The sequence below is a fragment of the Nicotiana tabacum genome, chromosome 12, assembly GCF_000715075.1.
Source record: "Nicotiana tabacum cultivar K326 chromosome 12, ASM71507v2, whole genome shotgun sequence".
NCBI lineage: Eukaryota > Viridiplantae > Streptophyta > Magnoliopsida > Solanales > Solanaceae > Nicotiana > Nicotiana tabacum.
In genome coordinates, this window is record NC_134091.1 from 1,808,975 (window position 1) to 1,881,063 (window position 72,089).

The 72,089-nt window shown below is 35.8% G+C and overlaps 2 protein-coding genes across 4 annotated transcripts in view; one reads left to right on the plus strand and one right to left on the minus strand.

Annotated features, from left to right (window-relative positions):
• Positions 1 to 19,052: 19,052 nt before the first annotated feature.
• Positions 19,053 to 38,588, plus strand: LOC107824090 (uncharacterized). Its single transcript, XM_016650815.2, has 39 exons — positions 19,053 to 19,412; positions 20,455 to 20,507; positions 20,859 to 20,958; positions 21,291 to 21,398; positions 22,232 to 22,348; positions 22,521 to 22,671; positions 23,723 to 23,970; positions 24,146 to 24,334; positions 24,745 to 24,821; positions 24,914 to 25,031; positions 25,174 to 25,257; positions 26,647 to 26,742; positions 26,922 to 27,023; positions 27,538 to 27,606; positions 28,633 to 28,728; positions 28,828 to 28,935; positions 29,173 to 29,286; positions 29,419 to 29,502; positions 29,750 to 29,878; positions 30,015 to 30,213; positions 30,325 to 30,468; positions 30,549 to 30,592; positions 31,487 to 31,570; positions 31,678 to 31,746; positions 31,833 to 31,909; positions 32,390 to 32,459; positions 32,811 to 32,960; positions 33,438 to 33,503; positions 33,746 to 33,890; positions 34,019 to 34,083; positions 34,172 to 34,237; positions 35,313 to 35,406; positions 35,537 to 35,573; positions 35,713 to 35,770; positions 35,863 to 35,973; positions 36,446 to 36,513; positions 37,315 to 37,381; positions 37,458 to 37,526; positions 38,172 to 38,588. The coding sequence occupies exons 1-39, from the start codon at positions 19,338 to 19,340 to the stop codon at positions 38,256 to 38,258; spliced, it is 3,888 nt and encodes a 1,295-aa protein (XP_016506301.1). The 5' UTR covers positions 19,053 to 19,337; the 3' UTR covers positions 38,259 to 38,588.
• Positions 38,589 to 70,964: 32,376 nt separating this feature from the next.
• LOC107824071 (protein NLP4-like) overlaps positions 70,965 to 72,089 on the minus strand; it is a 5,056-nt gene continuing 3,931 nt past the window's right edge. For 2 of the 3 annotated variants that reach the window (XM_016650786.2, XM_075226019.1), the window contains exon 5: positions 70,965 to 72,066. In XM_016650786.2, coding sequence (XP_016506272.2) covers positions 71,177 to 72,066 — 890 coding nt within the window. In that variant the 3' untranslated portion in view covers positions 70,965 to 71,176. The remainder of the gene's footprint in view (positions 72,067 to 72,089) is intronic. The other variant, XM_075226020.1, reaches the window with a different exon arrangement.

The following is a 72,089-nucleotide window of genomic DNA, read 5'->3' on the forward strand; positions in this document are numbered from 1 at the left end:
CATGCATTGTGCCACTCTATTCTCAAGGACAACAAGAACATGACATGTATGGCAATTAACACGAAATAGATTATGAGAATATGAATACATGAAACTCCTTAATCACAAATTATATTGTTTCGTTTCAAATCATCAAGAATTATTAGAGAATGAACACTTCCAAATACATTGCATCGTCAATTACAACAACAACCCAGTGTAATCCGACAAGTGGGTCTGGGGAGGGTAATATGTACGCAGACCTTACCTCTACCCCGAGGGGCAGAGAGGCTGTTTCCAGGAGACCCTCGGCTCAAAGAGGCAACAAGAGATACTATAATAGTACTATCAATAGATTCATAATAGAACAACATAAAGTACCATAAAATCCATAACATAATATAAATACCATAAAAAATAAAGTTACAGCAATATAAGAGATATAGGAAATACGAGAAGGATATAAGGTATTAATACACAGAAGATAAAGCCCATCATCAGTAGTTGATCAATAGCATCGTCAATTATAGCAAATAATATTTGGTGTACCTTTCAAATCTTTAATTTCATTACTCATAAATTACATCATATTCATAATTCAAATCTGTTCATTGCCTCTCGAACAGCTAAATCATGACAGCAAAGTTGAAATGTGTTGTTGGAACAGTCTGTTTGGAACTTGAAAGAATTAATTGCACTGCTTTATTTTCAGGTCAAGCATTAATTTGATTAATAGTACTCCCTCCCGTCCAAAATAAGCGATTTTTTTGGATGTTTTCAGAGATTAAGAAATTCACCTTTTAGCATTAATTAACAATGGAATTGACCATATTAACCTTTACTATCTCACATAAATACTCCTAACACATATTCCAACACTAGTTACTCCAAGGAGAATATAGGAAAAAAATAATTAATTCATTCTTGAAATCTGGAAAAATCACTTATTTTAGACCACAAGAAAAAGGCCAAAAAATCACTTATTTTGGACCGGAGGGAGTATTTTTTTTGGTTGTTTTCACATATATTAAGAAATTTACCTTTTAACATTTATTAGCAATGAAATTGACCATATTAACCTTTACTATCTCTACATAAACACTCCTAACATATATTCCAACATTATTTATTCCAAAGGCTATAGAAAAAAAAAATTAATTCATTCTTGAAATTTGGAAAAATTACTTATTTTGGACCACAAAAAAAAGCCAAAAAATCACTTATTTTGTCCGGAGGAAATACCAATTTATATATGAATTCCAATTTCATTAATAGATTCATTCAATACTCTGCTTTTGAGCAGCTATGTTAAGCTTCCTATGGTCATTGGATGTTGATAGGCGGTTGCTACAAAAATTCCATTTTGGGTTTGTTTCAACTCCATATATCTTAAATTATTGTCGTGGTTTTTAAAAATAGTTGTCTCAAATTATTTGTCATTTTAGAAGTTTAAGATAAAATTAATTATTTTTTTCTTATTTTACCCTTAGTAATAATTGTTTTTAAAAATAAAAATGACACATAAATAGAATAAATATTCGTTGAAGATAGATTATATCTTAAGACATACTCCCTCCGTAATGAAATGTTGGGTTTTTAAGCTTATTTTAGTTTAAAAGAGGATGAATGGAAAATAGAGGGAAAAATTAGATTTTGATTTTTCCGCCTTGACAAAGGGACATTGTCCCATGTTGGAGGAGGAAAAGACTTTTCATGGGGTATATATACAATTGTTCTTCTTCTAGCTCTTAAAGAGTTAGGAAGAAGGCAAATCTCGCGCCGTTGTCGTTGTTGCTAGGTTTCTGCTTCGGCTTCGGATCTGGCCAAATTATTGATTAATTCATTTTTTGGACCAAATTTATTTGCTGATATTAAGATTAACGTAATATTATTTAATCCAAATTAGTCGTTTTTGTGACGTAAAATTGATTTTTCTCCACGTTTTAATTTTCCGTTTTATTTTGCGTAAATAACCATTTACATAATGGCCGTTTTACGTGAACAGTCATGACACACCTTTTGAAGAGTTGCACCTCTTCATTTAAACTCACACATGTTGCTATAAATAGCAGACAATTCCCTCAGGTTTTTCTTACGAAATTTCTGAATTCTCCTCTTCATTTCTACATATTTTCTTCCAAAACAAACTACGTAAGTGTGATTTGCTGCCGCTATTTGTGTTCGTTGAAACAGTGGAGTTTGAAGTACCGCTACACTAGTGTGTAATCCATTCTATTCTGGGAGGAAATAATCCACAACTTCGGGTACTGAGAGGGAATTAAGTTCCTTAATGAAACACTATGAATTCAGTGGACTCGGATTAAATTTTGTTTCTTCTACATTTCTTTTTATATGTTATTTTTCCTTCTCCAGAATTATTTTACAAATACAGTATGTGAGTATGAAGTAGTCAAAACCCCCTTCTAATTAATACTCCATTCGTTTATTTTTACTTGTCCACTATACTAAAAATGTATTTTTAATTTTACTTGTCCATTATACTCAATAATGAAAAATACAATCTTCTTTTTTTTTCTTTCTGTTTTACCCTTATCATTAACTAGTCATTCGCCAAATTATTTACCAAGAAAATAGTATCATTATAATGCGTAAAACTGTAAAATATATATTTCATTTACTTTTTTTTAAAGGGAGTGCAAAATCAAAAGTAGATAACTAAAAGTGAACGGGGAGAACATTCTTTGCATTTCAAATTGTTGATGTAATATTGTTTCGCTTTATTCGTGCAATTAAATATTCAATGATCAACTCATCCTATTCTGTATTTATCCAGTATCTCCTATACATTCTACAGGTACAAATACCCACATAAGTTATTAGAAAAAAAAGTATAAACAAAATAACATTTGGAGAGTAAGCGGCCGAAAAAAGTACAAAAATCGACCTGGATTTACAGTGTTGACTTTTGTAAGACACAAAATATAGAAAAACAACAAAAACAAATTGGTACGGAGTTTTAAAAATGGACTTTTCAGCAAAAAACGTGACAAAGTGAACGGAATTTGAAGGTTCTCCGTAGGGGTGGGCATCGGTCGGTTCGGGTCAGTTTTGAATATTATCGGTTTCGCCTATCGGTTATCGGTTTACAAATATCATAACCCGATAACCAAACTGATAAGATATTGATTATCGGTTATCGGTTAATCGGTTATATATCGTTATTGGTTCCGTTATCGGTTTACCCGATAAGATAAAACAACTAAAAAAAATTGCAATATATAAAACAAAGAAATTAAACTGCCAGAACGTGTAAACTGCCAACTTTTGTTGTTTCTTAACAAAAGCACGCTCCTACTTTTGTGCAGTATCTACTGATGTCTGGCGGAGAACTGGTGGTGAGTCTTGCGTCTTGACTATTGGGGGCTGCGACGGAAACAAGAATGAGAACTCAGAGACAAACGACTGAAGAGTGAAAAGTGAAGAGGGAATTAGGAAAATAAATAACCCTAGTATATACTTAAGGGTAAATTAGTAAATTACATCATTCTTATTGGGTTATTGGTTTTTACCCAATAACAAAAATGCAAACCGAGCCCGAACCGATAACCCAATAAAAAAAAATTTAACCCGTTACCAAACCGTTAACCCAATAACCCAATACCGATAACCCAATAAAGAATTAACGGTTCGGGTTATCGGTTTTACCCGATATATGCCCACCCCTAGTTCTACGTCTAACAAAGTTAGATTGGCTCCCTAACGGGTCGTTTGGTACAATGGTGGGATATTTCATAAAATTAGTTATCCAATTTTATATATGAAATAATTAATCCCGCTATTTTAATATAAGAGTTATTCCGAAATTAGCTAAGATCTAAAACAAATATGGAATAAAGTTAATCTCAAACTTTATCGCGAAATTAAATATACTTTTTAAGCACCATGGCAATGTGCAGCGGCAGGTGTAGCCTCTACTTGGCTTTTTGTTATGAGTCCATCTGAACTCATAATTTTAAACGGGGCATATAAATAAAATTTATTAATTAGTGTAAAGTTGAATACATTAAAATTTAAATCCTATTCTGCATAGGATCATGTGGTGTTTGGGGCCCATGACTGAGAGACGGAAGACGCAAGGATGGAGGGAGAGTAGAAACCGCATGTTCAGTCGAATCTAGAAACTTTAGTTCAAATTATATTTATCTTAAAAGATTTATTAAACATATATAATTTTTATTTTATACTCCTTTCGGTCCGCTATAATTAATTTTTTGATATTCTTTTGTGGTTCACAATATTTAATTTTTTTCCAAATATTAAGCAGAATTGTCCTTGGAGTAAAGAGCCTAGAAGTACTTATTATATTTTCAATGAACAAATAAAGATTAATATTGTCAATTTTATTGTTAATTAATGATAAAAGATAAATTTTATAATATATGTAAAAATAATCAAAAAATCAATTAAAATATACCGAAAAGAATAATTCAATAACTTAAAAAAATTTAAATTCTGAACCTAAAAGCATAACAAAGAATCTAATCAAAAGTAGATAAGAGTATGGCTGCATGATCCGAGGCGTGGGACTTAAAAGACATGATAATAACCTCATATGAGTGCCAATCATCACTTAAATTCCTTTCTTTAACCCTTTCCATGTCACTACACGCAGCTGCTCCCTTCTTTTTTTCTTCATCCAACTCACACTCAAATACTTGAATTTTTTTATTTTTATTTTAACGGAAAAAGAATTACTACTACATAACTCTACAAGATAGTCAAATGTGTTATAAATATATTATATTATGGATGTTCATTTAGTACTCCGTTGTAAACAAGCTTCCTGAAGAAGCTTATCCATATAGGACTCCACCGTAAATATGTTTATCTATTTTGTACTCTATTGGAAATAAGCTTCCTGAAGAAGCTTATCACTTCGGTACCCGGTTATGGATAAATATTATCCACGGTAGAAGATTATCCATACCAAGTATAATAAGTTTATCCTTTCAGTACCCAGTTATGGATAAACATTAGCTCCGGTAGAAGATTATCCATATCGGGTATAATAAGCTTATCCTTTCAGTATTTCGTTATGGATAAGCATTGCTCTCAGTAGAAGATTATCCATATCTCGTATAGTAGCAGCTTACACAACAACTTCATTTCTTCTATAAATAGAAGAGATTTCAATTCATTATGTACATCAATTTGAATTCGAATCATATAACAGTTTCTCTCTATACTTGTTTTTACTTTACAGTCTTTATTTTATAACACGTTATCAGCACGAGACTTTGACATCTCGAGCAAATACTTTGAAAGAATTAGAGGTAAGAACTTTCTTTTCATAAATAATGTCAAATCTTTCTAAACTTGAATTTGTAGCCCTAGATATATCGGGCAAAAGCTACATGTCTTGGGTGTTTGATGCTGAAATTCATCTTGATGTGATGGGTCTGACAGACACATCAAGGATAAAAATCAGGCACCAAACCAAGACCGTACCAAAGCAATGATATTCCTACGCCATCACCTTGATGAGGCCTGAAAATGGAATATCTCACTATTAAAGATCCAGTCATACTGTGGAATAATTTGAAAGATAGATATGACCACCTGAAGATGGTCGTTCTTCTACAGGCACGTTATGATTGGACTCATCTAAGGCTACAAGATTTTAAATCTATCAGTGAGTATAATTCTGCTATGTTCAGAATTATTTCCCAATTGAAATTATGTGGTGATAATATTACTAATCATGATATGTTGGAGAAAACTTTCACCACTTTTCATGCCTCGAATATGCTCATGCAGCAACAATATCGAGAGATGAGATTTAAAAAGTATTCTGAACTTATCTCACATCTTCTTATAGCAGAGCAACATAATGGGCTATTAATGAAAAATCATGAAAGCCGACTTATTGGTTCTTGTCCATCCCTTGAAGTGAATGAGACGAACTTTCACCAAGCTAAACGTGGAAGAGGTGAAAGCGCCAAATGCAGAAAATGCATGCTATAGATGTGGAGGAAAAGGGCACTGGTCACGTACCTGTCGTACGCCAAAGCACCCGGTTGAGCTTTATCAAGCCTCCCTGAAGAAGACAGAGAAAAATGCTGAAGCAAATTTTATTTCTAAAGATAATATAGACTTCTTGCATTTGGATGTAGCTGATTACTTTGCACTCCCAGAAGGAGAAACAAGTCATGTAATCGGTAGTGAATCTGTAGAAATGTAAATATTTTAATTTTTGTTGTTTGTAATAGATAGTATGATTATGTTATTATTGTTCATAAATAAAAGTTATGCTTTGATAATGATGTTTACTATAATATATTTTATTTATGTTATTTTGAAGAATATGGATTACCCTCAAATTATGTTTGGATCAAAGACAAATCATGAAGATATTTGTGTTATTGATAATGGAACAACTCATGCCATATTCAACGATCAGAAATACTTTTCTTATTTGCATAAGGAAAAAGCAAATGTTTCAACAATTTCTGGTAATATAAGTTTGATTGAAGGCTCCGGAAGAGCCATAATATTTCTGTCTAAGGGAACAAAACTTATTATAGACAATGCATTGTTCTCCTCCAAGTCCCGAAGAAACTTGTTGAGTTTTATAGATATTCGCCGAAATGGATATCATGTTGAGACAATAGATGAAATGAACATGGAATATCTTTGTATTACAAAGAATATTTCTGGCGAGAAATGCATTGTAGAAAAGTTATCAACTTTATCTTCTGGCTTATACTATTAAAAAATTAGTACAATTGAAGCACACTCTATCGTAAACCAGAAGTTTACGGATTCAAATACTTTTGATCCTTGGCATGGCCGTTTGGGTCATCCCGGATCAATAATGAAGAGACGAATTACTGAAAATTCGAGTGGGCATCCATTAAAGAACTTGAAGATTCTTACAAATGACGAATTTTCTTGTGATGCTTGTTATCAAAGAAAAATGATCACTAGACCATCACCAATGAAGATTGGTATTGAATCCCCTGCCTTTTTAGAGCGTATACATGAGGATATATGTGAACCTATTCACCCACCAAGTGAGTTGTTTAGATATTTTATGGTCCTAATAGATGCATCTTCAAGATGGTCTCATGTGTGCCTACTATCATCTCGCAACTTGGCGTTTGCAAAGCTATTAGCCCAAATAATTCGATTAAGGGCACAATTCCCAGATTATCCTCTAAAGGTTATTCGCCTTAATAATGCTGGAGAATTCTCATCTCAAGTTTTTGATGATTATTGTCTATCTGTTGGGATAAAAGTTGAACATCCTATAGCTTATGTTCATACTCAAAATGGCCTTGCAGAGTTATTTATTTAAGGCCCGCAATTGATAGCAAGGCCACTACTTTTGAAAACAAAATTGCCCACTACTGCTTGGGGCCATGCTATCTTGCATACAACATCACTTATCCGTCTCAGACCGACACATTATAATAAATATTCTCCGTCACAATTAGTTTTTGGTCATGAACCAAATATTGTCCATCTACGAATTTTCGGATGTGCTGTATATGTGCCAGTAGCACCACCACAACGTAGTAAGATGAGACCACAAAGAAGGATATGAATATATGTTGGGTTTGAATCACCCTCTATTATTCGCTATCTTGAACCATTGACAGGAGATTTATTTACTGCTCGATTTGCAGATTGTCGGTTTGATGAAACAAATTTTCCACAATTAGGGAGAGAGAAAAAGGAAATCAAAAGAGAAATTGTGTGGAAAATTTCATCATTATCTCACTTTGATCCCTGTACCCCTATATGTAATTAGGAGGTCCAGAAGATCATCCATTTACAGAATATAGCAAATCAAATGTCAGACGCATTTACTGATTTGAAAAGGATAACTAAGTCACATATCCCAGTAAAGAATGTGCCTATCCGAATTGATGTCCCAGTAGGACCATCTACTAGCATGAGAGATAGTGAACCTAAAGCACGCCTAAAGCATGGTAGGCATTTGGGTTCTAAGGATCTAAATCCCCGAAAAAGAAAATCGATAAATGATCAAAACGATACTATGAAGGGATCTCCTGAAGAGACCCAAAATCTGATTAATTTTGAGATTCCTGAAGAAATCAATGAACCCGATGCTCATGTGAGTGAGGAATTTCTAATAAGTTCGATCGGTGATGGGATTAATTTAAATCGATCTGAAATAGCGGTGGATAATATTTTTGCATATAATGTTGCACTTAATATTATGCAAGATAGTGAGGATCTAGAACCTCGATCTGTCGAAGAATGTCGACAAAGATCTGATTGGCCAAAATGGCAAGAGGCAATTCAATCGGAATTGAAGTCATTTGCTAAAAGAGAGGTCTTTGGACCAGTAGTCCAAACACCTGCTGGTATAAAACCAGTTGGTCATAAATGGGTTTTTGTGCGAAAAAGGAATGATAAAAATGAAGTTAAAAGATACAAAACTCGCCTTGTTGCACAGGGATTCTCACAACGACTTGGAGTCGATTTTGATGAAACATATTCACCTGTTATGGATGCCATAACATTTCGATATCTCATCAGTTTAGCACTACATGAAAAGCTTAAAATACATCTAATGGATGTAGTTACAACTTATCTGTACGGTTCACTTGATAATGAAATTTATATGAAAATCCATGAAGGATTTAAAATGCCTGAAGCAAAATCTCAGGAAATGTATTCAATCAGATTACAAAGATCTTTGTACGGTTTAAAGCAATCTGGGCGCATGTGGTATAATCGCCTTAGTGAATATTTGCTGAAAGAAGGTTACATAAATGATGTTATTTGTCCATGTATTTTTATAAAGAAAATGGCATCAGAATTTGTTATACTTGCTGTTTATGTTGATGACATAAATCTTGTTGGAACTCCAGAAGAGCTCCAAAAGGCAATTGAATATCTTAAGAAAGAATTTGAGATGAAAGATCTTGGAAAGACAAAACTTTGTCTTGGTCTGCAAATTAAACAGTTAGCAGACGGGATCTTTATCCATCAATCTGCCTAATGTATCTTGCTAATGCTAAAACGCTTTACATGGACTTCAAGTGACTTCAAGTGATCGAACAACCATTGATGTAAAACGCTTTACAGTTAGCAGAACAAATCCTTATTCACTTCAAGTGATCGAACAACCATTGATGTAAAACGCTTTACATGGACAAAGCGCACCCGTTGAGTACATCAATGGTTGTTCGATCACTTGAAGTGAATAAGGATTTGTTCTAACCTCCAGAAGAGGACGAGGAACTCCTTGGTCCCGAAGTACCCTATCTCAGTGCAATTGGTGCACTAATGTATCTTGCTAATGCTACAAGGCATGACATAGCATTTTTTGTTAATTTACTAGCAAGATATAGTTCTTCTCCTACACGGAGACATTGGAACGGGATTAAGCATATATTGCGATATTTAAAGGGAACTCTTGATATGGGTTTGTTTTATGCTAACAAAAATAGTGCATACCTTGTTGGTTATGCAGATGCAGGTTATTTATCTGATCCCCATAAACCTCGATCTCAAACCGGCTACGTATTTACATATGGAGGCACTATCATATCATGGCGCTCCACAAAGCAATCTATTGTTGCTACTTCTTCAAATCACACTGAGATAATAGCTATTCATGAAGCAAGTAGGGAATGTGTATGGTTGAGATCAATAATTCATTTTATTCGAGAAAAATGTGGTTTGGAATGTGAGAAAAGACCCACAATTTTATACGAAGATAATGCTGCATGCATAGCCCAATTGAAGGGAGGATTTATAAAAGGAGATAGAACGAAGCACATTTCACCAAAATTATTCTACACACACGATCTTCAGAAAAGTGGTGACATTGATGTGCAACAAATCTGTTCAAGTGATAATCCAGCAGATTTATTCACTAAATCTTTGCCAACTTCAACTTTTGAAAAGATGATATACAAGATTGGAACGCGGAGACTCAAATATTTGAAACAAGGTTTTCATCAGTGGGAGTAAAATACGCGATGCACTCTTTTTCCCTTACTAAGATTTTTTTCCGATGGAGTTTTCCTTATAAGGTTTTTAATGAGACACCTAACAATGCGTCTTACTAAATATGTGTACTCTTTTTCCTTCACTGAGATTTTTTCTCACGTGGTTTTTCCTAGTAAGGTTTTAATGAGGCACATTATTTTTTAATGAATATCCAAGGGGGAGTGTTATAAATATATTATATTATAGATGTTCATTTAGTATTCCGTTATAAATAAGCTTCCTGAAGAAGCTTATCCATATGAGACTCCACCATAAATATGTTTATCTATTTAGTACTCTATTGGAAATAAGCTTCCTGAAGAAGCTTATCACTTCGGTACCCGGTTATGGATAAATATTACCCCCGGTAGAAGATTATCCATATCGGGTATAATAAGCTTATCCTTTCAGTACCCAGTTATGGATAAACATTACCCCCGGTAGAAGATTATTCATATCGGGTATAATAAGCTTATCCCTTCAGTACTCCGTTATAGTTAAACATTGCTCTCAGTAGAAGATTATTCATATCTGGTATAGTAGCAGCTTACACAACAACTTCCTTTATTCTATAAATAGAAGAGATTTCATTTCATTATGTACATCAGTTTGAATTCGAATAATATAACACTTTCTCTTTATACTTGTCTTTACTTTACAGTCTTTATTTTACAACAAAATGCTATTTGAATTTATAATTTTTTGTTTATATAAGTGAAATTTTCCTATATATAATAAAGAGCTGAATGTTACTCTTACTGTCCTTGCTAAGAGCTCGTTTGGATTGACTTATTTTAAGTGACTTTTAAGCCAAAATGGCTTTTAATTCATAAGTTAGGAATTCTAGCTTTTGGCTTTTGACTTGTTTTTGATATTTTAGCCTAAAAACAGTGCTCAAAAGCACGTTTTTACTTTATCTAAATACTACAAAATAGCTTTAAAATTACTTTAGCTTAAAAATACTTAAAATAAGCTAATCCAAACGGGATGTATGACAAGTCGTTGAACGTCAATCATTCATAAATATTTTTCTGGAATTTTGATGCCCGAGTGACTAATATAGCTAGGGGCGGATTTAGGGAGGCGCAAGGGGGTTCACCCGAACCCCTTCGCCGAAAAAATACACTGTATATATAGGACAAAATCTATTTTTTACCTCTATATATTAAGTTTTGAACCCCTTTAACACAATCCTAAAGTGTAGTTTAGTGGTCAAGGGGGTTCAAAATTTACAATAAGGTCCTGAGTTCAATTCCCATTAGATACAATTTTTTTTTAACCCCCTTCATGGAGATCCTGCCTCCGCCACTGAATATAGCATCTTCCATGTGAATTTACGTGTACATAATTCAAACTTCCCAATTAAGGAAAATTAGAATTCCAAAAGATGACATAGATGTTTTTCATCTTCATGTTTTTCTTTTACACGCTACTTAAATAAAATTAAATAACAAAAATGTTTGACTATTTTATCCTTATTTATGTATTAAAATATAATCTCTTCATTTAATACTTACTCGTAATTAAGGTATTTGTAGTCTTCAAGAACAATTAGTATTAAGGGTAAAATAGGAAAATAAATTATTTTACTCTTTAACTTCTAAAATGACAAATAATTTGAAACAATTATTTTTAGAAAACACGATAGAAAATTTGAGATGGAAGGAGCAGTAGTTCATTTTAACTAGTAGTGTTACAATCTTTATTTTCTTTTCTTTTTTCCTTTCTGGTTTTGGACAAAATATATTATGATGGTTACAAACATAAACCGTGATTGTTTTTATATTTAAAGCAAATCCTATCAAGTCATGACGTGCTAATTATGTATGTTCAAAGCATGGAGAATAAGTTAAGGAACAAAAAACTCTTTTTAAATTCGAGTTACACAATACCTTTCTATTTTCGTCATTAATAATAAACAAATAAACTACTACAGATGTTTTTTCCCCATTTCTTTAGAGCCCAGAGTAGTCACTTTTCAATCTCCTTCACGATTAAAAACAACGGAGATGAATATATAGGCCAGAGTTGTAGTCAGAGGCGTATGCAGTGTAGAAGCCGTGGGTTCAACTGAATACATAATTTTCGTTATTTTTTTCCAAAATATATATATATATATATAACTAACAAATTATGAACACGTTAAATTAGATGAGATGTAATAAAATTATAAATTTGAACTCATAAAATTTAAATCTTGTATCTGTCTCTAATTACCGTATATGTATCTAGAACAAGATATAAGAAACTAAAGTTCTTAAAGGGATATTGTAGAAATAAATTGGATTAAGGTCATGTCCCACAGGGTTATAAAGTTAGGCTTATCATCATTAATCGCACTAACAATCTTCTCAACTATCAGTTTTAATTTATACCCCAAAAGTACCAATATATTATCTGTCTCCCACAATATCTAATCCTATTGCTGCATTTAGAATTCGCTCTATAATGTACACGGTTACAAAGAGGTGAATTCAATATTTAAACTGGACGAGTTTATTCTTTATTTTCTTACCATGAATCTATTAATACTCCAACGGACTCAATTCTAAAAAAATGAAACAACAATAGTAAGATAAATGTAAAATTAAAAATTTGGTTTCACTTGTAAATGTTCATCCAATAATTATTGCACAATCAGACTTTTTGAACTATTATATGAAAGGTTAATAGAAATATTAGTACTTTGAATAGTGTTTTGATGAAAGTTTTGAGTAATAAAAATTATTAACAATGTCTAAGTAATAGTTTGAAATAACCATGTCTAAAAAAAGGACTTTTAGCTTTAAGCAAGAGAACACTTTCTATTTTTGATGAAAAATATTTTTCTTGAAAATGATTTTATGGAAACTAATTAATATCAAAAAAGAAAAATTCTCATACAAATCATTTTCTTGAATAATGACTCCCGTTATACTAATATGGTTGGATGAAAAATCCCACAAAGTTAGTGTGGTGGTTGAACAGCCGAAAATGAGCTTAAAAAATGACTTACTTAAGTGTTGAACTACGTTGGGTGATCTTAGAATTGACAATGCACTCATTCACCTGTCCATTTCTATGGGTTGTTGGCTTCAAGTCGTTAATAAACTTGGTAGTTGAAACTATGTGGGAATTCCACTTAGTTTGCAGTATAATATACTGGACTTTCAGCGTAATATACTGAACTTCCAGCATAATATACTGGAGTTCCAACATAATATGATGGAAGTTCATACACAAGTGCTCCAATTTCCAGTATATTATGCTGAAACTTTCCGTGTATTGGCGTTTCAGCATAATATGCTGGAAGTTCATACACAGATGCACCAATTTCCGGTATATAATGCTAGAACTTTTCGTGTTGCAGCAAAATAATAGCTATTTTTCATTGACTTTGCAAATGCTGGCTATATTTCAATTACTACTCCGAAAACTGGTTAGCCCATGCTGTTTTCAATGTCTGCCTTAATACAAATATCAATATTTGATTTTACAGTTCGAATCCGTGACTTATATCACACCTCATTGTCGTTAACCGGTAAAAAAAAAATTGGCCTGCCTTAACTCTTGATCAGAAATAAATGATTAAATTTGGCAAAAATCATCCCTTGACTATAGCTCAAATCTAAGGGACATCCTTGGGTTACCTCAGTAAACAAAAAACACCCCTATATTATCTAAAAGGTGGCAAAAATCATCTCTCCATTAACTTTTGTCAAAAAACTAACACCATCAGCAAAAAAGCATGTCAAACACGTGCCTCTCCCCCTTAATTTTCTCATTCTAGCCCTTCCATCTTCTACCTTTAGTGAAGCAAAGGCTTCTGAGCACCCAATACTCATTAACCATCATGATAAATATGAACCAATACATACAGTTGAAGAACCTTCTATCTTCCTACCTCATAAGACATGTGATCTTCGTCCATATGAATATCTCCGTGCTGATCAGCATGATCACGCACTTCATGGTAGCCAGGAATAGTGGCGGAGGCAGGATTTCTACGAAGGGGGTTCGGAAAAAAAGTTGTAGCTAATGGAAATTGAACCTATAACCTTAAGAAGGTTTTGAACCCCCTCGACCACTAAGCTACACTTTTGGGTTGTGTAAAGGGGTTCAAAACTTAATATATAGAGTAAAAAAATAAATTTTGCTTTATATATATAGTGTAATTTTTCGGCCCTTCCGTCCCTCTAAATCCGCCCCTGGCAAGGAATATCCAACATTGCCACTCCCTGCATACAACCACCAACAAAGAATAACCCATTACATTCAACGCCATAAAATTTATTGCCCGGAATTAGACAATTATGTGACAAAAAAATTTGGAAATCTGGCCAAACAGAAACATATTTTACATCTTCACGAAGAATTCTCATGTTAGGTAGGTTGTGATGTCTAACATTTGTTTCATGCGTAAATTCTCCTCGTTGAGGCATGTACAATCTAAACTCAGTTGGTGGGAATGGTCTAATATATCTAAGCTTTGTTTCCACAAGGGCGAATGGATTGATAGAGTTGTTCAACGAGCTACTCGGGAGGTGTCTGTGTGAAGAAACAGTCATTTGTGGAGGGAGGATGATAATGTGGGGTGTCACTCCATGAACATTTGGGGGCAAATGACGAAGGTTTGGGGTGCTCGGAAGCCTCTGCATTGCTGAAGGTAGAAGATGGAAGGGCTAGAATGAGAAAATTTAGGGGGAGAGGCACGTGTTTGACATGCTTTTTTGTTGATGGTGTTAGTTTTTTGACAAAATTTAACGGATGAATGATTTTTGCCACCTTTTAAATAATATAGGGATGTTTTTGTTTATTGAGGTAACCCAAGGATGTACCTTAGGCTTGAGCTATAGTTAAGGGATGATTTTTGCCAAAAACTCAAATTTAACCAACACCATTTAAATATAACAAAGATAGATTAGAGCAAGCAGAAAATTTGATTATAGCAACATTAGGCGCTCTAGTGCCATACAGCAAAAATCAATTATCCAAAATTGATTAAAGAAAAGCACTCCTAGTATTCCTCATGATTGTCTCTTAACTGTTAATCACATATGAGTCAATCCATGATTTGGTGGCATATTTAGTACTAATACCGCTTTATGTTTAGGCACTATACTGTAATATATATGTATGTTGTAATACGTAATATACCAAATCCATTGCATTTTTGGTATTCTATAATTGGATTATCTTTTTGTAAATTATATACTACATATCCCGTAAGTTGAAGATACAGCATATAAAGAAATAAATATTTGTGATTTCTTGATATATATATATATATATATATATATATATATATATATATATATATATTTGAGATGGATATTATATTTTGTCTGTGATGTAAATGATGGAGAGTTGACCGAAATTGAGGAATTGTCCATACGTAAAATCAGAATTATTGATACGGGCCTTTTCCACAGAAAAGGGGAATCTTGTATTCCAATAGAAGCAGAAGTGATGTGGATTATTCAAGAATCGAAGTCTCATATAGGCCTTTATGGCCCTGACCTGTAAATGGACCTTTATGAGCTTCTGAAATATCGAAGATTTAATCGGAAATATCGACAAATTCTTGTGGAATCCAAAACAAAAAAATGAAATTAAAATAAAATCAACTGCTCCAATTTCATGCTCTTTTTCTCCTTGACTTGCGGGTTCTTTTGCTTCTTGAATCCCGTGAAACCATTTCATAGAAGTTCATTGATATCTTCTTTTTATAAAGCAAATCGACTTCGATTCTTGAATAATCCACATCACTTCTGCCTCTTCTGCTCCGAAACGGACTGTTCCAAATGTTCCTGGAAATTCTTGCTCCCATTAGATTTTCACCTCATACGACTCCTCGTTCAATTCTTTCGAATTCATTGGATCCTTTCCGCTTTCGAGAATCCCCCCTTCTTCCACTCCGCCCCGAAGAGAGGGAACCCTGGGAGAGTTTGAAGATACAACATAAGGAAGTAGATATTCAGCGATTTGCTAACATTTGTCTAGACCAGATAATAAATTTTATACATATTTATATCATATATAAAATGCTAAAAATGGAGAAGTCAAATATGAAATGTCCATTTAGCTTACGTCAAAACACATGTGACCAATCTCTTGAATATTCAGGAGCTTAAAAGAAACATAAATTGTATCCATCATATTGATACTCTTAATAAAAATATGTAACACGCCAAGTTTGGAGAAATAAATTGAATGTCATAAATGTACTTTTTTTTAAATTTTAAATTTTACTTTTTAATAATATTTGGAGGAGCCAAAGTATTAAAGTCACTGTCAACAAAGTTAGTTCCGAGGAAAATACAAGAAATATTACGAAAGTTAGTGAGAATCTTATACGCAAGTAAATGAGAATCTTATTACGGAATAAATTATTTTTAAATTCAATTTTTTTTACAAATGTTTGATGTCTCGTGTTCAGAGTGAAACCTAGGTATTTTCAAATTCTTTTGGTTCTCATTTTCTTTTTATAGTACTAAACTCCCTCTGTCTCAAATTATACGTCGTTATTTTTAAAAATAGTTACTTCAAATTATTTGTTATTTTAAAAATTCAAGATTAAATTAATTACTTTTTCCTATATTACCTTTAATATTAATTATTTTGAAGACTATAAAAACCTTAATTATGAGTAAGTATTAAATAAAGAAAAATTATATTTTAAGACATAAATAAGAATAAAACAATAAAAATCTATTCTATTATATATTCTTTTTCTCTTAAGGAATGTATAAAAGAAAAATATAACAAATAATTTGATGAGAAGGATGGATTAGTTCTTTTTGTTCTCTATTCTTTCATTCTTAACTTTATTGTCGTGTACCTAAATATCACGGGAATTACAAATTCTAACTTCTAGTTAAATTCCCCCTTCCTCTATTAAATGTGTAATAAATAAAGTACGCAGATACGTAATCTTTTTTTTTTGGTCTGAAAAGATAATATATATTAGCATTTAATAACCGCGTACAGATGGTTGGGGCCTAACTGGCACCCTATCGCAAATCATTGTTGTATTACAAAACCCTAAACTACTATTAGTATTTACAATTGCCATGGTTATCTTATTGGAATTATCATCATGACAACTAGTTACACAAGGATATCGGCAATTCATATTGCCACCGTAATTTTGCCAAGCAGTGCCTTGGCGTGATTGAGTTCCTTCCAAACAAGCCTTGTCCTGTGCAAAAGTTAGTTCAACAAAATTAAGAACATTTTCCAAAACTCTTGGCAAATATTCCTTTCCAAAATTGTGGCCTGCTTTTGCTAGTTGGTCTGCTACTATGTTTTGTTCTTTGTACACATGTTCGACTACAAGGTTACCTAGCTGGCCCAGATAGTACCTGCAATCAGCGATTAAGTTAGAGAAACACGTAATCTTAGCTAAAAAGTTCTCCAATTTGGTTCTGGTTAGCTTTTCTTTGTCAAATAAACATCTCATTAATTCTGTGCCTTATTGTTCCACCTATAGAAAATGAAAATGAAAATGAAAATAATTTTTTCTTAACCTACTAATCTCATCAGATTTACCAAAATTAAAGTCCAGTGTTAGCAATCCTTTTTATTCTGTCACCAATTTTTGCTTATATATTCAATATACTTTAACACAAAACCTGGTGGAGTTACACTTATTACCACACCAACAAGGGTTTTGGTGGAGTGATAAGTACTCCTTCATCTTTAACCAAAAGTCTCGAGTTCGAGCCCCTAAGTATGGAATCGCCTTTGTTCGATAGCGCTTTACCCCAATGTGAGACTTTCCGGCGCGAATCCGAATTTAATCGGACCCAATGTGGAAAAAAAAAACACTTATTACCACAAAAGATAGTTAGATGCAGTATATTTTATAGCGATTGACTTAACAAGCAAGGAAAAAATTACTTGTCACTTCATAATATTTTACATGAAAATGTTACTATCTGAGAAGTCAAATATTTTTTTCTTAAATTTTAATAAATATAAATTATCAATTATATTGACTTATAGCATGTTATAATATTATTCCAAACGAAGTTGATGTATTACAATTTTGTTTTACATACACAACCAATAAAACAATAAATTTAACTCGTATATTTGAACTTTTGCAGAAGTAATCTTCAATTTCCAATTATAGAATCGAAAATGACTTTAATCACCCTCAGCATACAACATTGATTGATCGAATAAACGGTAAAAAAATCATGCGTTTTTCATGATGATTACTCAAACAACAAAAAAAGAAAAAGAAAATACTCCCTCTAATCCACTTTAATTGATTTTTAGGCCCCATTTTTATGGTCAATAATATTTAAATATTTTCAAATACCAAGAAAGAATTAACTTTTTTTTTTAAAGTTGCTCTTGTAATAAAGAGTCCACGAGTATTTGTTATATTTTTCATGAACAAATTAAGATTAATATAATTAACTTTATTATTTTATTCCCTCTCTCCAAAAGATCCTCACATTGCTCTTGAAATAACTCGAATTCACAACTAATTAATTGGAAGTAAAGGATACCCACCACTTGAACAAACCATTCTTATTAATTAATATTAAAAGATAAATATTTTAATATATGAAAAAATAACCAAAAAATCAATTAAATTGACGAGTAATAAAAAGGACATCGAAAAAGAAGGCATCATACGCTTTCAATTACGCGAGCCTTGAGGAAACATAATTAAAACGCATCCCGACAATACGAACCGAAAGCAAGGCTAAATCCGTAAAATAACTTAAAATTATTAAAATAATTCATATATTCTATTTTGTAGTACAAGTGTTTTTTTTATCCTAAACCGGGGACCGGGTTTGCCCTTAAAACTCGTGAAGTTCCAGACTGGAACATTAGAATTTAAAATTCCAGTATTTAATGGAATAGAAGCAATCTTTATTAACAACAACAACGACGAATCTACGAATCTACGAATCTGTATAATCTCATAAGTGGGGTCTGGGGAAGGTAATATCTACGCAGACCTTACCCCTATCCCAAAAGGTAGAGAGGCTATTTCCCTCGGCTAAAAAAAATAACATGAACCGATATATTAGTACCGTAAAAATGCATATAAAATACAGAATACGAAATATGAAATAGATGACTGGTATAGTAAAATTAGCAGATAAAGCCCTGCGACCAATATTCTTAGCGTAGCTCCTGCGACCAATATTCTTAGCGTAGCTCCTGACTGGCCAGTCTCAACCAAGCAGCAATCTTTATTAACCTCAGTGCTATATATTCTAACAGATTTTTCATTTGACTCTCTCTCTCTCTATCTCATATTCTGTACAGAAAAAACGGACTTGGACTAAAGGTAATAGTTGGATAACTGGAACCAAAATAGAGGAGTTTTCTGAGGTTAGGACTCAGCTCCGGCATTAGCAATGGCGGAGTTTTCTTCCATAGGAACAATGATGCTTCATTTTATCCGGATTTGGTTCGCGCTATGTTTGTTTCAGGTATAACTTAGACTGAAAATTTCTGACTTCGGTTGAGTAGAACTACGCCTCTCTGCTCGGGTAGGGGTAAGGTCTGCGTACATACTAGCCTCGGCAGACCTCCGTGGGATTATGTTGTTGTTGTTGTTGGTGGTGGTTGAGTAGAACCACGTTTTTTGTTCATCATTGATTTCCGCCAGTGAGAACTTAGAAGTTGCAGAAGGACTGTTGATTGATAATTTTGGACTTCTTCTTCTGATTGAAGCTAAGAAAAAATTTGATTTTCGCTTTTCAATTGTTAAATTTTGAATTCGCTTTCTGATTGAAACTAATGTCGTTGTACAGAAACACGTTTCTTTTCATCATTGATTTCCGGCATTCTTCAAAATGAATTAATGCTCGTGAGTGAAACGTTTTTTTGCTGTTTTTTGAACATTTTGGACTTCTCTTTCTGATTGAAATATTCTATTTTTTTTTTCAATTTTCGGTTTTTAATTGTAAAACTTGACTTCTGTTGTGAAATTTGACTGCCTTCCTTGCGGAATTGTTTGACAATCTATACCTTTAACAAAGTTGATGAGTTACATGTGAAGTATATTGCAAAATTCAACTTTATGAAGAGTTTGAATGCAGTCATCTGCACTAAAAAAAAGGTGTCTTTCTGTGTTCTTTCGCCTAACAAATTTATGTCTTTAATTTGTGGCATAAAAAAAGGTATCTTTATATGTTCTTTCCAGCGAATTCCCATAGTAACTTAATACCCTTTTTTTCAAGATGAAGGTTACTCGAGCAGTAATTTGCCGAAGAATTTGATAGGCTGGCTAATTTCTAGTCCTGACTTATACTGAATTGTGCATAATATTTGATTCCTACATGAGAGAGAGAGAGAGAGAGAGAGAGAGAGAGAGAGAGAGAGAGAGAGAGAGAGAGAGAGATGCCTAGAAAGTTAATGTGGGGCATAGGCATCTTTTGATGCAATAAATGAAAATAATTTCTGATATGAATGGTTTTGAAAATCCTTCTTGAACTGCTCTGAGTTATACTAACAAATTTACATGTGCAGGTTTTGTTGATTGGTTCTACGGTGACTGCACAAACATCAAACTCCTCTGGAGTGTAAGTTTTATTCATTTCTATCTTTCAGTGAATTATGGTATTGATATCTTTTTTGCTGAAAGAAAATCCATGTACATTTTAATCCAAGGCAGTCAGCTCCCTTATTTATTTCATCTTTTATTGAATATTACATTTTACAGAACAAACCTAAACTAAAAATTGACTTGAACTAAATGAAGCAAAGCAATATGCACTTGTGGAGCATAAACAAAGAAGAATTGGATAGCCTTATTTTTGTTATTTTATTTTATACAATGAACGTAAACAAAATCTAAGTTGTCTCATTTTTCATGAATTTCATAAAGTGCAACACCTTATAGTTTGAAATCTTCAATTTTTTCACTTGGTTAGACAAAGGCATGCTGAAGGATATTGTGCCATGTATGACATTTGCGGAGCACGCAGTGATGGAAAAGTTCTGAATTGTCCCTTTGGTCCCCCTTCCGTGAAGGTAAATACTGTTAGATAACTATTGATGAACCATCTTGGTACCTTTGTATTTGGTTCATCATAGATCACTTGATAGACGTTCGGTGGCTATTCTAAGCTAGCCATTCATAGTTGTTGGCCTCTACAAGATCTGGCCTGCCCCCCTCACTCTATCATCTTTGTCTTGCTGACTTGACTTCTCTTCCAATCAAAAGGAAAAAAAGGAATCACATGCACATGCTCAGAGACTTATATGTGGTTCTCCTGGTTGTATTACTCTACAACTATTGGATATCCAAATAATATTCAACCTGATATTTTAATGTCATTATGTACAATATTTTTGCTCTGCAGCCAGGTGAGCTACTTTCATCGAAAATTCAAAGTTTGTGCCCAACGATAACTGGAAACGTCTGTTGTACGGAGGGTCAATTTGATACCTTGCGAGCTCAAGTCCAGCAAGTAAGATTTTATGCTGTAAAACTTTTCCAGCTCCTAATTTTGAGAATTTTATCTGAAAAATGAGTGGTTTTAACAACAAAGAATATTATGAGTATAATTTTGATAACTTCGAGGGTCTTTGTAGCCAAGTGATTTGAACAAATCTAATGTTGTATGACAGAGCGTCTTTTTTTTTAGGAGGCTTGAGATTGGTGCTTTAGTGATAAGCTCTCACATTTGATGGTTGTCAAGTAACAGGGTCTTGTGTATTTGTGTGACAGGAGCTGAGTTGGAGATGGCTCTGTAGCCTTCTTACTTGAGAAAAATCTTGATTCTTGTCACAACTGAGACTTTGTAGCTTATCTGCTGAATCATTTTTCAATTTTGTTTCAACTCCTTTACTTAGGACAGCTAGTCTGATTAATATTACTCACTAGATACTGGTGAGCACACTGTGCATAATTCTAATTGGCAGAAGTCATTGAAGAATAAACGCAAGTTGAGAGATAATAATAGCATATGATAGTGGAGATAGCATGTAGAAGAAAGGAATTAAAGGAAATATCTATGCATTCAATACGATAGCTCTTCCATCGCTTCTCTTTTCTGGTTAGTAGGGTGGTTATAAGAGTATCATTTGTAGTAAAATTACTATAGTATTCAAAATAATTTTAATCCAAAACACGTTGTTCCTCTTATATGTGTATGTATATAACCTATATATTTCTTCTTTGGGAGGGGTTGGGGTAGCTGAAACCTTTTTCATTTTGAGTTATGTGTAAATAATGGCAGTTCTCTTCTCACGATTCTTTCTTGTTTTGAAATCCTCTCTATCCAATTAACTTCTTTTGTAGGCAATTCCGTTTCTTGTGGGCTGTCCAGCATGCTTGAGAAACTTTTTGAATTTGTTTTGTGAACTTACATGCTCTCCGAACCAGAGCCAGTTTATCAATGTTACATCTATTTCCAAGGTAAGTGCTACCTATATGGCCAGTTTGCTATTTTATTTCATCCTCACTTTGTATCAATTGTCCTAAACACTTTCGGGGAACCTGATTTAAGCTAAACTATCATGTTTGTCACTGTGCACCAATTGTCCTAAATTGCTTTGAATAGGCAATTCATGCTTTTTTTTGTTTTCAGGTCAAAAGCAATTCTACTGTCGATGGAATTGATTTTTTCATAACTGACACTTTTGGTGAGGGATTGTACGAATCTTGCAAGGATGTAAAGTTTGGTACAATGAATACCAGAGCCATAGAATTCATTGGTGCAGGAGCTAAAAATTTCAGAGGTAAATTGTCTATTCCTTGGTTCCTGACTTTGAATAGATGCACACATGTAAAAAGGGGTGCATGTCTTCATGCTACCATGCATGTGTGGTCATACCAGGGAAGATAAAATCAAGAATGAAGTTATTAGGGACAAGGTGGGAGTGGCTTCCGTGGAAGCCAAGTTACGGGAATCGAGGCTGCAATGGTTTGGGCATGTGAAGAAGAGAGATATAGATGCCCCGGTCAGGAGGTGTGAGGGCTTGACCATGGCGGACTTGAGGAAGGGCAGGGGTAGGCCTAAGAAGTATTGTGGAGAGGTGATTAGGCAGGACATGTCGGTGCTTCACCTAACCGAGGACATGGCTAGCGATAGGAAGGTGTGGAGGTCGAGGATTAAAATGGTGGGTTGACAGGTAGTTGCGAGTTTTTCATAGGTTCACCAGTAGTACTAATAATATTCTTGCTGTGGGTTGAAAGTTACTTCCTTCTAGTTTGTTATTGTATCTGGTACTTTGCAACCACATCCTTTGTTTTGTAATTTGCTAGTGGGATTGTTGCTCTCTGATTGTTACTATTGATGCTACTTTTTCTTCCTTTTATGCTCCCTGATGGTTACTATTTGATGCTACTTTTTCTCCTCTTTGCTTATCGCCTTTCTCCCCCCTCTTTCCTGCTCTTCTTCTCCCCTATTCTTCCTTTCCACCTTTTCTTGAGCCGAGGGTCTATCGGAAACAGTCTCTCTACCTCTCCAGGTGGGGTAAGGTCTGCATACTCGCTACCCTCCCCAGACCCCACCCGTGAGATTATACTGGGTATGTTGTTGTCTTCATGCTACCATGCCTCAGTAAGTATAGCTTTTGGCTTTTCTTTATCGTTATTAGGAGGCCTGTTGGCTTGGGTTGAAAAGGTTTTACACACACATGCATTATAAGTATAACTGGCAGTTGCTCTTTCATTTGGTTATGCAAGACAGAGAGAACAAGAGAGAGTATTGGGGTGACGGTGGATAATAGTATGACTTCTTTGATTTAGTTGGTAATCTACATGCCATGCTGACCCTTAATTTGGCAGAGTGGTATGCATTTATTGGAAGACGAGCGGCACCTGGAGTCCCCGGATCTCCCTATGCAATTAACTTCAAACCAACTGCTCCTGAGTCATCTGGAATGAAACCTATGAACGTGTCTACATATTCATGTGGTGATACATCACTAGGCTGTTCATGTGGTGATTGCCCCTCGGCTTCGGCCTGCTCAAGTTCAGCTCCTCCTCCTGCGCAGAGAGAAGATTCTTGTTCAGTGAGAATTGGGTCTCTCAAGGTGAAAAGACACCTATTATAGAGAGTCACTTGATTTACTCGCTTCTATAATTCATACACATAGCTCAGATTGAATTTCATCTTTAAAGCATAGCTCGTTAAATCTGTCTTTGTTGCGTCGGTAGAACTGCAAGAAAATACATGATTTATGCTGTTCCAACTCTTGATTGGTGCAGGTGAAGTGCATTGAAGTTGCTGTCACAATTCTGTATGTTGTACTAGTCTCTGTTTTTCTTGGATGGGGCTTTCTCCATAAAAAAAGAGAAGAGACTCCGGTTTCGAGAACAAAGCCATTGATCCGTGCAACTAGAAATGGTGTCATCCGCCAAAGCAGCAGGCAAAAGGATGAGAATATTCCCATGCAGGTGAATGCCAGTTTGCAACCTCTCAGTGATTTGTTTGCTTGTCTGAGATATCTCATTTTGTATTTTTCATATTAGTGCTACTTTCCTTTATGTTAATACCTTCTGTCTCTCAAAACATGAGTTTGGCGAATCATCATGTGTATAAAATGTGTCTTTCCTTTTGTTTTCCCAGCTTAAATTCCTATCCAGTTATATGAACTAAAGAATCTACTAGCTAACACCATTGAGCATAGGCCAAAAGTTGTAATTTAAATTCTGTGAAAGCTTCTTTCCACAAAATTTCAATGTTCTATTTGTTGTAATAGTTTATGAGTTAACTTTTGGGTCATAGCTGGTTGGATAATGGAAGTTTCACCATGAGATATCTCAATATCATCTCCTCACGTTTATAACTCATTTTAAAATTTCAGATGCTTGAAGATGTCCCTCAAATTTCAAGTGGTATTCAACTCTCAATTGTACAGGGATATATGTCAAAATTCTACAGGTGATTCTCTACACTTTTAATCAGTTAAGATCAGTGATTGGTTGAGGATTGTTTTACAGAAATGGTTGCATCTGTAAACAACCCTTTTTCAGGAGATATGGAACATGGGTGGCTAGAAATCCAATCCTTGTATTGTGTTCATCGTTGTTCATTGTCCTGGTGCTCTGCTTAGGCCTTTTCCGTTTTAAAGTTGAGACAAGGCCTGAGAAGGTATGATGTGGCTTAGCTGTCTCAATTTCCTATTATATCATTTCATCCACTTAGCAAGATTACATTTGCTTGTATATACCATTGCTTTAATATTTTTAATTTGTTGCATTCACGTCCTGAGATTCCACATTGATACTTTCAGCTATGGGTCGGCCATGGGAGTAGAGCTGCAGAGGAGAAACTATTTTTTGACAGCCACCTTGCACCATTTTATAGAATTGAGCAGGTTCTACTTCATTGTGTTTTCTGCTAGATACTTTTGTCGTCGTTTTTTATGTAGTTAAGTCAGACTTGGTATAATATTTCACGATTGTAGTATCCAATAGTTTTCCAGTGGATCCATAATTCTGGGGCGACGTGTATGTTATGTTTCTCACGCTAATTGACTTGAGTACTTTGTGGATGAGTCGTACGTATTTTGGTGGAGTAATTTGTGGATGAGTGTTTCTCAGGGGTAACTTCAAAATGATGACAAAACTAATACTATGGAATTGAGAAAGCAAGACCTATAAAACGAAGACTTGTTTTATATGGTGACAAAGATTGATCTGATGGTCTCTAATTGCTTTAATCACTCAGCAACCTTACCGATTTAGATATGTTTGTACCTCGTAGTGCTGGTTGTTTCCAGCACCTGGGGTTCCATGCAAGTATTTGGTACAATGGAGTAGTTACCTATGCCAGTTCATTTAACATGCTGGCATCTTAATATTTCAGTTGCTGAAAAGGCTTGACTGTGGTTAATTTGAGTGCTGTGCTACTAGTACTTGGGCTTCTCCAAAATTTTGCACTGAACTTGGTTAAGATGAACACCTACATCCATCCTCCCAAAGAGGCATGAAAATGATTTCTCAGATACTGATTGGGTGAAAGGTTTTACCCTGAATACTGACCGACCCTTTTCTTCAGTTGGAGAATTCTCGATTCAGTACTGATCATGCAATGCAAGACATCTAAAATTGGACAGTGAAAATTTTCCAACTTGAATCCTGATGCATCCAACTTGCTTGGGATTGATGTGTAGTTGTAGTAGAATTAGTTGAATCCTGATCCATTTGTAGACTCTAGCTGTATCATCTTTTCATGTCGCAAACTTGTCTTTGCATTCACGTTAAATGTAATAAAAGTTTGTAACTTTCACGTCTTTGTCTGGATAGGTCTTAGCCAAACAAAATGAGGCTTCCTTGTTTGACTATCTGCATCTATCCTAATTTTACAGCAAGGAAACTCTGTGAGGGTTTAGGGGTATGCTATTGCTGACAACTGCTAGCTCAATGGAGCATTTTTTGTTTAGCTGCTGTTCACTGTTTTGTTGCCTTTTCAACTTAATTTATAGTTTAAGAACCTTATAAACCTTTTTTACGAAACAGGCCTGCCATTCTGGTCATGTTTGGATCCAGTTACAGTTTGGATGTACTTTAAACTATGTTTCTCAAGTCTGCCTTTTTTATTACATTAGTATCTTTAAATTCAAGTAGCTGAATCCCACGTTTCCCATTTATCAGGGTAAAGGGGGATTTCTTTTCTCTTCCTTTTTTCCCTAGTTTTGAGGTGGGGGTGGACTGGATGACCTTTGAATCTCATGGAAATTACTATCACCTTATTAAAATTGCAGCTCATAATTGGTACAATCTCAGACGCAGATAATGGAAACTCACCTCCTATTGTTACTGAAGACAACATCAAGTTACTCTTTGACATACAAAAAAAGGTAATACATCTTCTTGAATTTTGTTTTAAACTGAACGGAATCATGCTTCCTTTAATTACCTGCAAGAGGAGTGACATCTGATTTACAATTCTGTGCATCATATGATTTAAGCAAGTGCAAAGTATATTCTTAATAGTTTCTTCTTTTCCTAGAAACTAAGTTTGCCCCATGTTGAATAGATTGATGCTATCCAAGGGAACTATTCTGGCTCAATGGTATCCCTGACTGACATTTGTATGAAGCCACTTGGCACAGAATGCGCTACTCAAAGTATTCTTCAGGTACAACACTATATTAGTTAATTCTTCTACGTTTTGGCTATATATCTCGTATTAAAGCAAACATTAACTGAACTTATTAATATTTCGAAGCAAGTTCTCTAAGTCTGTCGGTGATCTCTTATTGAAGAATGTCATGATCTGAAGATTGTGTTAAATATTGAGTACATACGGGAAAAAAATATGAAAAGTTCAATGTCAAATTCCGTGGGCTGTGAAATGGTCTTGTCTTTTTCTCTCTGCTCTATGATTGAATGTTTTGGCCCTTTGACATGCCATTGCGTAGATGATGTTGTCTGCTGCATGGTTTTCCTTTAACTTCCTGTTCCTTCCTTCATGGTCCAAATGTTATCTGTTTTTCTCTTACCGATGTCTTTTGGTACTAGACCTAATTACTTGTGACTCTGCTACTTCTATTAATTGTCAATCATGGCTGCTATTACAAATGTCTGTTAAAGAAATTTCTCAATTTCCCCTTAGATGTCTTGCAACTGATTCCCACTTATATGATTTGTAGTATTTCAAAATGGACAGCAATAACTTCGATAGTTATGGAGGCATTGAGCATGTTCAGTACTGTTTTCAGGTATGTTGTGATCTAACTTTGTGATGCTGTACTTATAAAGTTACTTTTATTTTTCTTTTCCTTTTGTCTCTGGTCGCTGTTATAATATTCTTTTCCTTTCTTCTTATCGGTTTTACTTGTAACTTGCTTTTTTGGTCCACATTGCTGTTTGCTGCATACATTCAAATCAAGCAGAACAGCATTAAAGGTGCTACTGCTGATTGGAGTTGTATTAGTTAGTTAAGCCTGGATAAAGGTAGAGTGTATTGCACCCAAGGGTGTGATCTAGTGGTTAATTGGTTGAGAACCATGAGGGCTCAGGTTCAAATCCTAGCGGAGTCCCATCTGTCCAAGCCTTGGTGGACAGAGTTATCCGATACCTGTGCTGGTGGGAGGTAGTAGGTACATTGTGAAATTAGTCGAGGTGCATGCTAGCTAGGCCGGACACCACAGTTATCGAAAAATAAGAAGGTAGAGTGTATTCCTCTAGCATGCACACATCAAGTTGAGATATCCATGCTCAAATTGAATGACTGCAGAAATTCTGGGATTTGAACATATGACATGGTTTGAATAAGAACAACTTAAATCAAATTGACAGTCATTTTTATTTAAATCTGCAGACAACACATGAAACAACCTGATACGTTCTACTCTAAAGAAAGGATATCCAAATCTTGATAGTACTCTGAGTTCATGTGAGGAGTTAGTTGCTTCTAATTAGTTGGATGAGCAAATAAATAGAGGTCCTTCAACTTGTGTCTGCTCAGGGTGCTTACGAGATCTCTTCACCGAGGAACTCAATATTCTAACAGCTTAAGTTTGTAAAATCAGTCAATTCTTTCTGTCTTCAGTAGAATATTAAGAAGTGAACAGCAGAGAAAGTTTGGCTCTTGAGTTTAAAGAATCAGAAATTAATCAATGTGCTTATTTTTCCTTTTAATTTGTATCTTTCTCAATCTTTGACATCCACTTTCATTTCATATTCTTCACAACCTAAAGGAATAATGTTAAAGCTCATCATCAATTTTCTTTGCTGTCCTTTAGCATTATACTTCAGCAGAGAGCTGTTTGAGTGCTTTTAAAGCTCCACTTGATCCAAGTACTGCTGTTGGTGGTTTCTCTGGTAACAATTACTCTGAGGTACCTCCATTTGCCTTTTGTCCAAAAATTTCGTGATTCAAAGAACTGATACAATGTTGGTCTAAGCTGTATTCTGATGTATAAATGTTTATGAGACAGGCTTCTGCTTTCATTGTGACCTATCCTGTGAATAATGCAATTGATAAAGAAGGCAACTATTCTAAGAAGGCAGTGGCCTGGGAGAAGGCTTTCATTCAGTTAGTGAAGGTCTGCATGTTGTAATATGTTCCTTTCGCTAATCGCTCTATGCCATGACGTGCCTTCTGAGGGATCTAAAAAGCTAGATAACATTTTTTTTATAATATAAAAGCACAAAGAAAAAAAAAGCTTGATAACATAAGAAGTCACTGAGAGATCCTAAATGAAACATTTGAGCATTAATCATTTTCTAATACTAGATTACCTTTGACTATGTGGTCTAATCAGTTTTAATACTATGTGCAGGATGAGATCTTGCCAATGGTACAAGCAAAGAATTTGAGCCTTGCTTTTTCATCAGAAAGTTCTGTTGAGGAAGAGTTGAAAAGGGAGAGCACAGCAGATGCTATTACTATCTTGGTAAGGAGTGCACCCACTATGGTTTCATATTTACTTTGACATGTCTTTCTTGCTCACCTTAATGACGATATTATCATGCACTTCCTCTGTTGCTTCTGCTCACCATTTCCTTTTGTACTTGTTCTGTTCCAGATAAGCTATCTTGTGATGTTTGCCTATATATCCTTGACGTTGGGCGATACTCCCCGTTTTTCCTTTTGTTACATTTCCTCTAAGGTACAGTGCTTTTGACCCTTCATACCATCAACCATAATGTACTATGGACTCATGACTGTTGCAATTTTTGGTCCTATTCAGTTAACACATTTTAGATTTTTGTAAAAGAATATACTATGAGAATCATCATCAACATACTTAATGGTTTCATTTGACTTTTTCATTCTCACTTGAAAGGTGGTGCTTATATTAGCCTTCTTCTATTTTCTTTTTTGACATTTGCTTTTGATGGATTGTTGTTTTCCAGGTCTTGCTTGGTCTTTCAGGAGTTATACTTGTCATGCTCTCTGTTCTTGGATCAGTTGGTTTCTTCAGTGCAGTAGGTGTAAAATCAACCCTAATTATAATGGAAGTGATCCCTTTCCTTGTCTTGGCTGTAAGTGGAATTTCGACAGTCTCTTCTTCTTTGGCTTTGCTCTGTCTCTACTTGCTGATCCTTTTTGTCTAAAAAATATTTACTTACAACCCCTTCTCTTGCTTTATGATCATTCTCAATCTCCATATTTTCTCAGGTTGGAGTAGATAACATGTGCATTCTGGTGAATGCTGTTAAGCGGCAGCCAATGGAACTGCCTTTAGAGGGACGAATTAGCAATGCTCTTGTAGAAGTTGGACCATCAATTACACTAGCTAGTCTTTCAGAGGTTTTAGCATTTGCAGTTGGAAGTTTCATTCCAATGCCGGCATGCCGCGTTTTTTCCATGTTCGCAGGTCAGGAATTGCCTGATTCTAGGCTTACAGAGTTGCTAATTATTGTAAATATCTAGCATACTTGTGTTTAGAGCTTCTGTTCTTTATCCCTTTTCTTTGCTTTCGCTGCAGCATTGGCCGTTTTGTTGGACTTCCTTCTGCAAGTTACTGCATTTGTTGCCTTGATTTGTTTTGATTTTTTGAGAGCCGAAGATAACAGGATTGATTGTTTCCCATGTATTAAAGTGTCTGGTTCAAATGCTGATCCTGACAAAGGTAAATCTGGGAGCTTTTCAGCAAGGCTCTTTACTTTTTTTTCCAATCGGATGAAGCCCTTATATCAACCAATTTTGTAGGTAATCAACAGAGAAAACCTGGATTGCTGGTGCGGTATATGAAGGTAATGGATGGTCTTAAATGTTTCTGAAATTTCATCCTTTGTTCTCTCTGAACTGATGCATATGATCTCAGAAACATTTTTAATGTTTGTTTTCTTTATCTAGTACAAGGTTTGTCTAGTTAAATCTAAATCAAAAGGTGGCGTTTTCGTATTTACTTATATGCGAACATGTCTCAGTACTATCGATCAACAATGCCATCTGAGGTTGTTTTAATCTATTATTAAAATTGATGTTTGATCCTGCTATTCTTTTTGTTTTATCTTTCTCAGTCTTGGACTTCTAGGTTGACCATGCAAAATCTTAACATATGACGATCAGGAGGAACTCTGATGATATTGCTCATATTGCAGCTATTATCTTAAAGATCTCTATGCTGTACTTATTACATATAAGCCATATGAGATCTCGAAGGACTGGAAATTGTTTGTGATTATACATTGATTATTTTCTTCTTCTTTTTGATAAGTGAATAAAATGTCTCGACTCAAGGGGAAATCTGGAATCCTAATTAAGAGAAGTTCCATTCTACAAAGCTGTCTTATCATCTGGACATGATTGAGTACTGCAAGGATACCAAAAAGATATACGAAATTATCACTATCATCTTCCGAAGCCTTATGTCTCCTCTTCCTTTCTTTCTCCTTCCAGCACCCAAGTAATTCCTCCCATGATCATAATCGATTATTTGACTCGTGCTTTAACATCTTGGCGTTGTAACGGTAGAGATCTTGGTAACTTTATGGGAGCTCTGTACATCTTGGTAGCTTTATGCTGCTGATGAGTGTAGAGTTATGTACATGTTATATCTTACACTACTTGATGTTCTTGTAACTGGAGCTGTTTTATTTGCATTTGGTAACCAATTTGATTTATTTTGATTTTTTCACTTGTAGGATATTCACGCCCCCATCTTAAGTCTGTGGGGAGTAAAACTTGTTGTCATATGTGTCTTTGCTGCTTTTGCATTGGCGAGTATTGTAAGTTGCACCACCTTTTTACTATGTAATCCTTGTCTCTTTCTGCTGGTTTTATTATATCGAGCAACCTGGGGGTGAATGATCTTTTTATCGTGATATCCTTCAAGGCATTATGTACAAGGGTTGAACCTGGTTTGGAACAACAAATTGTTCTTCCTCGCGACTCATACCTTCAGGTTTAGTACCCTAATTAATGTGCATTTACAAAATTGGTTTTCATAGAGTTGTGAAGTGTGATATTTGTTTGCATTATTTTATGCAGGGTTACTTCAACAATATCTCGGACTATCTCAGAATTGGACCACCACTGTACTTTGTTGTCAAGAACTATAACTATAGGTACCATGGATAATATACTCCTTTATTTAGCAACATGCTTCTCAATATGCTGACTTCTTTCTGTGTCTTTGACGAAGAGCTTCAGAAATGTTTTAAAACATTCTAGTTGTGATATGCGTAATCATCAATGATATGCAGATTATATTTGAGAGAACAAGAGGATGCCTGCTGAGAGTTAGAATTGTGTTTAATTTTTGTCTAAGCATGTTGCTAAAGTAGTTTGGTGCCAAGGAAGTTCTTTTGTGGATGTTTGAGAAGAAAAGAATTCATATCAATATATAAGAAAAATTGTTCTTGAAATGATTATGCATACCTATGACAAAACTCTTGCTTACCCTGTTCAAACTATGAACATGCAATTGGCTGGTTAACTGGCTTTTGCATGATTTAAATGTCAGAACTTTGAGCTATTATTGGCGACAGATGTGAATGTTGAACTCAATAGTCCTAATGATTGAGAATGTGATTTTACTCTCTCAGCTCTGACTCAAGACAAACGAACCAGCTATGTTCCATCAGTCAGTGTGACTCTGATTCTCTACTGAATGAGGTAAAACACGTGTTTCTTTTGAAGAATCAAACCATTGACATGTTCTTGTGAAGTGGAGTCTCTCCTAGAATTAAGCTACATGTAGAATTGTCTCTCTCTTCATCTGAGAGGAATAATATTTTTGGTCCTGGATTAAGTTTCTTCTGCTGCTGGGTTTTGGGAAAGGGATAGTATTTGGTTTATTGCTGACCCCTAACTCTTGAGCTCATCCCAATTGGATCATGTGCTTTCTAAAGTTTATTGCATATGGTCTTCATTGAGAGTGTTATGGTTTATAAATCTTTTTTGCTTAAGGAGATATTTTCCTCATATTGTTCATGCTTTACTTTAGCTTAACTTTGTATTCTGCAGATAGCCAGAGCATCTTTAACACCAGAATCAAGTTACATTGCTAAACCGGCTGCTTCATGGCTTGATGATTTTCTTGTTTGGATATCTCCAGAAGCTTTTGGGTGCTGTAGAAAATTTACAAATAGTAGTTTTTGTCCTCCTGATGATCAGGTTCGGTTACTTTTTCCTTAAGAAGAATAGTGTCATGACTGGAATGCTTACCCAGCATTTCATAGTAAAAGGTGTTTGACTTGTTATACTCTGTTCTCAGTCTAATGTTTTTACAATTGTACTAGTACAGCTTTAAAATGGCTACTTTTTGTACTGTCATGTGTGTTTTTCCAATTTGCTTTGAAGTAGACCACTCTTTTTTAAGTTCACCACTTCTTGCGTGCTCAAATAACTGAATGAAATGTGATAGAACTTTACAAATTGCGATGTTTTAAAGCGTTTTGGGCTCTAGAATTGCCATTTAGCTCATAGTATGGCGTCCTTCTTGTGCTACATCTCACATCACTGCCGCTAAAAGTTTACTGCTATTGCCCTATCAAAAAACAAAAAAAAGAGTTACTGCTATTACTTTTTGATATACTTTTCTTTTATTTAATAATATTCTATTACTAACTGAAAATCTCTCTTTTCTTTCAGCCCCCATGTTGTTCGCCCAGTAGTGGCTCCTGTAGCCCGAACAGCATATGCAAGGATTGCACAACGGTAATTCAAATATTTCTATCTGATATAATTTGTTATTGTGCTTTGTATTGCAATGTGACAGTAAGCAAAATGTATTCTTCAGTTTCAAATATCTTTTTTATTTTGGCTTTTTGAAGAATCTCCTTGGACATTTTCCAAGTTTAGCTAGAGTCATTCCTATGAATGTCTCAACTACATGAAAATCATTAAGCCAACAGAAAACTGTTGAATTGAGTACTTGGCTAACATTTGGATTCCTTCAGTGTTTCCGTCATTCAGATTTAGCAAATGGTCGTCCCACAACTCAACAGTTTCGAGAGAAGCTTCCATGGTTCCTGAATGCTTTACCTTCCAGTGATTGTGCTAAAGGTGGCAATGGGGCTTACACCACCAATGTGGAGCTTGAAGGTTGACCGATTATATGTATTGTTGGTTGTTTCCCTTAAACGTGATATAGATCTTGCAGTCAGTAGCAATTGTTCGTCTGAATCAGCTCCCATTAATTATAACTTTGCTCCTTTTTTTTTGGTCATCAGGCTATGAGGCCGGTATTATTAAAGCATCAGCCTTTCGTACATATCACACGCCTCTTAACAAACAAGTATGTAATCATTCCCAATCCTTTACCTTACAGTTCACTAAACTTTGTCTTGAGGTCCATGCCTTTAATATCAAGCCATTTTCTTCAGGTTGACTATGTCAATTCAATGAGGGCTGCACGAGACTTCAGTTCAAGGCTTTCTGATTCTCTAAAGGTAATTTCTGAATGCAACGTAATGAAGTATTGGTATCCTTTTCAAGACATAACTGTTTGACCTCTCTTTGTTGTCTCTACTGCTTTTTAATGACAATTCTCGTGACAATCTACTTTTGTACTAAGATTATCTCTTTTGTTTTTATTTGTTCAACTATTAGTATGTACATTCTGGTGATAAACTATTTCTCATTATAGCCTTTAGAGCATTGTCATTCGTGTATCCAACTCATTTATTTGTGTTTTAGTAATCAGTACAATTTATTTACCTATATAAAGACTTTTATGTCAAGATTGTTGTCAACAATCCCATTGCAACTCATTCTTTGAAATTCATGAGGGTAGCAGATAATGGATATTTGAAAAGAAAGTTGTTCTGCAGTGCAGAGGCAGTTACTGCTGGAAAATTTGGTTAATCTCATCTAGCTGTTCTTCTGATTATAAACTCTGAAGGTAGAGGGGAGCTGTGCAAGCTCGATGAAAGTAGGAGAGAAACACATTTACTTTTGTTATTCATAGTTGATATCATGAATGTGAATATGCTCTTAATAAGCATGTTGTTAGCTAGTAAATGTGGTAATTTGAGAAATGTAGCCACAGTTAGATCATTTATAGAGAGAGTGCTCTTACTGTCGTTTATGCCAATTCTGATTGAACCAAAACAGAAGGAAAGATGATCTGATATAGGGATTATTTATTCCAAAAACCAATAGGCATGTTATATTTGTATTATTAAAGTTTTGATAAGTTAAGTAAAACTTAAATTTTCATTGTGGAACTTTCAAGAGATTCTGGAGGTTAGATTTTCGTGTCATGGTCTCTTGTGAATTGTATATAACTAATATAATTATCTGTATTTATAAGAGTCGAGGTACAAAGGAAGGAAAAACTATGTGGCATAAAAAGGAAATTGTGCCAAGTGAAAGAGTTCTTACAGCCTGTAATTAAACCCCACAAGTAAACTGCTACGATTCTGTGATTCGTCCCATTATCTTCTTCCAGACAATCACACACTTGGCATGCATTTTCTAAAAATTCCTCGTGTTGGCTATGGCTTATCTCTTTGTCTTGTGCAGATGGAGATCTTCCCATATGCTGTGTTTTATATGTTCTTTGAGCAATATCTGAGCATATGGAGGACAGCCCTAATTAACTTAGCTATTGCTATTGGTCAGTATCATCCCTCTTTATGCTCTTTATATATGTCGCTTATCCTTTCTCAATTAGGAAACACTGGGTAGTTTTAGAATTACTAAAACCATTTAGAAACATTAATCAATTAATTTTTCATTTTCTACAGGTGCTGTATTTATTGTATGCTTAGTGATCACATGTAGGTTAGTAGATTATCTCTTACTTGGAATGCTGTTCCTTTCAATTCTTTCTTGCTTCCTGGAACAAAAAACCTTTTTTTTATTTTTTATTTTTATATATGTGATATTAACTCTGTTTCCTTACACCTTTTGCTACATCCAGTTTATGGACTTCAGCAATTATCTTGCTTGTGCTGGCTATGATTGTTCTGGATCTTATGGTACATTTTCTTCTGTGAACAAATCGCTTGAGTTCATATCATTGAGCGTGTTTGTTTTCTCTCTAGCTGTGACATTGTACATTGTTTTGCAGGGAGTAATGGCAATTCTAAAAATCCAGCTCAATGCTGTATCTGTTGTTAACCTTGTGATGTCCGTCGGTATTGCTGTTGAATTCTGTGTCCATATAACACATGCCTTCTTGGTTAGTCTTCTATCACAATGATCTATCTGGTCTACTACTCTTTTTAAAATAATGGGAGAGTAGAGCTCAACTTGAGTAGGCCCAAGTAAGGGAATTACTGTATATTGAACAAATGTAGTTGTCTCCAAAGAGATTGAGAAGGGAATCTTTGTCTGATTGAGTAAAACTAATGACTAATAAGTTCTAGTAAAAGTTTAGTGCTCTGTGTGCTAAGTAAACTGTTCAAATGATATCTTTCATTGAGTTATTAGCGACGAACCTCCTGCAGCGAATTATACATTCGCTTGGGCAGTCAATTATGACCCTAAATAGGAAGTCGAAACAAGATAATTTGGCTTTATATTCCCAGGTTAATTCAGGGTTGTTGGTGTACAGCAATATTATTCGTTATCTTTATTCATTTTTCTGTATGTTCAGTTAGAGGCATTCATCCTAGAGTTCTCTCTTTAACATTCTTATGCACTTTATGCAGGTCAGCAGTGGAGATAGAAATCAACGGATGAAGGAGGCACTGACTACTATGGGCGCTTCAGTATTCAGGTTTGACATTCTCTTATACTAATGGAGAAGATAGGATGGATTATGTCTTCTGATCTCTCTTTATGTTAGAGCAAGTTTAAAAATCCTTTTGTTTTTGCTTCTCCATTCTACCAATTCAGTGAAACTATCTTTAATCAAGTCTACTTTTTGACTTTTATCAATACGATTAAATAGTGAGTCAGCTTGTTTATAAAGAGATATAACTATGAGGCAATACTTTCTAGAACAGGAATTTACGGCTAGCAGGATGTTAACTTGATATGAATGCATGTCCATAACACATTGAATTTTAGCACATAGCGTCATAATATAAAATGAAGAACTGTCAGGAAGGATAGATGATGTGAAAATCAAATTTGAAAAATAGGAATTACGTGGACCTATAACGAGCTGCCATAACAAATCGAGAAAAGAATCTAATCCATCAACGATGTTTACTAGCCACAGAGAAAGCTAATGGACCTATGACATCAAAGCTAATAATGCAAAGCAACACAATATATATATCTGTCTTTCAAATATGGTAGATATTGAAGAATATATAACAACAACAACAACAACTCAGTATAATCCCACTAGTGGGGTCTGGGGAGGGTAGTGTGTACGTAGACCTTACCCCTACCCTGGGGTAGAGAGGCTATTTCCAATAGACCCTCGGCATCCTTCCCTCCAAGAACTCTCCACCTTGCTCTTGGGTGACTCGAACTCACAACCTCTTGGTTGGAAGTGGAGGGTGCTTACCATCAGAGCAACCCACCTTGTCAAAGAATTCTCACTTATTTATTATTCTCACTTTTGCAGTGGTATCACACTTACCAAGCTCGTCGGTGTCCTTGTTCTTTGTTTCTCAAGGACAGAAGTTTTTGTGGTATGTCTACTTGCACACAAAGTCTTGGAGTGAACCGCTTGTTCTGGTTGTCCTTATCTTAACCTACATTTTGCAGGTTTACTACTTCCAAATGTACCTGGCTTTGGTTCTTCTTGGTTTTCTACATGGACTCGTATTTTTACCTGTAAGTGACTTGCATTAGCAATAACTATTCCGAATGATAAGAAAAACATCATATAATATAAAGTGTACTTTATCCTATCCCTTGAAATCAAATTCATTATTATGTTTCACAAGAACAACAAAACAGAGAAAAGAACTTGAAACGACGAGGATGACCTCCAAAATTCATATCCATTAACTAAAAATTAATGATCTTGGTGGAGACATAGAATTGCTATATTTCAATAGTTGCAGTCATTTTGCTCCCCCCCAAAAAAAAGAGGAAGAGTTAAAAAGATAAAATGTTTACTGAACTAAAGTTTAATTAATGTACTTAATCCTTAATTTTTACTTGAAAATTGTAGAATTCCAAAACCGTGTTTGAAATAATTCATGGAGATCTTGAAATTTGAAGCAACCTTGGTTATGCCTTCTAATAAATCGTTTGGTTGGGAAACAAGTTATCTCATGATTAATTATCACAGAATTAGTTATCCCACCCTACCATAGGGATAAAAAAATACTATAATCCCGGATTAGTTATACCACGATTTTATTCCAACCAAATGTAGGATAAACTCATCTCAAATTTAATCCCGGGACTAATTATCATTTATCCGTCGTACCAAACGAGCCCTAAATGCTCCACTTGCTTCTCCTTTTGCAGGTACTGTTAAGCATGTTTGGTCCACCATCAAGATGTGTGCTAGTAGAGAAGCAAGAGGATCGGCCATCTACATCTTCCCAATTCTAATCTAATCAGGTGTTAGAGCTAATATTTTTTACAGAAGCCATGACTTGATGTTTGTAATTTGACCTACAGCACAACTCCGATACAAGCTACATTGAAAGAGCTGCCTTTTTGTAGGGATACATAGCCTTTTCTTTTTCATTCTTTTTTTCTCTAGTTTTTGAGTTGGGAGGGGAAGTAGGGAAAGGGAGCCCTTGAATGTCCATGACTACATTGTATAACCTTCTGGAGAACACATCAGAATAGCTGTGTTAATTGTAAAGTAATACAATTATATTCTCTGTAAAAGAAGGAACAAAGAAAGGTATATATATCTTTGGGTTTTCAGTCAAATTTTGCTATACGCTGTCAATTTTAGATTATCTGTTTACTATGGACCTATAAAATTTCAGCCCAATCAAAGTCCGTCAAAAAAAACTCTACAAAATCAACACGTACTAATACATACAAAAAAATGGATTTAATCACAAATTCATGTTGCATCACCTTGAAATGTCATAAAATGAACCGAAACTCATAGTGAATCAATGAGTATTTGTCATTAGGTTGTTTTTTATGGATCTACAATTTTTCAGGTCAATCAGAGTTCGTCAAAAAATTATATAAAATCAGCATATACTAATACACATGAAAAATTGTATATAATCACAAATTCATGCTGCATCACTATGAAACGCCATAAAGTAAACCCGAAAGTCATGGCGATCAATGAGTATTGGTCCCTAGGCTATTTTGTATGGATCTATGAAAATTCAGGTCAACCGGAGTCTGTCAAAAAAATTCTATACGTGAAAAAATGGATATAATCACAAATTTGTATTACATGACCCAAAATACCAAAATTGAACCCGAAAGTTACGGCAAAGTAATATGTATTGGTCACTAGGTCATTTCTGATGGACCTAGGAAAATTCAGGCTAACCAGGGTTCGTCAATTTTTTATATTACAAGATTAACATGTACTAATATACAAAAAAAAATGGATATAATCACAAATTCGTATTACATAACCCCCCAAAAGCCTTAAAATGAACGCGAAAGTCATGAGGAAGTGATGCGTATTGGTCACTAGGCCATTTTTTGTTGACCTACAAATTTTCAAGTCAATCAGAGTCCGTCAAAAAAATTTGCAAAATCAACATGTACTAATATGCATGAAAATGTGGATGTAATCATAAATTTGTGATATATGACCTGGAAACGCCATAAAATGAATCTGAAAGTCATGACGAAGCTATGGGCATTAATCACTAGGCTGTTTCCTGTGGACCTACGAAGCTTCAGGCCAATCATAATCCGTCAAAAAAATATACAATATGTACTAATACATATGAAATAGTGGATATAATCACAAATTCATATTGTATGACCCCAAAATATCAAAACTCGAAAGTCATGGTAAAGTAATGAGTATTAGTCAATAGACCGCTTCCTATGGACCTACGAAATATCATACCAATCGGAGCCTATAAAAAATTCTACAAAATCAATATGTACTAATACATAAGAAAAAGTAGATATATTCAGTTATTCACAAATTCGTGTTGCATGACCCTAAAACACTAATAAAAAATCCGAAAAGTTATGCAAAGCGACGAATATTGGTCGCTAGGCCGTTTACTATGGACCTACAAACTTTCAAGCCAATCGGAGTTCGCAAAAATATTTTTCACAAAATCATTATATACTAATGCATACGAAAGTGGATAATCATAAAGTCATATCGCATGACCTTAAAATACCAAAAATGAACTTGAAAGTCGTGGAGAAACAATGGGTATTGATCACTAGGCCGTATTCTTTGGACCTATAAAATTCAGGCCAATCGGGGTCCGTCAAAAAAATTCTATAAAATCAACATGTATTAATACACATAAAAAAGTATATATAATTATAAATTCATGTTGCATGACCATTAAACGCAATAATATGAACGTGAAAGTAAAAAACCAACGTTAATGATAGAGAAACAATCAGTATTGATCACTGAGCTATTTCTTATGGACCTATGAAATTTCAGACCAATCAGAGTGTATCAAAAAAAATTCTATAAAAAATCAGTATGTAGTAATACACACGAAAAAGTGGATATAATCATAAATTCGTTTATAAACTATGAAAGACCATAATATGAACTCGAAATTCATGGTGAATCAATGAGTATTAGTCACTAGGTCGTTTCTTATGAACCAATGAAATTTCAGGCCAATCGGAGTCCTAAAAAAATTCTACAAAATCAGTATGTACCACTACACACGAAAAAGTGAATATAATCATAAATTTGTATTGCATGACTACGAAATACCATAAAATGAATCCCAAATTCATGGCAAAATAATGAGTATTAGTCACTAGGCCGTTTCCTAAGGACCTACAAAAATTTGAGCCAATCGAACTCTGTCAAAATAAATATATAAAAGCAGCATGTACTAATACACATAAAAAAGTAGATATGATCACAAATTCGTATTTCATGACCACGAAATGCCATAAAATAAGCTGAAACATGGCGAAGCAATGAGTATTGGTCACTAGGTTGTTTCCTATGGACCTTCAAAATTTCAACTCAATCAGAGTCCATAAAAAATGTACAAAATCAGCATGTACTGTTACACCTCATGTTTTCGTACGTCGAATAACGCCATAAGCAAATTGATATAAGCTCGGGAATGAGATATTACGCTCTGTAGTATTATATTACGATAATATTACGCTCTGTAGTATTATGTTATGATGATGTTATGCCCTGCAGTATTATATTACGTCGATGTTACGCTCCGTAGTATTATATTACGACGATGTTACACCATGTAGTACTGTACGTTCAAATTGTCGTACGATAATTGACATCGGTTCAGAAATAAGATTATTTGGAGATTATAAGTATTATGCTATTTCAAACAAGTGATAAGTATATTTGTGAAAGTAAGAGGGTAAGCAAATCAAAGAAAATGAGTTTCGTCGATGTTTGGCAATTTGGGATAAAATACGGTCCAAGCTATAATACTCCGTATTTATGGACTAGTGCCATACAAGGTACCACATGACCATGATAGTGAGGTGTATAAAGTGAATAGCATTTTAAGTAATTTGAGATAATTCTTAATTATATGAATAATTAGGTAATTATGAATTTTTAGTGGGAGATTAACTAAAATCTTTGAATAAGTTTAATTTCCCCAACGTGGAAGCAAATTAGGTATGGATTAAAGTCCAAATGAGTGATTCCTACACTATGTAGCAAGGTGGCACAATTAAAGATAATTGTGGCTAAGTCATCACCCATTTTGATAAAGACAATTAAAGAAGATGTATAAGCTTGGTAAGGCTATCATTTTAATAGCATACGGATTGTGTCCATTTTCATCCATCACATACTTATCCAACCCCTATCACACGGAAAATTCCAACTTCACGTTCATAGAAATTTTAGAAAATACTATGTAGCATATCAAAAGGGACTAAATCTTGAGACAACAAATGGAAAATCTCAACAAGATTTCATATAAATTCTTATAACGCTACAACAACATGAGATGCGATTCTAAGAGAGCACGGTACAATCTTTCTCAAGAATATTATACGAATTTTTCCCTACTTCAATCCGCCGTTACGTGATTTATCGCAGTTGACGTGTATTAGAGAGATTGTCAAGAGAATCGGCTCACGTATGTTAAGGCTATCCCTTATTTCCTTTTGGCATGATCCATACGACACAAACGAAGTGTGCAAAGACACAACTTCCATAAAATGACTCTATTCATAGAAGTATTAGAGGTGCCTATGTTCTTGAATTCCCATGTGTCTTATTATTACATCTTCTGTTCATGGGTCTCAGAAAAATATGTAAGTTGAAAAGGGTTTACTTCATGATATTAATCAAAGGCATAATGGTCTTATGACATTCTAAAAGATTTTATTGACGTACTTCTTATGCATTGCATTCATTTATACATGTACATTGACCCATGACCATATGATGTTATATATATATATATATATATATATATATATATATATATATATATATATATATATATATATATATATGTATGTATATGAGATATGGAAAAAGGTTACGGTATATATATGTATATGAGATATGGAAAATGGTTACGGCGTTATATATGCAAATGCACAACTTCCATAAAATGACTCTATTCATAGAAGTATTAGAGGTTCCTATGTTCTTGAATTCCCATGTGTCTTATTATTACATCTTCTGTTCATGGGTGTCAAAAAAATATGTAAGTTGAAAAAAGTGTACTTCATGATATTAATCAAAGGCATAATGGTCTTATGATATTCCGAAAGATTTTATTGACGTACTTCTTATGCGTTGCATTCATTTATACATGTACATTGACCCATGATATATATATATATATATATATATATATATATATATATATATATATATATATATATATACATATACATATATGTATATGTGATATGGAAAAAGGTTACGGCGTTATATATGCACCGCCACCTGATCAGCTGGTATACATTGATAATTTTGCCCATAGTGGCCAAGATGATATGATGGGATGCTCTCAGAGGCTTGAAGATATTATGAACACGTGTACCTATGCATGACATGACATCCATATGCATATGCATGATACTATAAGTATTTCATGATTTACAGAGTTATCCAGACATACAGGTTGATTCATTTACTCATGTTTCTTCCATGTCTTTTATATACTTATTTATGTGCCTTACATACTCGGTACATTATTCGTACTGACGTACCTTTTGCCTGAGGACGTTGTGTTTCATGCCCGTAGGTCCCGATAGATAGGATTAGAGTCCTCTAAGTAAGCTATCAGCTCAACGGAAAGTGTTGGTGCTCTCCGTTTGCTCTGGAATTGCTTATTTGGTTAGTATGATTAGGATATGTATAGATTAGTATGGCGGGGCCCTTTCCCAACCTTTATGACATTTATGTACTCTTAGAGGCCAATAGACATATGTAGTGTACGTGAAAGATTGTATCACTTTGTCAACTTATGTTTAGTGTACGAGTGATTATTTTGGTTTTATAGGCCAATATGTCATATGTATAAGTTTGTATTTCCCTTATGCTTTACTCCGGTTCATTTACCTATGATAGAATGATACGAAAGATATGTTACGTTGGTACTCAGTTGAGTAAGGTACCGGGTGCCCGTCGCGGCCCATCGATTTGGGTCGTGATAAAAGTGGTACTAGAGCACATTTGTCCTAGGGGGTCTACAAGCCGTGTCTAGTAGAGTCTTATTTATGGGTGTGTCGTGCTCCACACTTATAAGCAGGAGGCTAGGGCATTTAGGACAGTCACTCTTTCTTCTTACTCTAGATCGTATGATAGAGCTCACTCGTAGAAATTCAAATTCCTAATTCTATTATATTCGTAATACAACGATACCTACATCCAGAAGGTTTTGGTAAGAGATATAGCTATGGAAGTGTTGAGTTAGAGGAACTCGAGTTTGCATCATTCCTATGATAGATAAATGTGAGGTCTTCAGCAGAACATGTGTGTACTAAGACATGTAAGCATCTTGATAAGGAGCCTTAAGGTAAGAATATCTCTCCACCTTTATGGTAAAAAACAACGAGAGAATCAGAAGGTACAAGTTTCAACAAGTAAAAGAAGCAAGATAAAGAAGGGTACGAGGTACCTAGTTAGTGAAGATGATCATTATCTACAATTCAGGAAGAGAGATATAAGCATTTTGATTTACCTTCAACAGTGACAGCGATATGTACAATTGACCACACCGAACTCAGTTATGCCCTATGGAAGCTAACAGATATAGTTTAAGAGAAGGATAAGATATCATGATCGAGTCGGGGTTAGAGTAACCCAAAATTTTGGATGGTTTGTTAGCATTAGTTGATATTTCCGAAGGATAGTACAAATGTGGTAATTTATCTCCTTGTGAGACACCCAGATTGTGCACTCTAGAATAGTACAGCCAGATAAGAATACTGTGAGCATGCGATTTTTTGCCTCATACGAATTACTCCAAAAGAATTTCCAAAATTAAGTCTTTTCTTTAATTATGTGTTATTTTTAGAAATTATTGTGTGATTTCCCTGATTGTTCGCATATATTTGTGTGCATGTTTAATTTTGTTAATGCATTAAAAATACAAAAATATAGCATTTTCATTTGAGATTTGATTTTTACATTTTTTGAAATTAATTAATACTTAGATGTTTTACAAAAATGAAAATTCAAAAAAAAAAACATATTTTTGTAATTTTAGTCAAATTGTGTGATTTTCTTTTAATTTGGCATTTAATTTTTTGTGATAATTATTAGTTAGAATTAATTAGTATTTTTAAGTTAATTTGGTGTTTTATAATTAATTAGGATTTTAGTTTTAATTGTTGAAAAGAAAAAGGAAAAGAAAATTGAAAAGGAAAAGAGAATAAGAAGAGGAAAATCTGGTAGGGCCAATCTGGCCAGGCCCAAAACCAAAACTCAGTCAAACCCATTGAGAATAAGAAGAGGAAAATCTGGTTGGGCCAATTTACTAATTGAGAAGCTTCTAATAGTGGTAGGGTAGTATTTGCATTATCAAATTAACTAAAAACACTAATTGAGTGGACAATTAAGTGGATGATTAAAGAAATAAAAAGTTGAATTGGTAGTGGAAAATGCACTAATTGAATGCCCATTTAAGGGAGCTGAAAATCAGATTAGAGAAGAAAAAAAGAGGGGGTCGGAGAGAGCGGTATACACTCGATATACACTCTGGATACACTGGATATACAGGGGCAGAGAGCTAAGAAAACTTGGAAGAGATTCTGAGAGAGGGAGAACATTCAAAGAGGGTAGAAGGCTAGGAAATTCGGAAAGGAAGAAAAAAAGAGGGGGCGGAGAGAGCGGTATACACTCGATATACACTCTAGATACACTGGATATACAGGGGCAGAGAGCTAAGAAAACTTGGAAGAGATTCTGAGAGAGGGAGACAAGAAAACATTCTGAAAATACTTGGAAAAAAACTGGAATTTACTGTTTCATTGATTTCTATTTTCTGGTTTTCAATTTCGAATTGGTTGAAACCATCTTCCATATACTGTTTCATTGAACTATCTGGGGTTAATAGCTGGATTAAAACTGGGACTGTTTTGTTGCTGCTGGTGATTCCTGTTGTTTTTACTTCTGATCTCACCCCCTTTTGACTTTCATTTCCAGGTATTCCTTCATACCCTTTGCTAACAAATAAAGTGCCACAAGTTGGAACCAGATTGAATTTGTATACAGATTTGGATGTTCGAATTGGAATTTGAATAGGAGTTTTGTTTGAATGTTAAATTCTATTAGCTTCTGCTGTTTATACTTTTGTTTTCTTGTTATGATTCATTTGTTAAGTTGTCCAACTGTGCTCAGGGTATAGATTGTATACAACAATAGTTTCTTCTGAAAATTTGGCTATGTATGTATAGATTGCCAGATCTTAACTGTAACCAATTGATGTTTCCATATAGTTTATGCCTTTGTTTAAAAGGGGATTATTGTTGATTGATATATATATAAAGTTCTTATTCATGCCCCGACTCGTTTTTCTCCCCTACTCAACGGTTAAAAAGATTATGAGAGATCACTGGTAGGTATGGCTTCAGGGATTCGATGCTGAAGCCCTTGCTTGCAGCCGGCGTTGCCAAAATATTCATGCCCTTCCGCTAATAAAATGGTTTAATAAAGCCTTGTTGTTTGGAAGGGACTTCTCAAGTACTTTAGTGTTAAATAATTAGGGTCTTAAAAAATGGAAATTTGAGGCAAGCCATAGTTAGACACTTAGTAACAAATGACTCTTGTGTTAGTTTCATAATGTAGAGATAAAATAATAAATATTCCTAGAGAAACCTTTAGGGCCGTTTAAAATATTATCGTGATTGTGGACATCTTCGCGTGACATAATTAGGAATTTTCAAAAATAAATTAAGGTTCGCGTCCGCGCGACTTTGACTAATTCTTTTTTCTTAAATAAATTAAGTGTTGTGAATTATGTACATGTACGCGTGACATGACTCTTGACACGCCAAACCACACGAGTATACGTATGCGTAACTCGATAATTCTTTAAGTACGAGTAAATCACGTAATTAAAAGTGGTAAAGGTAAAAATGCATGTGGTTTCTAAACACGTAATTAAATAATTTAAGCCAAGTATAAATGGTTAAGCGACCGTGCTAGAATCACGGAAATCGGGAGTGCCTAACACCTTCTCCCGGGTTAACAGATTTGCTTACCCGGATTTCTGGTTCGCAGGATACAATACAGAGTCAATCTTTTCCTCGATTTGGGATTCGAACCGGTGACTTGGGACACCATAAATTATCCCAAGTGGCGACTCTAAATCTTTAAATAAACGAATCTCATTTCGAATAATGTCACTTTAATTGGAAAAACTCCCTTATATACCTTCGGGTGTAGGAAAAAGGAGGTGTGACAGCTCTGACGACTCTGCTGGGGACACAAACCCAGAATCTCTGGTTCAGGGTTCAAGAATTCAAGCTTAGAATAATTGTTATAGTTGGCTTTATCCATTATCTGATTTTGTTACATGATTTGGGCCTAATGTGCTAATTGATTGCTTTTACCGCTTTGATATTCCGTGAACTGTATATAAACTGTTGCGAAATCCCTCTTCTCTCTGAGTCTTCTAAATCATGAAGAAGTGTGCACTTCGTGTAACTTCTTTTTTCTGTTAGAGTCATATCCCAAACTTAGAATGAGGTTCGGACAAGTTGCAAAGCCGGCGAAGCTTTTGTATTCCCGGTACGCTGCCCCCCTCGGCTCGAGCTGTCCGCTCGAATAAGCCAGGTCTAGAACAAACATCCAGGTTCTGAACCTAGAATAACTCAACTTCATGCCGGATCCCTAGTAGGAACGCTTATTTGCATCATGTGCATTTGACTTAGGGGACTCAACACTGGGGTTGGGTCCGTCTAGGACAAGTCTGCCCAAAATAATAGACCATCTTGATGCATCCTGTGTACTACATGTTGCATTCCTTCAAGGGTAAAAAGGTCATTTGGTGGACCAATGATAATTGAGGGCAAATGAAAAAAAAGGAAAAAAAATAGAGAGAGGCTGAAGTGTGAGGATGAAGCGAGTAGGGCCCAATTATATTTTTTGTTACATTTTATTAAGAAAAAAGAGCTTGGAAACTTCAAAAAGATTTTGAATTTTTTTATCATTTTTTCACAAAAAATATGTTTTCTATATGTTAGTTATTTTTTTATTATTATTCTCGCCCGTATCCAATCTGCCCGAACTACGCATACCTGATTCTCGTCTTTCGGGGCGTGATACGTAGACAACCCACATAGGGTCCGGTCTTCCTAGTAAATCTTAGGTTCTTGGCTTTGCGGGATCATAGCCAAATTTTGCACTTCTAGCCACCTTTTGGCCAAATAAGCCATTTTGCAAAAATAGCCTCAATCATGTCTTGCATGTGTCTTAGGGAATGTTATTGTCTCACATAGTGCTAGTTTAAATTTTCTCATACATGTGTGGATCTACTTACTGGAGTTTGAGCATGACAGATATCACAGGATCACTGCATTCAGGAGCTGCTCGAGGAGCCATATTATGTTTTTGAGTCAATTGTTTTTGTTTTATTTTCTAGTCTTGTATAGTAGTATTTAGTCTTTTAAGTGATGTTAGAGTTTGTAATAGTCAGGTTAAGTTTACCAAGTCTTTTGTTATTGTATTTCTTATTTTGTTTGTGGAAATGTGTTACAAGTCGAAAATCTAAAAAAAAAGAAAAAAAAAAGAAATTTTGCGTTTTTGTTATAAGAAATAAAAAAAATCTCCTTTGAGATGGTTTTTCCTTTAGGCAATTAATATGTAGGACTTAAAATGAATTGTTTTTATATTTCCTCTATTATATTAGGACCAAAATTAAAAAAGAAAAGAATTTTATTTTAGTGCTTCTTTAAAAAGCTTTCTTTAAGGTGTTAATTCTAAAATTCAAAAAGATTTTCTTGTGAGGTGTTTCTTTGGGAAATTAATGAAAGATGAAAAAAATTCTTTTTATTTTTATTAGACCTTTAGGATATTGTACATAGAAAAAAAACATACTTTATCTTTTGTTTATCATTAGAATTTTTCCTTTAGGCCATCAAAATTGAAATCCAAAAATATTATGTTTTATCTTTTTCATTGCTTGTTTCGAAATCTTGCGTCAGGATATCAAATGAAAATTCAAAACATTTTTTCTGTGGTTTATTATTTAGATTTTCTTCCTAAAAAAAAGAATCAAAAAAAGAATATTTTTCTCTTCTAGGATATTTCCTTAATAGAGTATTTGTGTCAAAAGGATATATACAAAAAAAAAACATACCCGTTAATCTTGAGTTTAGAATAGGTCATAGAACGTTTAAGTCTAGAAAATTAAAAAAAAAGGATTTGCTGGTTTTATTTCTCTTTTCTCATCAGAGTAGTCGCTAAGATAAAAAAGAAAAAAGGAGAATGTCAGTTTGTTTACTTTATTCCGGTTCTTCATGAACTACACAAAGATCTGATTCACGCGGCGTCATGATACGTAGACAACCTACATAGGGTTCGATCGAATCATTTTTTATTATTATTAAAAGGAAAAAAAAGAAGAAGTCATGGGATGTAAGAATGAAAAAGAAGAAAAAAAGCGATCATCAGAAAGAAAAGAGGAAGGGAAATGAACGAGCTAAGAAGTACCAGAAAAACAAAGAAAAGAGTGGATGAAATGAACAAATTAGGATGATGCCAACTAATATTTGTACCCTCGAAGTCATTTTAGAACAGATAATTGTGGCTAGGTGCATTGCACATAAAGTGAGATTATCTTATGTTAAATGCCCTAACGCTAACGTGATGACTTCATTTTGTTATATTCATAGCAGAAGGGTGGTTGGTTTGTGGTTTTTAAAGTGGTAACTCTTCTCTACAACACAAAGTCAAAAGGCAATGGCAGACAACAACAGAACTGAGTTGGTTGATACTGGTGCCCGAAAGCAGTTGGTTGAAAAGGACAATGGGTTGGTTGAAGAGGTAGAGATGTTAAGACAACACATGGCGGACATGTATCAGGCTTGGATGACTAGGAAGGCACCACCCCTGCCACCACCTAGCTTCCTAGATGCTGCCCTTACCCAAACTCCGGACACAATGCCAGATGATCCTCCATACTCTCCAGATCTACCCGCTAATCACAACTTTCCCAACCACCCTAGTAGCTCCATCACTCGTCCTCCAACTATCTTTTCCCAAAAGTGCCCTCATGTCATATCCACTATTCCCAACAATGAATATCCACTCAAAGCTCATGACCAAAACTACCCCTCAGAGGTTGCCCACAAAGTTCCCAACTCATACAAATAGAGCCCTCGAGATAAGTTGCATGTTGAAAATGAAAGGTTCACAGGAAGAGAAAGGAAAGAGGGGATACCTAGGAGACTGAAAGGCATAGAACAATCCTCGAAGAACAAACAAGGAAGGGAAGATCAGTGCAGCATGTCCTACAAAGAACTGTCTGTGTCCTCTGACGTTCGCCTGCCCGCGGGGTTTAAAGTGCCAAAGTTTAACTTGTATGATGGGTGTGAAGGTCCAGTAGCCCATTTGAGGGATTATTGCAGTAAAACGGAGAAGTGTTGGCGAGAAAGATGATTTGTTGATGGCGTACTTCAGTGAGAGCCTGACTAGGGAAGCTTTGGATTGGCATGCTCGTCAAGATGTTGGTAAGTGGCCTACATTGGGTGACATGACTCAAGATTTTGTTCGGTGCTTTCAATACAGATCAGGTGTTACCCCAGACCGCTCCTCCCTATCTAGGATGGGAAAGAAACCGCAAGAAAGTTTTAGAGAGTTTGGGCTCAGATGGAGTGAGCAGGATGCTCGAGTCAGTACCCCGATTGGTGAAGAAAAAATGGTTGAGCTTTTCCTACAAGCCCAGGGACCTACCTACTTCAGTTGTTTGATCCCGGCCCTGGGGAAACCTTTCAATGATGTGTTAAAAATGGGGGAGCTAGTAGAAGAGGGAATCAAGTCAGGCAAAATCATGAGTTGTTCGAAAAATATTCAGAACATCCCAGTAAGCTTGGGTGGAAGAAAGAGAAACAGAAAAGATGATCCAATGGGCTTTCCCGATCAACACTTCCAGCCTCGACATCGTCCCCGTGGATATTCTTATGCACCAGATGATCCTCCCCAATGCCACTTCTCTCTACAGAACTCCCAAAGTCGTACATCACTCTCCCAGTACCCAGCTCCACAAAATGCCTATCCACCCCCACGAGCCTATTGAAAACCTCCTAGATCAGGTTTCCGACCCAATCAAGCATTTAAGAATGAGAGGTTTCTGAAAAAAGAAAAGGCTTTCACCCCATTAGGAGTGTCATACGCCAGTTTGTTCCAAAAGTTGAAGCACTTGGACATGTTGAAGCCGATCCAGATAAAAATGCCGAACCCCTGTCAAAGAAGTTTGATTTTTCTCAAAGGTGCGCATATTGCTCAGATGCCCCAGGGCATGACATAGAGAAGTGTTGGAATCTGAAGAATGTGATTCAGAAGCTTATTGATGCAGGCGACATTGTCGTGCAAAATCCAGATGCAACAGACACCAGCCAAAGTCCATCGCCTGTGTATAATGAGACGCATATGGTAGATATGATTTATTTTGAAAAGGAATGTGAGAATTCTTCTAAGAGCCTCGGAGGCTCACATGCTACTAAGCTTTCAGCGCTGTCAGAGGTTGATCTTAAGAACGAGCCAGCGGAAGGAACCCAAAAGCAATTTGTTAAGAACAATGTGATGAAGACGTGTGAAGTTCCTAGTATTGTTGATGCAGAAGTCAGTGGCTAAGATATTGAGTTTGAGGATTGGAAAGATGCTCTTTTCTTGGTGATCCAGGGAGGAGCTTTGGTGGCTTAGTTTGTTGTCATTTCTGTTGTCCGGGTTATTTCAGGGTTGTAATCCGGATATTGTCTTGTGACTCAAACCCTTCTATCCTTTTATTTTGTCTAGTTCCTTTAGTCGTAATATCTCATTTAGTGCTGTCTAGGTTTGTTCCAGGGTTGTATTCCAGTTTGTTTTACTTGTTTTGTTATTCGAACCGTTTCACCGTCTGTCTAATGCAATGTCCTGTCTTTTGTTATTTCCAGTTGTTTTCTTTGTTTAGTTCTTTTATATCCTTTCATTTTGTCTTGTCTAATGCTGGTTCTAGTGACATGACATGCATGCAAAATTCTAGGCCTGGTCTTAAATTCAGTTTAGTTATGAAGCAATGGAACAATTTTGAAGATGATAGGGACATTTGAGGGAAATAAGTAAAGGCATTTTGAGATCACTTCCAGCCCGAATTGTGTGAAACTGGGGTAGGTAGAACGTAAAGCAAACCCTACTAAAATGCATCATGCCGCATCGGGTTGAAGCTAAAGGCAAGTTTGCCCAAATTGACAGGAGTCGTTCGTGGTAATGAGGGTGAGAGTGTTGACCAATGGTGCTTTATATTTAACAGATGTAGAAGGCGAATGTGTAGATATAGTTATCAAGTCTGGTACAATCAAAAGATGTTACGATTGTTTTCCTTGGTTTGTTTAATTGTGTTGTTTGTACTTGGCATGTTTTGAAGATTGGAATGATAAAGGCATTTTGTTTTGCTATCTAAACACCTTATCCTTCGTTACCCCTTTGAGCCTCATTTATTTTTTTCCATATCCCTCTTTCGGAATCAGTATCAAAGATCAGAAACACAAGCGTGAAAGATAAGTAAAGGAAAAAGGGAAAAGAATAGAACGAAAAGGGAGAGAAGAAAAATGAAAAATGAACAAAAAAAAAGAAGAGAAAAGAAGAAAAAGAAAAAAAAAGAGGAAAAAGAAAAAAGAAAAAAACAACAAAACAACCAAAAAAAAGAAAAAGGAAGAAAGAAAAGAAAAGAAAAGAAAAGAAAAGAGAAAAGAAAAATCACAACAACAGAGTAATTCCTATGTCATGAACTACGTTCGACCTGATTCCTTTTAAGGATACGTAGGCAGCGTCACGGTTCGGTCCCATCAAAATAAAATTCCAAAAGTCCCCAAGCAAAGAAACTGGGGCATAAGTTGTGTTTGTTGTAAGAAATCTGATTCCAAAAGTTGTAATTTTAAACTCACGTCGAACTGTTTTGAGCCTTTGATACCCTTTCTTTCTAACCCCATCCAAAATCTCACATTATAGTCCAAATAAAGACCTTCCGATCAGTCTTCGAGAGATGCCAAGTCGAGCAAATAGAGGTGATTCACAGGGTAACACTCTGGTACAAGCAGGAAAAGTAATGAAAATGAGAGAGTCTTATCGATGAAAACCCTCACAGGCACCGTAAGGCTATGGGAGTTGAGAGAAATAAAAATGAGAGTGTCTTATTGGTGAAAACCTTCACGGGCACCTTGAGGCGACGAAAGTTGATAGAAAGAATCAAATGAGAGAGGCTTGATGGTGAAAACCCTTTGGGCACTACAAATCGAATAAGGATTGTAAATCAGATTGAATAATCGGAGCATTGAAGCCCAGTTTCACGGCTTAGAGGGTACAACAATAGTTGAACATCAGACTTGCTTGACAGAATAGGCCACAGGTACATGTCATGGTCGTTAGAGTTGGTATCCAATCTGATAGGTTTCTCATTTGTAGTTTTCTTGTTAGGAATCATCTCTTTCCCTTGTCCTTTACTCTGTTTCTTTTGTCGTATTTACTTCCTTTTTTTGAGTCTGTTTGGTCCAAACAAGTGAGAAATGACTTCAAAATTTGCTACCAGCTTTCCAAGTGCACAAAATGAGATCTGGCTAGCACATCAAAGCATCATAAGTCAGTAAAGAACAACAAGCGCATTGAACTGGTAACTATCAACTTGCTTTGCGATCCTTGTGAAATACAAAGCTTTGGTACATATCAATCCATAGACAATGCAACAAATAGAGGGTGTTAGGTGAACGGATCAAATGTATCTTCTGTGTTAAGATTGACAAAAGTGGTTAACTAGTGGCAAACGAGGCCTTCCAAGCAGAAATCAAAGTTATCATGGCAAGTGAGGGAGCAGTAGACCTCAAGGCCAAGGCCAGTGGTTTAAGTTAAGGAAGAACATCATATACACTGAGTTGGTAACAATCAACATGCGTTGGGATCCATGTGAAATACAAGGAAAAAAAAGGGTGGTAAACCAGTGGCAAGCAAGATCTTCCATGCAGAAATCAAAGCTATCATGGCAAGCAATGGAGCAATAGACCTCAAGACCAAGGCCAGTGATTTAAATTGGGAAAGAACAATGTGTACATTGAAGTTGGCATTAATCAATATACCATGGGGATCATGTGAAACACAAAGGTTTGGTAGATGCCGATTCATGAGCAATACAACAGATAGAAGGTATTGGGTTTGAACGGATCAGAGGTATTTTCTGTGATAAGGATGATAGAGAAAGTGGCCAGTCAATAAACAGGCAAGGTCTTTCAAGTTGAAACAAAAGTTATCATGGGAAGTGAAGGAGAAATCCCCTTCAAAGTCAATGCCACAAAGCAACCACCATATTTATAAACTCACAAGTTTTCTTTGTTTGAAACAGGGACAAATATTGTGTCCAAATCAAAGCTTGAAAGATTGAATTTTTTTCAAATGTCACGCCCAAATTTTGTCAGCACAAAGGCGGTTTGAGAAGGGGAAAGGAAAATTTGTTCGATCTGTAGGAACCCTCCATGAGGAAAAGCATGGTTCAGAGGAAAGGAATTTTGTTCGTCATGCAGAGATCCTCCAGAAAGAAAGCATGGCTCAGGTAAGTTCATTCTCGGCTCTTCAGGACCCTCCTGGATAATGGGATTTAGTTTTAAGTGTTCAGGACCCTCCTTGACAATGAGATTTAGTTCTAGGACCTTCATAGAAGATAAGATTTAGCGTAAGTTTTACCTTTAGGAAATATGATTTAGCTTTGAAGTTGTCACTCTTAAGGTGAGATTTAATTTGAAATTTTCAGGACCCTCCTGGAAAATGGGACTTAGTTTAAAATTCAAAATAATCATGAGTAGCGGAATTTGGCATAAGTGCACCCTAGAAGATTATAAGTGGAACTTTGAAGTTTGTATGTTTGAGATACACTTTGGACATTACCCCATAAGAACAAAGATTCTGACTTCTCTTCTTTCCCAGATTAATGATTATGATTTTCTGTTTCCTCAACATTTTTCCCAAGCAGAAACGCCATCTTTTTCCGCCTTTTCCAAATTTAGTCGGAAATTTTCAGGACCCTCATGTAAAATGGGACCTAGTTAAAAAAAATCAAAACAATCATAAGTAGCATGAATATACCCTAGGGAATATAAGTTGGTTTCAAAGTTTGCATGTCTAAGATAGGATGTAATTAGGAGTTTTCAGGACCCTCCTGGATAATGGGATAGCTTTAAGACCCTCTTAGATAACAAGATTTAGCGGAAGTCACACCTTTAGAAGATATAACTTAGATTTAAAATTGTCGTTTAGGTAAGAATTGTCAGGACCCCCCTGGATAATGGAACCTATCTTTCGAATTCTTAGTAATCTTTGGTAATATGATTCAGTTTAACACTCACATATGTGGCCAACCTCCAAACGGGGGCAGAAAGTTTTCTTAGTTTTATATGTTTCATTGAAGTCAGGAGCCCGCCTGAAGAGCAGGGAATACTTTCAAGTGCAACAGTCAGGAGCCCACCTGGAGAGAAGGTAATACATTCAAGTTCAGCAGTTAGGAGCCCGCCTGAAGAGCAGGGAATACATTTCAAGTTAGCAGTCAGGAGCCCGCCTGGAGAGCAGGGAATATATTCAAGTTCAGCAGTCAGGAGCCCGCTTGGAGAACAAGGGAGTACAATTCAAGTTTTAGTTTTCAAGTTCTTATTGATATTTGGTAATGTGATTCGTTTTACACTTACATATGTTCCCAGATACCCAAACTGGGGCAGAAAAATTTCCTTTGTTTTCGTCTATTTTGGTTGAATTCAGGAGCCCGCCTGAAGAGCAGGGAATACATTTCAAGTTAGCAGTCAGGAGCCCGCCTGGAGAGCAAGGAATACATTTCAAGTCTAGCAATCAGGTACCCGCTTGGAGAACAGGGAGAAGCAGTTCAAGTTTAGCATTCAGGAGCCCTCCTGGAGAGCAGGGAATACATTTCAGTCTTTACATTTTTCAAGTTTTGAAGTTGGGAGCCCGCTCATATAACAGAGGAATACATTGAAGTTTGAAGTCAGTAAAACGGAGGGTTACACCATAAATCCCCAGCAGAAATCAGAAGGAAGACCACAAGTCAAGTCAGAAGTAAAGAAACAGCGGATGAAGCACAAATCGACAAGGCAACATCAGTCACAAGATCAAGTTTGGAAATAAATATTTGTAAAGCATAGATTATAGCTTAGTCTAGCTTCTTCATTTTTGTCATGGTGTAATAAGGAGGTCAGTAGGCAGTATCAGCAGCAACAACATCAGTAACAGCAAAACCGCAGCTTCATGGTAGTCCCAGTTACCAAAACCTCCCGAACTACATTGACCTGATTCTTTTATAGCCAAGGATATGTAGGAAACCTTTGAAGCAGAGGTTCCGTCAAATCTTTCAAAAATGCTTACCCACGGAGTATTCTAACAAGCAACAATCGCTCGTATCCGCTCACTTTATCTTTGCACGAAAACTCTTCATGTTTCCGGACAAAGAGGGGTAGCTGTGAGCACGCGATTTTTTGCCTCATACGAATTACTCCAAAAGAATTCCCAAAATTAGGTCTTTTCTTTAATTATGTGTTATTTTTAGAAATTATTGTGTGATTTCCCTGATTGTTCGCAAATATTTGTGTGCATGTTTAATTTTGTTAATGCATTAAAAATACAAAAATATAGCATTTTCATTTGAGATTTGATTTTTATATTTTTTTGGAATTAATTAATAATTAGATGTTTTACAAAAATAAAAATTCAAAAAAAAATATAACATATTTTTGTAATTTTAGTCAAATTGTGTGATTTTCTTTTAATTTGGCATTTAATTATTTGTGATAATTATTAGTTAGAATTAATTAGTATTTTAAAGTTAATTTGGTGTTTTATAATTAATTAGTATTTTAGTTTTAATTGTTGAAAAGAAAAAGGAAAAGAAAATTGAAAAGGAAAAGAGAATAAGAAGAGGAAAATCTGGATGGGCCAATTTAGCCAGGCCCAAAACCAAAACTCAGCCAAACCCATTGAGAATAAGAAGAGGAAAAGCTGGTTGGACCAATTTACTAATTGAGAAGTGGTAGGGTAGTATTTGCATTATCAAATTATATAAAAACACTAATTGAGTGGACAATTAAGTGGATGATTAAAAAAATAAAAAGTTGAATTGGTAGTGGAAAATGCACTAATTGAATGCCCATTTAAGGGAGCTGAAAATCAGATTAGAGAAGAAAAAAAGAGGGGGGCGGAGAGAGCGGTATACACTCGATATACACTCTGGATACACTGGATATACAGGGGCAGAGAGCTAAGAAAACTTGAAAGAGATTCTGAGAGAGGGAGAACATTCAAAGAGGGTAGAAGGCTAGGAAATTCGGAGAGGAAGAAAAACAAGAGGGAGGCGGAGAGAGCGGTATACACTCGATATACATTCTGGATACACTGGATATACAGGAGCAGAGAGCTAAGAAAACTTGGAAGAGATTCTGAGAGAGGGAGACAAGAAAACATTCTGAAAATACTGGAAAAAAAAACTGAAATTTACTATTTCATTGATTTCTATTTTTTGATTTTCAATTTCGAATTGGCTGAAACCATCTTCCATATACTGTTTCATTGAACTATCTGGGGTTAATAGCTGGATTAAAACTGAGATTGTTTTGTTGTTGCTGGTGATTGTTGTTGTTTTTACTTCTGATCTCACCCCCTTTTGACTTTCATTTCCAGGTATTCCTTCATACCCTTTGCTAACAAATGAAGTGCCACAAGTTGGAACCAGATTGAATTTGTATACAAATTTGGATGTTCGAATTGGAATTTGAATAAGAGTCTTGTTTGAATGTTAAATTCTATTAGCTTCTGCTGTTTATACTTTTGTTTTCTTTTTATGATTCATTTGTTAAGTTGTCCAACTGTGCTCAAGGTATAGATTGTATACAACAATAGCTTCTGCTAAAATTTTGGCTATGTATGTATAGGTTACCTGGTCTTAACTGTAACCAATTGATGTTTCCATATAGTTTATGAGATTATGAGAGATCACTGGTAGGTATGGCTTCAGGGATTCGATGCTGAAGCCCTTGCTTGCAGCCGGCGTTGCCAAAATATTCAGGCCTTCCGCTAATAAAATGGTTTAATAAAACCTTATTGTTTGGAAGGGACTTCTCAAGTACTTTAGTTTAAATAATTAGGGTCTTAAAAAATGGAAATTTGAGGCAAGCCATAGTTAGACACTTAGTAACAAATGACTCTTGTGTTAATTTCATAATGTAGAGGTAAAATAATAAATATTCCTAGAGAAACCTTTAGGGCCGTTTAAAATATTATCGTGATTGTGGACATGTTCGCATGACATAATTACGAATTTTCAAAAATAAATTAAGGTTCGCGTCCGCGCGACTTTGACTAAGTTTTTTTCCTTAAATAAATTAAGTGTTTTGAATTGTGTACACGTACGCGTGACATGACTCTTGACACGCCAAACCACACGAGTATACATATGCGTAACTCGATAATTCTTTAAGTACGAGTAAATCACGTAATTAAAAGCGGTAAAGGTAAAAATACATGTGGTTTCTAAATACATAATTAAATAATTTAAGCCAAGTATAAATGGTTAAGCGACCGTGCTAGAACCACATAATTTGGGAGTGCCTAACACCTTCTCCAGGTTTAACAGATTTCCTTACCCGAATTTCTGGTTCGCAGGCTACAATACAGAGTCAATCTTTTCCTCGATTTGGGATTCGAACCGGTGACTTGGGACACCATAAATTATCCCAAGTGGCGACTCTGAATCTTTAAATAAACGAATCTCATTTCGAATAATGTCACTTTAATTGGAAAAACTCCCTTATATACCTTCGGGTGTAGGAAAAAGGAGGTGTGAAAAATACTAGAATGTTTAAAAAAAATATTAAAAAGATCAACACTAGAAGCCTGGAAGGGATAAATATTACCTTAGTGCATTTCCCATCCCTAATAGAGAGAGAATGTTAGGCAACTCGAAGAGCCAGTGGATAGAGAAAGGGGAGCTAAAAGCAAAAGAATGTCTTGTTGAAGTTTTCAAAATAAAGTGATGGACAGAAATGTTAGCAGGAAATAAGAAGAGAGTTAATAGAGCATTATGAGTATGATGTGATACATGGATGAAAACGGTAGATCAAAAAATGGTAGTATTACAGAGTCTATAGTCAAGTAAAGGAAAAGACAAGAGGTGACAGGCCTTGAGGCAATAAAAGAGTATAAGCCATAAAGTCATATCTCCGTTTCAAAAAATGAGTTGGTGACTCTAACGTAAATACCAGAAGGAAAAGGTAGACCCCCAGAGTAATAGAAATCAGTATGGGCTGGTGAACAAGATAAACTAAACATGAATTAGGGACTGAGTGATTTGATAATGGTCGGCATCATGAGAATTTCATATTGCGTTCCGACGATAATGCAATGAACAACATAAGAAGATTCATGAGAAATTCAGAGAATGATCATTCAGGAAGATGCTTCCCTAAAGCAAGAATGTGAGAAAAGTAAAGCTTAAGGGACTGTGTGTGCCACTAACACTAGGCATCTCCCTCGTAAGTAAGGAATTTTGTTATCCATGGTACAGAAGGATTACTGCAAGGCGAGTAAGGGTCATTGATAATGTGAAAAGGCGCCAAAGATGAAGAGGTAAAATATCTATGGAATGATATGGTATTAAGTCAGAATTAAATGGTTCTAGTAGCTATGGAATGGTAAAGTAAGAATGCGATAAAGACGATGAAAAAGGAATGAGATCGCACTTATTCAAATCCCACAGATATGTTACGATTCTAGAACATTATGCAAGTACAATGCCGGGGAGAGGCAGTAAGCGTTTTCCCCAGGAGGTTATTGATAAATAAGTGTGAATAAACACTTAAGACATAAGGAGCTATTGCGAGAGGTAAGTTAAGACAAAGAAAATAACCCAAGAGAGATTATGCGGAATATAGATATGAGGATGGGCCAACGAGTAGTTAATAGTTGATTCAGGAAGAGCCTCATTTGTCGCGCCCCCTTTTTCCCTCGTGGGAGTCCGGGTTTCGACATTCATGAGAAAACAACTCATTTTCCTTTTGTGAATTGGGTATTTGAAGAGTCGCCACCTAACAGATTCAGGTGCATTAGGGAACCTAGAGTTATTAACTCATGTAACTAGTTTGCATTACCAGAGATTAGGGTAAGGGCTCGAAATAACCTTGAGGGAAAGGTGTTAGGCACCCCTCGCGGTCCACAATTATGGGCCCCGGCTGAATTTAAACTATGTGAATTAGTCAATTAACAAGTAAACACGTATTTGCAAATAAAGTAGTTTTCCCCATCTAAATACATATATGATCAAAGAAGTTTAGGTAATGAAAGTAAAAGAAGTTTGGACAGCTTAAACACACATAGATGTAAAGAAAGTTTAGATAACTTAAACACATATAGGGATGGGAAAGGAAGTCCTAAGTTGATTAGCCTACGTGATCATACCCATGCAATGCCCAGTAATCACTCCTCAATGAGAGAGGATACAGTTGCATTAGCGCACATGTCATCATATCCTTTTACTAACCATTACCCTCCCCTTAATAGTTATATAAGCAAGTTTGATTGACGACCCCTAAGTGTGCTTTTACTACCCATCACAAATGTTTTAAATAACTTAGGGGTACTCTTCAAATACCCCTAAGTTTGATTGTCTATTAAATACCCCAAACAATTGATTAAAAATAATTTGTAAAATAATTACTAATTATAAAAATGATTTTTCATGCATAGGAATGTTGTAAAAATAGTTATTTAGTAATTAAAATACAATGGACTAATTTCTGGTAAAATAATACAAAAATGTATGCATGGGCTATAATTGCAAAGTTATTGCAATCATAACCAAAAGGTTCCTATTTGACCATTTATGAAATAATTTAAACTTAATAGGACCATAAAATAGTAATATTAAATCAAGAAATATTTTTAAAACATTTGTGATGCAATTTTGTAATTATTTAGATGAATAAAGTACTAAGATAAATTAATTTTAAAAAATATAAAAAAATTATGGAAAAATACTAATTGATGCTAATGCGTAGTTTTAAAAGTATATATGCATTTCAAAAATATTATAAGGAAAAATTGGGTATCAACATCATTAGGGCTAGACAAGAGGATACAGACAAATCAATAGATCGTACAAGATAAACACAGTGAACCCCAACATGGGGAATTCAGTCTCCTAGATATGACATTGTGATCCTTGAAAAATATTCAGATAGGAGTTGAGGAAGTTAAAAGTAACGTATGAGTGTTATGGAAATAAAAGAGAATAACACAGGGGAGACAGTCAAAACTTCAGTTCAGAAGCAACCGTATGAGCACATGAGTGTGGAGATAAGTAACTAAGGACAATTATAGGTGAGTACGAACATCAAAAATTTTGTCGGGTAAACGATATAACAAGCTTGTAACTTTAAAAGAGCCAGAAGGTCTCCCTAAGTACTACAACGAAAGACTAGCTGAGGAAATAAGGAAGAAGGCTTCAACCTAAAGCACAGTGAGCTAAAGAGGAAATGGTCAGGTCTCACAACAACATTGTAAGCACTCCAAAATAAAGTGGCACCTACCGTTGCTAATGAATGGGAAGTAAAATCAAAAGTAATATTCGAGATCATATAAGTTGCACGAAAACTCTGGTAGGCGTGAGAACTAAGATAAACTAAGTATGCACACAACAAGGGAGCATAAAGACCAGGAAAAGTAATAGCTTACGTTTAAAGAAAGTTGAGAAGGAACAAAAGGAATTATTCGATAAATGATCCATAGTTAGTTACGTTATAGACACACTTAAGATTTTGGAGTATCATCCATGCAGTATATATGTTGACAATCATACAGTCGTAGAAGACTCCGGTATAAGTTAAAAGAAAGAATTGAGTCCAGGTCATAAACAAATGATTGAATTGTTAGAAGATTGTATCATGGGCATTCCATAACGTCCATGAAGAGGGAAAGTAATGACTAATACCATGAGCCGCAGATCGGGAGATAGCTTAAGCCTACATAAAAGCTGATCAGAAGGAGGAGGAAACTAAAGAGTTACATCAACAAAGTAAATCAGGAATATGATTATTGGACCCGAAAAATTATTGACCTTGTGATTGAGAACATTGCAGGATTACTCTTAGATATCATAGGTACAAGAAAGATAGTACAATAGTCATATTCTATAATGGCTGTCACACCTCCTTTTTACCCGCCCCCGCAAAGGGTGTAAAAGGAGTTTTTCCAATTAAAGGACAATCGAAAGGGGATTTGTTTATTTATTTTAGAGTCGCCACTTGGGAGATTTATGGTGTCCCAAGTCACTGGTTTAATCCCGAATCGAGGAAAAGAATGACTCTGTTTAACAGTTTGCGAACCAGAAATCCAGATAAGGAATTCTGTTAACCCGGGAGAAGGTGTTAGGCATTCCCAAGTTTTGTGGTTCTAGCACAGTCGCTCCACTGTTATATTCGGCTTAATTATCTGATTTTATACAAATACGAACTTATGTGCAAATTTTAACTCTTTACCGCTTTTATTATTATTATTATTATTATTTTACAGAGAATTGCAACGTTGTGAAAATGTATCTCGAACCACGTCACAATCAATGTACTCGTGGTCGTCGACACACTTCGGCTCCATTGAGATTTGGGTCACATCAATGTACACCCGCGTTTAAGAAAGTAAATTATTAAAGGCGCGCCTAAAGCGGCTAGCACATTATTATTTTTGAGAAGGCCGTGAAATCTTGCTAAAATGGCCCATCCGAAGTCTAATTAATTATTAACCATTTATTGAGGGCCCCACAGCTTGCGTTTTATTTGGCGAGGCTCGTCTCATTTATTTTTAAAGAGTAATCCTAAAGTGACTACATTTCTATTAAGTTTGTCTCTAAAAGAAACAAGAAAAGTCTTAATTAATTACATGCTTGACAAGTAGTTATTGGATTACAGTAGATGATAACAGTAATTTACACTCGAACTCGTAAAAATAGAGAAATGTTTCGTGCATTTATTCTATAAGTGAACTACTAAAGCTGAAATTACAAAAATGCATACAAACTTGTCAAGATATTCAAAACAAACTAACCATTCCTCAACTTGATTTAAACTAACATTCCTAAAATTGATTTAAACTATTGGAATTAACGGCTAGGAAATGTTATCAACACGGATTCGAATATTGGCCTATATGCTGCCTAACGGGATCAAACACTGCCTACTTAAAATCTGCCTCAAATACAAAAGAAAGCTAGAGATGAAATATGGAAACTAATCCTTTAACTTATTTGTTCATTCTACAAATTACATATTTAACTACATGGAATCTGTAATTGACAACTACAAACTATAGTTTGAAAACCAAACAGTTCCAGTTAAATACAAGACTACGTCATGCATTCCAGTTGAGCTATAAAACTAAACTATATAAATACACATATCTTATTAAACTATAGATACAACACTATTTCATCAAGCACCCTAGCATTTCATTTTACTTTTACATCTCACAGCCACATCAGTATTGATTCGAAAGTGTACCTGGTATTGAAATAAAAGAAAGGAAGATGAGAGATCAGCAGGGCAGTGACAATGCAGCAGCAGCAACAACAACAACCAACAACCAGGAGTTTTAAAACCCAGCAATAAACTCAGAAATCCAGTTGCAATTTCAGAAATACAAGGCAGCAACACAGATATGCCAGAAACAACAACAAATAACCAGTGCAGACCAGAAATAACAAACTTAGAAAACCACTTGAAACCTCAATGAAATCCCAGAAACAAACCAACAATCCCAAACAGAACAGTAGAACCAGAAGTGCAATCGAACAGCAAACTTTGATTTCTATTTTTTAAACTCTCCAAGAAAGAAACACTTTGAACTTTTTATTAAACACTAACAAAACTGATTCTGCTTTTCAGAAGTGAAAGAAAACCAACCTCCCCAACTTCTTTTTTTCCTTTTTAGTATTTTTAGAAGATATTTTTCAGTCCTCTCTCTGTCCTCTTCTTCTCTACAGACCTCATTCCCCTCTTATACAAGTCTGCCTTCCTTTCAAACCTACTGCCCGACCCCCTTTTTCCACTAAATCTGAAATTTTCCACTTAAAATCCACTAATGAAAACTTTTCCTTATTTTTAGCCCCCAATTCCCTTTTGTTCCCCATTAATACTAATCAATTCATTAGTCTAATGGTATTTTAATAATTAGTGGACAGAGCACTCAAACCACCCATCTCTTCCTGTTTTCAATTCCCAAACTACCCCCTAAAGTCCTAAAATTAGTGCCCTACCAGTTTGTGCATTGAACCTTTCTAAGCTATTCAAATCAGTTAGTCATTAAAGTTATGGCCTTAAAAATGAAAACTAAGGGTTCATGGCAGCACAAAAAATGAAAACTGGAATAAAAAATGAAAGTTGGAATCAACTCGCTGAGCATATGCCTTAATCAGATTGAAATACACAAGAAGAAACAGTCAACGGGTCTTTAAGGGTATTGACAGATTCAAGATAACAAATGACCAATAAATCCAGTTCAATGAACTGACTATACCAATAGGCTCAATTCTAAGTTCAAATATACCAACGGGCTCATTTTAATTCACCCTTAGAACACAAACGAGGCAAGAAGGGAAACAAACAAACATGAACCAAAACTCAGACTATTATCATGCTAATCTAACATTCAACATGTCAGACTAATCGACGACACTTATTCAATCGATTACACACATTGTAACTCATAACAATTACAGCGAACAGAAGCAATGCCAGAATTGGACCAAATAAAAAGGTCTAATGGAGAAGGACAGAATCTATTGACAACAATTGAAAAACACATAAAATTACACTCAACAAAGTAAACAGAATAATCAAAAACCAAAACGGAACAAACAAAAATAAAGAAAAATACCTCCAAAACTCGGAAACATGGGCAACCCTGATTTGAAACCACACTCGAACTGTTCAAGGTCGAACAGACCTTAATCGAGAGTTGATAACACTTAGACTAAGGTCCACTAGACATCCAACTTCCTTTGATTTAGACAGATTTCAATCTTTGGTTTTCTAGGGTTCTTGGGGGTTTGATTTGGGATTCGTCCAGCTCTGGCTTGATTTGAGCAGGACTATCATGGGATTTGGGTCGAGGGTGGGCTAGTGGCCAATGTGTATATGTTTAGGTCGGCTTAGGTTTGGCGCCGCCACCAGGGGATCTTGTGGCGGCGCTAGGGTTCCTGGCTCAAAATTAATATTCGAGTGACTGAGGCTAGATTCGAACCAAACCCATGGTGGTTTGGTGACGAGGGAGGTCAGGGACATGTCTGGTATGAGTTTGGCATTGGTTGGGGTAGGTTCATGTTTGGCTCGAATCTTCAAATGAAGATTCTAGGAGTTTCAGGAAGATTCGAGCCAGATGGTTACTGGATCTGCAATGAGGGTGGTCAGATGGCTTAGGGGTATTACTTTGGTAGTCATCGGAAAAGGTGAGGTTTCAGGCGGACTCTTTGATTGAAGATTCGAGACGTTGGGTATGGATTCGAGGGAAACTGATACCAGATCTGGAAGAAGGATGTCGTGGGGAGGCTATGGTGTAATTTTGGGCATGTTTGGACCACCGGAACTGTCGTGAGGCGATTTCTGGTGGGCGGAGGACGGTGGTTGAAGGTGGCGGACATGTCTGGTCTCTGAAGATCAGAGACGAAGGTGGAAGGGGGGGTATGGATTTGGGGCGTGGGGTAAAGAATTGGCCTTATATACGGAGGGGTTGTTCCAATCTTGGTCGTTAGATCAATTAAGATCAACAGCCATGATCAAGGGGATTAAACTACATGGCGTCGTCTGGTTTAAACAGGGGGGGTCGGGCTTAACCGGGTAATGGGTCAGGGGTCGGGTTTGGTCAAGTTTGATCAGCTGAGATCAACGGTCCAGATTGAGATGCCTGAAACGGCGTCGTTTGATAGAGGCTGGAGACGGGTTGGATTTGGGGCGGGTATGGGCTTGACCGTGTATTTCAATTTTGGGCTTTATAAATCTAATTAAGTTTGGCCCAATTGATTTCCTTCCTTCTTTTTAAATTTTCCTTCAAATTTCTTTTTATTTATTTTTTATATTTTTCAAAAACTAAAATCCTAAATTAGATTACAAACCCAAATTAAACTATCAAAAATACAAATTAACTTTTAAAACAATAATTATGGCAAATAATTAAATACCAAATTAAAATCAAATCACACGATTTCAAACTAAACACTTATAATGCAAAGTATGTCATTTTTTTTCGATTTTTTCATATTTTTTTTTAAAAAAATATGTAGTTTACTACTTATTTTTGTATTTTCTTATTAATTAACCAAATAAACATGCACGCACACAAATACAAATAATCATCCAAAAATGCCACGAAAAATTCTCAAAATTGCACACAAAGGAAAATTGTTTTATTTTAAATTTTTGGGAGTAATTCTCACATAGGGAAAAAATCACGTGCTCACAATGGCTTTACGAGAAAGCCAGTTAGAAGAATACCAGCCTCATAAGAAGTCAGTATGAAGCTCCCACTGGATTGTGTATATGCCAGAGATGCAAGTACTATAATAGACCTTCATGTTGTGGATGTGAATCATACCTATGTTGAAGGGAGGTCATGAAAGAGATAGAAGATGTGATGCGAGATTTTAAGGTAAGTAAGGTAAAGGTGAATAACGTACGAGATACTCAAATGCAGAAGGTTGTGAATAGTCCATACTTCGGATAGAAGGCTAGAAGCGCGGGGATTCAGTATCCAGGAATAATAGCAACATCGTCAGTGGAATATCTTCCAGCCTATGGTTTCTTAGTATCGAGAGGTCTAGTTAAGAGAGTAAAGAAGAGTTAGAGACGATGATGTTCCAGAATAACACAACGAAATCGGTCGCAAGCTAAAGTATGGTAGAGTGACAAAGTATTAGGAAGATAGGAGTAAAGATAAGAAAAGGCAAGTGAGAAGGTCACGAGAATGGATAAGTCCTCGGGATTAAGCCCATGAAAACAAGAGAGCTGATAGTTTCTCTAAGTTATAGAAAGTTCAGTATATCCTGAATAAACTCAAAGGAGTCTAAGACTAATAGCATTTAGAAGAGATGGAATGCTGCCCTAGTAGTAGAATGACAGTGTAATTATGATAGATAAAGAATGACGTTTGGCCTTCGATTGAGTAATGATTTTGAAGGAAAAAAAAAAGAAGAAGAGGGATTTCATGAATTGTACAGGATTAAAATACCCACGTAAGTGAATCACATTGGGATGCTATGAAATATGGTTATGAAAGTATATTACCGCCCCAGGTGGATCAGTCTAATCATTTCAGATGTTCCCCGATGAGACGTGAACCCTAGCGGCAGTGTTACATAAGAGGTCAAGTTATTAGTGGTAGATTATAGATCAACATTAAGGTGAATCGACAATAGATGGATAAAAGTTCAACAGTAGGAGGTGAGATTAGCTCATCATTCTTAAGATGAACAGTAATGAAGAAGCATTAAAGGACTAACTAGATGCATTAAAGCCTTGTGGATAGATAACTAGGTCTATCAAATAAGATATAGCAATATTCATAAGTTTGACAAAATACCGAGCGAAGTTTTTTGTCATTTTAGGGCCATAAAACTGGAATTTTGCCCGATTCCTAGATTTTTGTGTGCTATGCCCATGCAATCTGCATGGGCCCACACGACCAGACACGGATAACCAAAAATTTTACCGACCCATCAAAAATTACCTAAGGAACATTACCCATTGCCCCGCCATGACAGTTCCTCATTTTTCGGCGTTTTAGGGCCATAAAACTGTAATTTCGTCTGATTCCCATATTTTTATGTGTTATAACCCACGCCATCTGCATGGGACTGAGCGACTGGACCCGAATCGCCTAAAATTTTATAGGCCTATCAAAAGCGGCTTAAGGAATAATAATCAATACCTCGCCATAACCGTTCCTCGTTTTTTAGCATTTTAAGGCCATAAAACTGAAATTCAGCCCCATTTCCAAATTTTTGTGTGTTATAGCCCATGTTACCTGCATGGGCCCGGGCGACATTTTAGAGTCATAAAACTGGAATTTTGCCCAATATCTAGATTTTCATATGCTATAGTCACACCATCTGCATAGGCTAGGGTGATCGGGCCCGGATCACATAAAATTTTGTTGGCCCATCAAAAATGACCTAAAGAACAATAGTTATCGCCCCGCCATAGTTGTTCCTTGTTTATTGGTGTTTTAGGACCATAAAACTGATATTCCGCATGATTTTCAGATTTTCGTGTGCTTTAGTCCACGCCATCTGCATGGGCTCGGGTGACCAAACCCATATCACCTAATTTTGTCGGTCCATAAAAATCGACCTAAGGATCAATAATCATTACCTCACCATGACTGTTCCTCGTTTTCGGCATTTTAGGGCCGTAAAACTTGAATTTCGCCTGATTCCCTGATTTTCGTGTGCAATAGCCAACGCCATCTGCATGGGCTTGGTCGACCGGACGCGAATCGCTTAAAATTTTGTTGGCCCATCAAAAATGACCAAAGGAACAATAGGAATCGCCTCGCCATGACCGTTCCTCATTTGTTGGTGTTTAGGTTCATAAAACTGGAATACCGCCTGATATTCAGATTTTTGTGTGTTATAGCTCACGCCATCTGCATTGGCTCGGGCAACCGGACCTAGATCGCCTAATATTTTGCCGGCCCATCAAATATTATCTAAGAAATAATTGTCATCGCCTTGTCACGATCGTTCCTCTTTTTTTGGCATTTTAGGACCATAAATAGGAATTTTGCTTGATTCCCAGATTTTCGTACGCTATAGTACACGCTTTCCACGTGGGTTCGGGAACCTTGACCCGAACCGCCTAAAATTATTTATGCCCATAAAAAATGACCTAAGGAACATTATCCACCGTACCGCCATGACCAGTCCTCATTTTGTGGTGTTTTAGGGCCATAAATGTGAATTCCACCTGATTACAAATTTTTGTGTGCTATCCCACGCCTTCTACATGGGCCAGGGCACCCGGACCGCCTAAAATTTTGTCGAACCATAAAAAATGACCTAAGGAATATTAGTCATCGTCATGATTGTTCCTCCTTTTTGGCATTTTAAGGACATAAAATAGGAATTCCTCCCGATTCTTTAATTTTCGTTTTCTATATCCCACGTCACCGGCATGGGCCCAGGCGGCTGACCCGGATCACCTAAAATTTTGCCGGACCAACTAAAATGACCTAAGGAACATTAGTCATCGCTTCGCCATGACCGTTTCTTCTTTTTTGGTGTTTTAGGACCATAAAATAGGAATTTCGCCTGATTCTGAGATTTTCTTGTGCTGTAGCTCATGCCACCAACGTGCGCCCTGGTGCCCATCAAAATAGACCTAAGGAATATTATTCATCACCTCGCCATGACCGTTCCTCATTTTAGCGCTTTAGGACCATAAAACCGGAATTCCACTCGATTCTTAGATTTTCATGTGCTATAGCCCACGCCATTTGTATGGGCCCGGGTGACCGGACCTGGATCATCTAAAATTTTGTCGGCCCATAAAAAATAGCCTAAGTAACAACAATCGTCATCTTGCCATGACAGTTCCTTGTTTTCTAGCATTTTACGTCCATAAAACTGGAATTCCGCTCGATTTACAGATTTTCGTGTGCTACAGTCTACACCATCTGCATGATCTCGGACGACTGGACCCGGATCGCCTAAATTTTGTTGGCCAATCAAAAACGACCTAAGAAACAATAGTCATAGCTTCGGTTTGACTGTTATTTGTTTTTTGGCATTTTAGGGCCAAAAAACTAGAATTCAAGTCGATTTTAAAAATTTCGTCTGCTATAGTCCACGCCATCTGCATGAATCCTGACTACTGGATTTGAATTGTTTAAAATTTTGCGAGGCCATTAAAAATGAGCTAATGAACAATAGTCATTGCTTCGATATGACCGTTATTTTCATGTGCTATAGGTCACGTCATCTGCATGAATCTGAGTTACTAGAACTGAATAGTCTAATATTTTGCGGGGCCATAAAAAATGACCTAATGAACAATATTGAGGGCTTCAACATGACTGTTCCTCGTTTTTTGCCATTTTAGTTCCAAAAAATTAGAATTCGGGCTGATTGCCATTTTCGTATGCTATATTCCACGCTATCTGCATGAATCCGAGCTACCGGATCCGAATCGCTTAAAATTTGCGGGGCTATAAAAAATGGCCTAACAAACAATAGTTATGTATTCGGCATGAGTACCTCATTTTTTGGCATTTTAGGGCCAAAAAATATAATTCAGGTCGATTTTTAAATTTTCGTATGTTATAGCCACGACATATGCATGAATGCGGGCTACCGGATCCAAATTGCTTAAAATTTTGTGGGACAATAAAAAATGACCTTATGAACAATAGTCATGGATTCAGCATGACCGTTCCACCTTTTTGGGCATTTTAGGGCCAAAAATGGAATTTGGGCAAATTCCAAATTTTCGTGTGTTATAGTCCACGCCATCTGCATGAATCCAGGCTACCATATCCAAATTGCTTAAAATTTTGCGGGGCTACAAAAAATGACTTAATGAATAATAGTCATGGATTTGGCATGATCATTCCTCGTTTTTTGGCATTTTAGGGCCAATAAGCTAGAATTCGGGTCGATTTCTAAATTTTCGTGTGCTATATAGTCCAAGCCATCAACTTGAATCAGGGCTATCGGATCCGAATCACCTAAAATTTTACTGGGCCATCAAAAATGACCTTATGAACAATAGTCATGGATCCGGCATGAGCATTCCTCCCTTTTGACATTTTAGGGCCAAAAAATGGAATTCATGCCGATTCCAAGTTTTCGTGTGCTATAGTTCACGCCATCGGCATGAATTCGGGCTACCGGATCGGAATCGCCTAAAATTTTGCGGGGCCATAAAAAATGACCTAATTAACAATAGTCATGGCTTCGGCATGACGGTTCCTCGTTTTGGCATTTTAGGTCCAAAAAACTTGAATTCGTACTGATTTCCAAATTTTTGTGTGTTATAGTCCACTCCATCTGCATGAATCTGGGCTACCAAATCCGAATCGCTTAAAATTTTTTGGGGCCATCACAAATGACCTAATGAATAATAGTTATGGCTTTGGTAAGACCGTTCCTCCTTTTTGGCATTTTAGGGCCAAACACCTAGAATTCAGACCGATTTCCAAATTTTCGTGTAATATAGTTCACGCTATCTGCATGAATCCGAGCTACCGGATCCGAATCGCCTAAATTTTTGCGAGGCCATTAAAATGACAAAATGATCTAATGAAGAATAGTTACGGCTCTCCTAAAATATTTCAAGTCAATGTTATCAAAGGATTGATTTCTGTATCTACATACAACCTTAATCAAACCCTTTCATTTCTTCATTAGAGAGTTCAACTTGAGGAGAATCTTACATATAACCTTTGTAATAAAACTGAATGCCCTTCCCATGCATAATGAAATAATTACTGCCTTATGGCTTAATACATTTGTAATAGTCAAAAGGATTGACTTACATGAAACTCAAATAGAGTGAATCTACTATGTGTAGCAATCAACATTTCAGATCTAATCCTAAAAGAGGAAACTATGTTCATTTTGGCATCTAATTGCAACTAGAGCTACACCACTTCTCTACTGCACTAATATGGGACTGCTGCTACCGAAAGAGCTTCCAATATGATGCTGCGAATCACGAACTAAAATGAGCTTGATCATTTGATTTTGGGAAGACATGCAAACGTCAAGACATTCTTCCAGATCTGCGTCGCATGTCAGTAAAACCCACTCAGAGTCATCATCCATGTACTTGAGTTGAAGTCCACTGGGATCGTCTATGCCAAAGCGCCTAGTAATTTCTCTCAACAGTTCACTGTATCTCCAACTGTTTTGCATCCGGAACCTAATCTTTTCTTCTCCATGTGTCACTTTTACTCGTGGAGCTTCTTCTTGAGATCTCAAAGGACCCTTCTTCACTAGAAGGCTTTCTGATTTAGGATTCTCAGCAACACATGCATGGCTTTGCGATCTTGGTAAAATCTTCAGTGTTTCACTTGATAAATGAAGCTCTGGTTCACTTTTAACCCTTTTCACTGCGTTATCAACAGACTCTTCCTGGACAATTGGATCGTCATTACCAGCAATACTCAAAGGGGAAGATTGTGGCTTTGTACCAGATGAACAACATTGACTTGAACTGGAACTTCGACTACAAGAAGAGGAGGGTGACTTAGATGCAGCAGCATGGGGGCTCATAACGCATCCTTCTTGTTGCGCATTCAAGGCCTTTGGATGTTCATTTGACTTTGAGTTTGCAAAAGGGCTCAATCTTGATACATTTGGAGATGCTAACTCTGGGAAGTTTGAATAGAAGGATTCAATTTGTAAAGAGCCAGAGGCACCCTGAACTGAATCAATAACACGTTGGATCTTTTGTAAGGAGTGACCAACCTTCTTGATCTTTCGAGAAGGCCAGCGTTTGATTCCATGCTGCCTGCATATCCTCTTCAGAGTGGTAGGACAAACTGTAATTCGAGAATTAGAAAGA

What these genes read in the sequence shown, in the direction of transcription:
- LOC107824090 (XM_016650815.2), top strand. Translation starts at nt 19,338, where the DNA reads ATGGCGGAGTTTTCTTCCATAGGAACAATGATGCTTCATTTTATCCGG. An exon ending in CGTTTTTTCCATGTTCGCAG is followed by an intron (nt 30,214 to 30,324) that starts GTCAGGAATTGC and finishes CTTTCGCTGCAG; the next exon opens with CATTGGCCGTTTTGTTGGAC. An exon ending in AAATGCTGATCCTGACAAAG is followed by an intron (nt 30,469 to 30,548) that starts GTAAATCTGGGA and finishes CCAATTTTGTAG; the next exon opens with GTAATCAACAGAGAAAACCT.